The sequence below is a fragment of the Callospermophilus lateralis genome, chromosome 13, assembly GCF_048772815.1.
Source record: "Callospermophilus lateralis isolate mCalLat2 chromosome 13, mCalLat2.hap1, whole genome shotgun sequence".
Taxonomy (NCBI): domain Eukaryota; kingdom Metazoa; phylum Chordata; class Mammalia; order Rodentia; family Sciuridae; genus Callospermophilus; species Callospermophilus lateralis.
Window position 1 is genome coordinate 88,069,464 of NC_135317.1, and position 72,089 is coordinate 88,141,552.

Below are 72,089 nucleotides of genomic sequence, written 5' to 3' on the forward strand. Positions count from 1 at the left end.
AGGAAGGAGATTCTATAAGTAAGATCATCAAAATGGCTTTGTTAATACCAATCCTCTTTTACATTTGCAAAGTGAGCCTCCTTCAAGAAGCTTAATATCTTTGTACTGTTTCATAGTAACTCTATGAAAAATGAAACAAATCCCTTCTCTAAAAATGTCAGAGCAAAAAGAATTTTCTCTATGGGAATAAATGACCTAACAATGAATAAATAACCAAAAGAAAAAAATCTATTGCTACTTTCTCTGTCTCAAAGTATATAGTCAGATCAATGGTCTCATTGAACTTTGCACTAGTCTGAAATAATTTGATATATTGGATCAATTGTGGACATAACATTTTCAAAGAGAGTTGTCAATGACTGGGCATGGTGGCACGCGCCTGCAATCCCAGCTAGCAGTAAGGCTGAGACAGGAAGATCGCAAGTCTGAGGCCTCACCTGGGAAATTTAGCAATATCCTGTCTTAAGATAAAAGAAATTTAAAAGGACTTCCTCCCAGAGAAATTTCTTGTAAATGAAAGACCCTGAAAAAAAAAAAAAGCTGTCTATCATTTCTAATTTATTGGCTCATGTATTCTCAGTCCTTCTTATGTATGTATGTATGATCATGTAATACTTGTTGAATAGTCTTAAATACTTGAATTACTATTAGATGAATTACTATCAGATAACTATACAAATATTTTGAAAGAGGTACACATAGATTTTTGGAATTTTAAAGAAATTCTTTTTGGTTGTTGCTGTTGTATAATAAGTTACCACAAGCTTAGTAGTTGGTTTGGATTCTGGGCAAGGTTCAAATGGGTTCTCTGCTCACAATCTCACTAGGCTGGAATGAAGCTATGGCTGAGGTTATGTAAACCTGAAAGTGGACAACCCCATCACAGTTTGTGACATAAAAACCTAACCAAGGGAGAAATTACCCATGATATGCATAGGTTATACCCACATCCATAGGTAAAGGGTACCAGGGAGAAAGAATCTTGAGACACTTGGAGGCCATTTTAGAATTCTGTATAGCACAAGAAAGAGGAACACACACAGTAAGGAGGAATTGAACAACTCATTTGAATATTGCTACTGTTTCTTTCTTTTATCTCCTATTAGGAAGAAGGATGAGGGAAAGGATTAAAAATTCCTTTTGACCTGAATGTATTTCAGCTATCTGGAAATTGACCTTTTTTTCAAAGAATAGTATAACATGTAATGAGTGAATATTGCATGTTATCCTTAATTTATTTTTAGATCTTGTAATTCTATAGAAATTGTAAGACAGGTAATATTTTTATGTACTGTTCTTAAAAAACGTTACCTCTCTTACAATGTAGATCCTCTTTATAATTGAAAAAAGTGAGACACAAAAATATTAAGTTGCTTATCCAGGTCAAAATGCTGGTGAGTGTTGACAGTAGGATCATAGACTCAACATATTACATACTCAATAAATGTTATTAATTTGATTATTGTTTAGGATTATTAGAACAGAAATTTTACAGGAAACCCTAGAGGACATGAATACATACACACACTCAGCTAGGACTGTTGCTGTTTTAGGTTAGAACTGAACTAGATTGGTATCTATCTTGAGGGAACATAAAATTAAATTGAGAAAGAACTAATTCAAAGTGCCTTCTCTTTAGCAATGCAGTCTCATGCTGCCCAACTTCTCAGTGTACTGAGTAGGGAAACACAGAAGAAAAAAATAGACAAAATATTATAATGATTATGAAAAACAAATCAAAATAGGCAATCACCATTCCTGGAATCTCCATTATATTTCAAAAAGCTAGCAGATGAAAAGCATTCAACTTGGATTTCATGTAGTGGCATAACTAGACTTTGACCAAATAGAAATGACACCAAAATCATACAAGTAGATTCTCTGTCTCAAAACCTGATTTTGACTTTTCAACAGGAATGTGGGTCATGTCCTCTCCATACTTTAAGGACCCACTGTGAGGTAGATACAGTTACTTTTTTTCTGATTCTCATCACCCTGTTCTCTACCTCCAAGAATTGATTGTCATCTGATACTCTTTTATCACCTGGGCAGAAATGACAAAGTCTAATGAAGACCTAGGAATCAGACTCTAAGTCGGGGTTACTGTAGAGAGTGGAGGTGCGTATGCAAAGACCTGCAGCAAGCAGAGATGTTGCAGAAAGTTTAACATGCAAGATGCAAATGCTGTCAGAAGAGATGTGGGACTGGAGCAGAGCAGGGATGTCGATGTGATTTTTTATCTGTTACAAAAATTCAGACAAGTGGAGAATAGGATCACATCCCTGAATTCATATCCTGTAGATCCCATCATTAAATTTTAAGAAATTTCAAGAAGATTTGAGAAAATATTTCTTTATCAAGAAAAAAGAAAATTCTTGGTTATTTTGATTTGAAAGAAACAGGATAGATATGAGTTGAGCAATCCCTACAAAGATTCTACTTCTATGACACTTTGATTAAAATAAGTTGGTTTTAAGTTGAAGAAGCATTACATCAATAGATGCAACCTAGAGTATTCTGAATACGAAGGCAAGTTCACTGTGGTTCAAATAGGTAAGTTTGACATTGGTATAGAGTCAACAAAAAATCTGTTGGCTAACAGAGTTAAAAAAAAACACTAGTATAATTTTGGTGAGATACAGAGATAATCAGCCTATATACATATATTTGACTTGATTAGTAAAACTGTATACAGGACTGTTAGTGGTGGATAAACTTGGCACTGCTAAAGATATTCTAAAACCAATGACTGTATTAACAAGGCAGTACAAAATATTGTTTATTATTAGAGTTTGTTAATATCCTACAGAACTCCCTCTTCATGTCTCTCAGGAGAGTATATTAGTTGACATCCTCAAAGAAAAAGTTTGTTGTAATCGTTGAGACATTTCCTATAATAATCTTAGCATTGAGGTTGAACATAAAAGCTTAAAGTATGAATATTTTATATTATATTATTTTAATATTCCATGTGCATACCTTATGCAAATTAACTTTCTTATAGCCTCATACTGACCTTTACTTCATTGAAGGAAATTAAATTGTACTTTGAATCTGCTTAGGCTCTTTCAGAATGTATTTTCCCCTCTATAATGGTGAAGCTTAATAGAAGGCTTTAGTATTCTGAGTTATCAATTTTACTATATAATGAAATAAAAATATAGATAATTGGTAAAATATTAAAATACTAAATATTTGTTTACTAAGGATGAAAATGAAATACCAATGTTTAAAATATTACAATATGGCAGAAATTTAAATGTCTACTACAATTATCTCTTAATATTTTAAGATATAATTATCTTAATTATCTCTTAATATTTTAAGGGTATAAGGGTTATTTCCTGGTATATTTGACATTTTTCTCAGGCTTCTTAAAATTGGTGAAACAAATATTATAATGCAGATAGTTTGATTCAGTAAATATTTAAAATCCTAAATTTTTACTTCTGATAATATATTCATAAATTCAGAAATAAAAAATACCTTGCATATCTAGAAATGAAATAATGTATTTTTCTGCATGTAGTTACAAAAAAATAAACTATTTTCCATTTTATCTGAGTATGGTTTTATTTTTTATGTCTTTGATAATTTCTGAGGGAATTAAGACTGTAGGTTGTGTATTTTCTGATCATAATTTTGATAAAATTCCACAAATATGGCTTTATGATGATTGGTAGCACCAGTCTCATATACTGAAGAATAAGAAAAATAACTTTGTTTTTCCCATGCCTCATTTATTTTAAATTCACATTGCATCTTATTTTCAAAACTGAAATCATATTTCATGGACTGTACTTCTTTTATCTAAACATCCTGATTCAATTTTCATATTAAAATGTTTTTGAATGTAGCATCATGCATAGAACCAAAAATAGAAGTTTGATGTTTAATTTTGCACCCAGAAATACTTTTGTTTGTAAGATAGGTTCAAAAGGAAACTCATCTATAAAAAGAGAGTTTATAGATTAATGCCAATAAACTATACTTAGTTTAGGAAGATGAAGACAAACAAACCAAATCTGAGACAAATAAGCCAAGTCCATGGGATCACATGGATATGAATATAGACTTCTTCATTGAGTCCAAAATGAAAAAGACCCAAATGATTCTTTCAGAAATTTTAGCTTTAAGATAAGTAAAAGAGCCAGGCACAGTGGTGCACACCTATAATCTCCGCAGCTCAAGGGCTGAAGCAGGAGGATCCTGAGTTCAAAGCCAGTCTCAGCAAAAGTGAGGTGCTAAGCAACTCAGTGAGACCCTGTATCTAAATAAAATACAAAATAGGGCTGGGGATGTGGCTCAGTGGTTGAGTGCCCCAGAGTTTAATCACCTATACTAAAAAGAAAAAAAAAGTAAAAGAAAAAATAATAACACATGAAGTACTAAGGTTGTTGAATCGAGGGACCGTAAAACAAAAAGACTCATACAACATATTAGATAATGCAGAAATTTATTTTCATTCAAAGAACTTTTTATTGGAATAAATTTTCTACTTCTCCAGAATCCTCTAGTATTTTTTAGTCACAGTCTAAATTTCCTTCTGTATGAATCACTGTTATGATTTTTTTTGGTAATCCTTTATTTTATGTAGTATAATTAGAATTTTAATAAGGAGGACTTTCAATAATAACTTGGGGATGCATGATCATGATTTTATCTCTTATCTGAACATTTTTGTTGTTGCTATCATCTGGTCAAAATCATCTAAACCATCACTTATCATTTGAAGAGATTTCACCAAACAATCCATTTTGCATCTTGCCAAAGACTCAGCCATCTAACATGGAAGAAAAAAATTAACTTCTTTGATTAAACATAATTAACATTTTCATTAGTGTTAGTCATTCCAGTATTTATCTTATGGATGAATTAGAATATTACAAATGAGAAAATATTAGGTACTTTTTAATATGTGGATATATGTACCATATATGAAACATTAACAAAAGGCAATGAGACATTTTATAAAAGAAAATAATAAGCAGTTTAAGTTTTATAAAAACGATTTAACAAAATATATACAAATTAAGGTAGCTTACATTTAAAAATGAATTTAAGAGAATCATTTATTTTAATATATTGAACATGTCTTTGGCATATAAACCAAAGAAAGATCACCTTAAAATTTTTAAATTGAATATTTATTAAATTAAATATGTGATTTTAATACCAACCAGTGGAATATCTTAATCTTCCCAAAATCTGGAAGTCTAGAATTATGTTCACAGAATCAGGACTTCCAGATTTTTGGAAGAATTTAGATAATTAATTTTAGTCACATACCTATGTAATTAACTTCCTATTTTTCAGAAAATTAAATTTTCTGATTTCTCATTGTTCTACGAAGATTGCCATTCAATTAAATAATGGTTTATTATTTTCTAAATAAAACTACGCTTATATACATATATTTGTTGGCATGTATAAACATGGTTTTGGGTTTGATCCTTAGCACCACATAAAAATAAATAAATTAAAGATATTGTGTCCATCTACAAGTAAAACAAAAAATAAAAATAAAAAAATGTTTATTTCTGGTGTGTTTGATTTCATGGAAAGTATAAATTTTGTCTTATTGTGTCACCCCAAACATTTACCTAATGAATTTTTTTATGAGAATAGTGATACTATGTGATGGGAAAAAATGCACTGTACCCACTAGATAGAATAATTATAACAATTATGAATTATTATCTTTAAAAGGCAAATTATTTGTGTTTGGTGGGTTTGTGTATGTGTTTGGGTGTATAGTACCCTGAAAATTTCTTTAATTTAAATTTTTTTTTGCAAAATAGCTATCTGGAGAAAAGAGGATTGGACAAAAAGCAGAATAGAAGAAACTAAACTGAAGTAATTACTAAAAAGAAATTCATTTCATGGGAATAAACTGAAAGACCACCATTTCCTTCATGATCATGTGGCTTATTGGAGAATGTGTTTATTACTGTATATATCAGAGTATACAGATATTCAAATAATACAAATGAAAAGAATTTTATGGGTTGGATAGTGATTTACCAATTAATTTATTCCATAGTTTCAATTATCATATATTTGATTTTATAGTTGATGTTCATTTGTCACCATCTCTTAATGTTCTGTTTTTCAATTTTACATTAAAAAAATTACTTCCAAAGCTTCCATGTTAACTAGTTTTCTCTGAATAAAACCTAAATACATTTCTGGGAGTTCCTACTTTAAGGGAGCTTTAAATGAGGGTGATGCCTGTTTATTTATTCTATGAAATCAGTGCAAATTTCCAAGGATTGACCTTTTGAATCAGGTTTTAATGGAAACCCAGTGAGTCCATACTTGAACCCACCATGTAGACTACACTGAGACATATTCTGATGATGGGACAGCAGACACTGATGCTTGACTATATTGTGTCAAAACTGTCTTGCCATCTTTACACCCAGGTAAGGCAAGATGCACCTGGATGTTTAGCTTGTGATACTGAAATTATTGTTTCTTGAATTTACTCATATAGGTATTCCATTGGGTATAGTATCCTTAATGATAAATTACACTGTTTTGTTCATCTCTGAGTTTCTGATATTCTGATGAATAAAACAGAGGTGAAGCATGACAAATGCTTTTGAACTATGGGGAAATCTGTATGATTCAATAAGAATAAATGAGGTATAAGGTATGCTAAGCTACAGGTGGCTAAGTAAGTGTTTTCCTGATTTCATTTATATTTCTTTGATCTCATTTGAGTTCATGTATAAATATTACAATTTCTTCACATGCAACAACAGTTTGATGTTGAGAAAATAATTGTTGGATTTCACAGGTTGATGACAAATTTTTCATCTATTTCCTTCCTCTAGTTAAAAATAAAGAATCTAAAAGCAGAATTGTGACATTTTTTTGATAGGTCAGAATTTAACAGCGATTCAGTCTTTATTTTCCCCCACAATTATTGCTTATTTGTTACATTTAAGAAATCAGAGACGAAGCTATAAGTGGACTATCTAAAAATTAGTATGTTTTTTGTAAGTTTTTGATATTTAAAATATTTCCTTTTAAAAGTTTCATTTATGCTGCAGAAAATTTAATTAGTTAAACACCATATAAGCATGTGTATTTACTGTGAAATGATTTTATCCTTTAAAATCAGAGCTTGTAAAGAGTTTTATATTTTTCACATGAAATATTTTACTACTAATGCTGCTACTTTTTTTCAGCTTTTTTATAAACATTTTAAGTTTTTTTCTAAAAAATTATGAGTTTTATAAGGCACAACCAATAAAATGAAATGAACCAAACCAAATCAAACCAAACAATAAACAAAATTTAAGTAAAATGCATTGATTGATACATGTGCATATGCTTTGAATTCTGTTTTGTTTTATTATGGAAGGTGCCCAAAGATTTTGCAACTTAGTGAGTCTCTTGTGTATGTCTTTCTCAAACAAGTAAAATTAGCTACCTAATTCCTAGCAAGGAAAGGTGAGTGATGGTCCATGTGATCAGTCATAGGTGGATTTGATCTCTGAGTAAAGATGAAGGATGATTGGTTCAAAGCATGGCTTTCATATGGCTGTGTAGTCTGGAGTTCAAACTATCAAAAACTCTAGTCTTTCTGGAAAAAGAAAAGTTTCTTTCTCTTTCACTTTTTCTCTATCACTCCTGTTAGATTCACTTCTGAGCATCCAGTGATGATCAGTACCAAATAAAATTTTTCATTAAATATTTGTCCATTCATTAAATATGTTCAGAAAATTTATTTTAACATATTACCTTTTATTTTTATGGTTCAGTTAACATAGTTGAATAATCTTGTGGAATAAATTTGTGTGGTTATATATTTTTTCTTAAGATAGATAATAATTACAAAGTCAGGACACTAAATATAAGACCAGTTAATATAGCACAATGAAAATAAAATTGATATGTTTAAACTTACTTAGCAGCATAGCCAAGTGTGAGCATTTTGGAGATATATATCTTCAATAAGATTTGTTCTTTTTTCTCCTAAGGAAGGACTGCTTTGTAAAAATTAAATAGTTAAGATTTTTCTTTGTGAATTTAGAAAAATATTTGAACTTTTAAAATGTTTTTGTAGTTTTTCATTTAGTTAAAATATCATGATTTACTTTTCTATGCACTGCAAAATTAAAAAAGTTTTTGTAAAAGTAATAGTTATCCTCATACTTTGTTCTAGGAAATCTTATTATTCTCAAAGAACATTTGTTTGATATGTAACCAAGGCAAAAATTATAATTAAAATGTGATACTTAAATACAGGAAATGATTTCCATAATCTCATCCACACACTGAAGTCAATTAATCTATATTTGGCACGTTACAAATATTTCAAAATTTAATCATCATAAGAACATTGTAAAAGTTTTATTCTAATATTAAAAATGAATTTTGAAGTGTAGAATATTTAAGTAACTTTCCCAACATATATTTGATAAGTAAGCAGAGCTAGAATTAAATTTAGTGAGTCTCTTGTGTATGTCTTTTGCCTCATGTTAAAGCCTTTACTCTGGCCGTGCAATGCACTACCATCCTCATAATGCTTCATTTTTTAGTTTTTTAGTATTTAGTGTAAAAGTCACTTATTGTGCTTCTGTTATGTACAACACTTGGTAATCTGGTAGGCAAAACTTGAAATCCACAAGCAAGGTAGTAGAATGATCTAATTCAATCCACCTCTGTCTTCTAATGTCTTTAAAGACATTGTGTTAAATTGATTTGACTGCAAAAAGAAAAAAAGAAAAAGAAAAAAATCAAGTTTTTTTTCTTTTATGTATTTGTAAGTTTTCTATAAAAGTGTTCCTTATTCTTAGAGCAGCACCCATTCCAATTTTTATTCTGCAGTTTTCCTTCATCAGTCATAGTTTTTTACTCTTTTTTCTGCTTGTGCACCAATCAGAAGGTTCTTTGGAGAATATTCATTACAATACTGTGAATTCATTACAATACTGTGAAAAATCAGTGAATGTGGGGACCATACAGAGCACAAGGAATAAGAAAATTTGAGTCCTTCTATAAAAAGTTGTAGAGAGCAATATGAATTTCTGAGGATCAGACATCCAGTTAAGAAGTTTAGCCTTGAGCTTCTAGAGTCTCAGTTTATACATCTTCACTGTTCTTTCAGCCAGAGCTCAGTGCTATCTGTATGTTTGGCTTTTTTCACTAGTTCCATTATTGACTCTTTTTTTTTTCCTGTATTTGTTCATGTTATTCCCTTCAGAGAACAAAGCTCTTTGAAGTCAGGCATTAACTGTATCAAGAAGTTCTGGTACATTTTTGAAGCATCTCATTGAATATTTCATAATTCAATCAAGAAATTGGACAATTTTGAAATAGAATACAAATGGAAAAGGTAATAACAAATGTTCATGATTCCAGGACAAAGCTATTAAAATCAATCCATGATTTTCATGATAAAATCAGAAAGCTTATATGAAATCTTAATTCAGTAATGAAACAATCAAATTTCATGAAAAGAGACTGCCACAAAAAATGAAAATACAAATCAGCCAAAGAAAAATTTAAAAATATTTTCCTAGATGATGCTTGCAATGTATGATTCTTTGTTTTTATATTGAGAACAGTATAAATAACTGAGTTAACATTAGAGTTAACATTAGTGACACACTATCTCAATATTTTCCATATTAATATCATCCTAAAATAAAAAGATGTTATTTCTTATTTGATAACAGGAAAGATGATCAATAATTAGCTAGAACTTTTACTGGCTAAATAAAAAATAAACTGTGTGAAGAAATTGAAAATGTTTATTATTTTGGATAGCCAAAAGTTTTTATATTTTACACTTCAATTAAAATGATAACATTTGCCAAAGCCAAATGTATATCTTTAAATACAGACATTTATGGACCATGTAAATCACATTTAAAATTAAATATTTCTGTAATATATGTATACTTATTAGATAATATTATTTGAATAATATAGTATTAAATGAAAATTATAATAAGAATGTTATTAAAGGGAGAACATGCTTTGAAGATGAGCGAGGGTGACAGATGCCTGAGTCTTAAACTCATTGTTTCTTCGCCTCTTCTAATTTCTTATTTCAACCCAACTCCAAAAGTCTGAACCTGAAACCTATTTACTCCTAGGAAAATTATCCTCTGCTCATCATTCAAACCATTGATTGCCTCCTGTTTCAATAGCAAATTCATCTATCAGACAAGGATATAGTCTTCTCAGTCCCAATCTGGACATATGCAACATATGATTATTTTTTAATTTCTTTATCCATTTTTTCCCCATAATCTGAATATCTTTCTGTGACCAGAAAAAAAAAAATGCACTGTCTAACTGGAAGAGTCTAGGCTCACTTAGGAATGAACCCAACTCTGGATCTCATTCTCACTTATCAACCTAGCTTATATGTAACCTGGAAGTTCTCTGCATATCAACATGTCTTCACAGAAGTCCCTATTGCAGGCTTAATACTAGAAGTAATCTATGGTTTTTCTTGAGCTTCCCGTCCTCTCACAATACAAGAACTAGATTACTTCATTCTCTATTACTAAGAGAAAGAGAATATTCATTATTATGGAAAAATGGTCTCCAAATATATAGATATGTAAGTACTATGTTATATACATCTTGAAAAAAATCTAAACTAGATATTTGGTGAAACTCTTGATAATTTTGTTAAACCTTAGCCTTTACTTAACTTTACAGTCTTGTAAAACATTGCTCCTATGTCTTTGTTCCCTTTTAATTAAAAAGAAAAAATTTCTGGTTATGAATGGAGTGATATAAAATGGAAGGTTTTACAGAATATATTGAAAGATACATCATACATTTTTAAATATAAAAGCTTTGATTTATATTTTTAAAATTCTTTCATGTGGTACATTTTAAAAGATAGAATAATTTCTTAATGTAATCATATTATATCTTAGAAGCTGAGATACAAATTTACCATCAAAATGAGATCAATCAATTTTCCTTATAGCCAAATGGCAACATCTGATTTCACATCCTGGAATTCATTATAGGTAAATGAGCGTGATCGTCTCCTAAGATTTGTTGGTCTCCGAGGTCTTCCTTCTATCAATTCTAAATAGATGTCAGATTTCAGAAAACGCGTGTAGCTGTCTTGTTCCATGAGTTGATATACTCTGCTTTGTGCAGCATCAAAACTGTGGAGGGTAGGTTGGGTGATGCTCTTAGTAATGACTTCTTTGGTGTGAAAATCAAGGTTAACCTGGACAAGCAGGAAAAAAAGTTCAATTACAGTCACTTTACTTAAGCAAACACCTAGATTGATGCAAAGTTAGAGCAGGCCTAGCAAGATTGGACGCATGCGTGGTTTTCCTCAGGGGGCATAGGGTCATTTATTCTGGCCTGGAATTCCATTTGGCTCTTCTGTCTATGCTCCTCACCCTTCTCATTTTCTAATTTAGAAAAATGCAATATTGCAATGGATGTAGCATACACAGTGTGGGGTGAACTCACTGACTTTCAAAGTAGGGAACTAAACTACATAGACAACATTGAATGATGGAAAACAGGGAGGTTGGGGAATATCTAGGATTTTAATGAGACTTCTGTTGATCCCATTGCTTATTTTGTTAGTTATGACATTTCCTACAAACAAACGTATGGTATGCTGAAGTATAGATGTTTCTTAAAGACAAAAGTCCTTTAAGGCCTTTTATTATAGTACCATGATATACCTGGTCTGGTGGTGGTGGGTTTTCAGGTAGGAAACCAGTGTTTTTTCCTCCTGTGTAATAAGATACCATTAGCTACCCTCCTCTCTGCTTTGAGATATGTATAAATTTGGCCTCAGGGAAGACAGAATAATATATTGAAACACAAAAAAAGATTGAAAAATACTAAAACAAGGAAAATAACCATCATTTCTAATGGTGTAACATCCACATAGAAAATGCTACTCCATGGGTAATGTTATGATTTGGCTCTTCTATGGTTCCCAAAAGCCCATATGATAAAGGCTTTTGTCAGCATGTGGTGTCATTGGAAGTGCTGGAACCTCTAAAATGTGAGGCCTAGTTGGAGAAAGTTAGATAAGCAGTTATGCCCTTGAAGTATACACAGGATCCCTGGCCCCTTTTCTTTCTCTTTTTGCTTCCTGCTGCCATAGTTGAGCAGTGTCCTCTGCCATGCATCTCCGCCATGATGTTCTGCCTTGCCACAGAGGAAACAGGGCCAAGCAACCACAGGCAGAAACCTCTGAAGCGATAATTTAAATAGATATTTTTTCCTTTCAGTTGATTTCTCTTAGCTATTTGTCACAGCAACTTCTAGAAAGCTGATTAATTAAGGCAGTATTAATTTACAAACAAAATTTTTAACAGCGACAGACCACCAATTCTACCATCTAAATAAAGAATCACCATTTATTGAATACAATAGAAATTGTAGAGAAATTTATAAATATAAACTCTAATTAATATGATAATATTTGCTAATCTCATAGCCATTTTAGCAATTGTATCACAGTTACCTATTGAGTTTGCAGTCAAAGAAAACCATGTTTTGTTTTCCATTTGATCCATTGCCAAATGTGTTTTACATTATCTATTGGGATATTTTCTTTTAGCTTATTTTGAAACAGAGTTATAATTCTTTGGGGCAAACAAAACTTTATATAGATAGATAACATTAAAATGGTACATGTTATAAACACTTCTTGGATTTTCTTGTTTTGTCACTGTTAGAAATCTTTAGTTTCTATGAGGGGATGCTTGTGTTAAAGTGATTAACATGAATGTGTGAAGAAATCACCAAGTTGCCGTTAATTGTATTCGTTCTTAGTCTAGATGAAAATAACAGAGGAGGGACTTCACTTTACCCTCTCTTCCATGATAATATCTTTAAATGTGTTCTATTTACATACAGGAATCTTTATAGACTATTTATATTAATAACCACTTTTGCTTCAACAAAAATTTTGAACTTTCCAATAAAATGTATGGGGAAACCAATCTGATAAAGGCAGATTCTCTCAAAAAATTTTCAAGCAGCTGTAAAGTTTTCCAGTCATCTTTACTATACTATACCTCTTGGGGAGCATCACTCTGTATAAATTTCTCATATATTGCTTTTGCTTTAAGTGTAATTTGTTGAGGTTCCTTGTTTTTCTTGAAATCTTCACAGGCTATCCAAAATTCGATATTTTCTTCACTGAATTCAGTCTTAAGAAATCTGGTGAAAGCATCCAGTCCATCTACCAAAAATACATATAAATATATATATTATGACGACAAAATGTAAATGTGGGGAATATGTGTTACTTGACATTAAAACAGAAGTACAAACAATAATAGAAATTCTATACCTTCCCTGTAATGCCACACAGCAGCACACATCTGGTGCAATTTACAAGGGATCTTCTATAATTTAACTGCAAAAGTGAAAGCTTCATTCCTGTTGAAATAAGGCTGGTATCATACTTAGATCTAAGTCCTTAGACCTAAGAGTTAGGGGGACCTCTACTGTGCACTCAATTTATGTCTGTTTTTATTTGTGCCTCTCCCAGAGTGTGAGACCAAGAAGCCTTTCACTTGGAGCCCATCTTGCATGGCTCTACACTGTGTTTCTGGTACTCAGGACCTTAGAATTCTCTGTACAGTTTGCTAGGTTTCCAGGATTTGCATGACCCCCTATTCCCAAGACCATCCACAAAAACACACTGACTCATTGTTGAGTCAAAATAGCAGGTGGAAGCATCTACTCAAAAGTGCAGGGAGGCCTCTTTACAGTGGGGAACTAAATTACCCTGGATGGAAACAGAGTTCACCATGCTTAATCTTTACAACTGTGAAAGGGCTCAAGACTGTAAATTCAAGTATAACCCTTCAAATGATTTACAAACTATCTTTCTCTAAGTAAAAGGATAAAATGTATATTTAAGCAGTTTTTGCCTTGATCTCTAACTCTTAAGCATTTAGACCTAGTATGAGGCTTTGTTTTTTTTTTTTTTTCCTTTTTACCTGAGTCCCATAAATATTAGGGGGAGGTTTTAAGTCTTGTGGAAGACTGCTTGGGCTCAAGTTCATATTTAGAAATTCACCATGTGGCCCTGAGTGAATTACTTTTTCTTGTACTTTAGTTTCTCGATATTTACAATTAAGACAACAGCAATAATATCTTCCTGATAGGGCTGTTGAGAGGGTTAATTGTGGTAAAATATGCCAAGGCCTTAGTATACAGACTGGTACATGGTAAGGACTTGATAAGGATTTCAGTGGTGGTGGTGAGGATGGTGATAACATTCTGATGATCAATTATTGAAAGCTCAGTCAGATAAAATCATGTTACATAGATTTAAAATAAAAATGTGGCAGACTTTGGATTCAGCCATAAGAGAGTCTGACTTCAAACTCGTGTTCCTTTAACTATTTTTGAAATTCTATTTTTTTTTTTACCTCTAGGTGTTTTTAAAAGTCTTTTTTTTTCATTTTAAGAAAGTAATAGATTTACATGTACTTATAGGAAATAATAGAGAACTCATGTACCTTTTATCCAGCTTCCACTATTAAGAACTTGCAAAAATATAATCGCAACGAGGATAATGACATTAATTGATAAAATCAAGGTTATTTCATGTTGCTCTTTTTAAGTCATATTACTGTCTCTCCCACCCTCAGCTCCTTTTTAACCCCAGGAAAATATGTATAGACTATTTATATTAATAATCACTTTTACTTCAACAAAATCTTGAACTTTCCAATAGAATGTATGGGGAAACCAATTCAATAAAGACAGATTCTCTCAAAAAATTTTCAAGCAGTTATAAAGGACATCTGTGTTATTTGGAGTTTGTTGTTACTCCTGCTGCTGTTGTTTTTATATATAAAACTGCTATATAAATTTATGTACAGGTTTTTAAGTGTAAACATAAGTCATCATTTCTCTTGGATAAGTTCCAAGAAAGTGAAGTTGGTTGATTATATGGTGGAAGCATTGTAGAAACATTGAGGGAGGAAAAATATGTGTTTTTGTGGACTTCCAATTAAACTTCCTCAGAGGAAAGCATATTTGAGTTGGGTTTAAGTCATTTTTAGCAATCTTCAGACTTATTCTCAGTAGTGTGACTCTCTAATTGTGGCCTATTTCTGTTCCTACTACCACAGGTAAGTTTTTGTACAGGAAAACATCATGAATTCTACTTGGACTTCTAACTTGTTGTTGTACTGACCCCCTTTTTTAAAAATTAATTTTCTGTTGGTGCATCATAATTATACACAACCCTGGGATTCATTGTGATGTGTTCATAAATGCATGTAGCACAATTTGGTTGACTTCATTCCCCAGTACTTTCCTTTTCCTCCCTTTATCCCTGCCCCTCATCTCCACACTCTACTCCTCTACTTTGACCACTTCTTCTTGAAGTACTCCGCTTTCATGATTCTAGGGTTCTATATGTCCAAGTTCACACTGTTCACTGTTCTGTGCAATTATCTGTATAGGTTTAATTTTGCTACATATCCCATTGAATACAGGCATCTCCTTTTCTCTACTCTTTATCTTCCCCTTCTCTTTGCCATCCTCCTGTCTTTGGGCATTTTTTTCCTTTACTCACTACTATACTTTAAACATATTGTCGACACCTGCAGGCTAAATGAGGTATTACAAACAATTTTGGAAAATAGTTTTTCTGAGTTAAATTTTGATATCTTTAAAAGATCTCTCATTACAAGAAATCATCAAAAGAAACATCTCTTCATCTCAAAATTCCTCTAGCTACTGAAACATCTTTTCTCCTTATAAATATAAAGTCTTCTATTAGTTTTCTATGCTTGGTGTCTTAATCTTCTCGGCCTCATTTAATCTTAATCTTCCCAACACATTGAAATGTGGTTCTTATTCAACACTCTACTTAAATTATTTTTTGCCAAATTTCCTCAACATTATATTCATTAAACATTTTTTTTTCCAGTCCATATGCTATTTCTTCTCTCTGAAACAGCATCTGTGGTAGAGATTAATCTGAAATTCTCTTCTATGGCTCCTACACTCCTGAGTTTTGTCTTACACCTCTGTCTGTTATTTGTCTGAATCCTTCTCAGTTTATCCTTCTTCATCATTTCCGTAAATTCATTTTTTCTGGTAAATCACTTTAACACTCAAATATAATCAACATACTGGTAGTGTTCAGAACCCACTTCCAATCTCTTTCCTGAACTACAAGCTTATCTGTACTAAGCATCTCCACTAAATTTCACACAAAAATAGTCATGTGATAGCTGAATTCACCATCTTCCCTCAGAACTTTTTCTCCACATTTTTCCCATTCAATGACACCATCCACTCAAGAATTTAAACCAGATAGAAACCTGGCACTCATCATCATCAAGGTTAACAATTTTTTTTCTCATATCAAACCCATTCATAATCAAATTTTGTCAATTTCCCTCTCTTATGTTCTCCATCAGTCTTTTTATTTGTATGATATCTGTAACTACTTCATGCAGACCAGAATCATCTCTCATGTTGATTATTATAAGAACCTCTTGATTGATAACTCTCCCGACCCTCCCAGCTTGTTATTCAGAATCTAGTCAATCATCTCTTTCCATTATACAAATTCCATGATGATTCATCACTGGTTAACATTTTTTAGTAGTGCCCTTCATCTTTTTCTACTTTTTCCCCTACACTCAAAACTCCAGTCACAGAGAAAGACTCAGTTTGATGTGGGTGCCATGTTCCTGCATCTCTTGAGTTTAGCCCCTGCTATGAACTCTTTGTCACTTCCTACTCCAACTTCATCACTCTCTTTGTCAATCTAGTCCACACTGTCCTTTCAGGTTTAAATCAGAGTTTATCTTGTTTGGAAAAATTTCTCCAATCCCTCAAGAATAAGTTGGGTGCCCTTTAATTATGACTTCCTAGTATGCTAGATAACACTTAAAATATCATACTGTATTGCCTATTGTTTCTTCTGCTACATTATGAAATTCATGAGATGAAGACCACAGTTTTATTTTCCACAAAATCCCTAGTCCCCACATGAATAAATTACTCAATAATTGTTTGATAAAAGATGTAAAATATAATTGGATTGATAACATATCATTTAAAATAAAGCTAGTTAAAAAAACAGTTTTATAATATGTTTTCATTTTAAATAAAAATGTTAGAATATAATATTTATAAGAAAAACTTGATGATGAGATCCAGTTATTGTAAGAAAGCAAAAAGAAATGTGAAACTAAAGAATCTTGTTCTATTGTAAGTTTGGAAACATATATGTAATTAAACAATATACCAGTTTATTAAGGAAGTCAACCCTTTATCTGATGTTGCTAAACATTCAATTAATATTCTAATTTTATGCTTAACAAGCAAGATTTTTCTTATGATTTGGCTTCTTCTTTGGGTATATATAGAGAAATGGCTATTAGTGAGAGCTTTATTTCTGAATCTATATTACTAAGTTGTAACCCAGCTCATGAGTTTTGCCAGTATAAACTTTCTACTAAGAGTCAGGTCTTTTTTGTCATACTATTAACATGACACCATAAATTTTGGGAGCCTTCAAAGTTTGATGTCAGTCCATGTGGCTTCAGACAGGCTGGCAAAGTTTTCTGGAGGGACAGAGCTTCCCCCTGGATATCACTGTGGGTTATTCAAGCATTTCTTTACTGCTATAATGTGTTCTTCACTTAGGTCAACTAGCTTATAAATAAGTTTTCATCTTGATCTCTCCACTGAACCATTCATTCATGTATTGAAAACCAAATTTATTGCACACTGTATTTCGGACACTGTTCTAGAGAACAGCAATTTTAAAGGCTGATAAATGCTTTGATGTTTGATCTATAGAGTGTTATCTTAAATAGAAGAAAATATTACATTAAACTATACAGGAAGACCATTACAGGGTAACAAAAACAAGACTTTCCCCTTGATGATAAATAGCTATTAAACTAGGCCAAAATAAATAGTAAGATGTTAGATGCAACCGCCGTCTACATCAATGATGACATTACATTTAAATGGACTCATGTCAATTGCAAGTCAGAGATTAAAAGACTAAGTTGAAAACTAAAACCAGACTGTATATTGGCTACAAGAAACATTAAATATAAATCAGGAAGATGAAGAAAAGGGATTTAAAAAATACACAATTCAGAGATTAAGCATAAGAATACAAAATCTGAATAAAAAAAATCTTATATGGTCGGTCTTAGAAGGTAACTGTTAAATAAATACTATTCCCATTCATAATTATAAAATGGTCAGTCATTACTAGCATATAAAAATTCTTAATATGAACTCAATTCAGAGCTTCAAAATATATAAAGAAAACTGATAGTTATTAAAGAAATAGAAAAAATACAATTATAGGTATAGATTTTAGTTTTGCACCCTAATTCATTGGTAGAACACATCTATAGAATATGAATTACACTATAAAAAAATTAAAAGTATTAATTGACAGTTGACAATTATAAAACACTCTAACAAACGCATCTTTTCATGTGCACAGAAGATTATCCAAGATACTCTACGTTCTAGAATGTAAAATGAGTTTAAATAAATTGAATTTCAAAAGTTTGATGTCTTCAAGACTTTTCCCTCCTAGGGGGTTTGAATTAAAAATTGACACTAGAAATACAGCAAAAAGAGTCCCTCAATACTTGGTAATCAAACAACATACTTATAAATAATTCACAGATTAAGAAGTCCTGAGGGAAATTAGAAAATATTTACAATTGAATTAGAGTGGAAGTACAACATAAAAGTTTGTCAGATGCAACTTAATCAGTAATTAGAGTGAAATCATGTACGAGTAAAAGAAACTGGGTATCAAAATCAAGATCCAAGTTTCTACTTTAAGAAGCTTGAAAAACAGCAAATGGATCCCACATTGAGCAGAAAGAAAAATACAATATTAAAAACAAGAACTATTGTCTATAGCATAGAAAGAAAATGAACGATGCCCAAAGTGTTTCTTTGGAAACAATAAGAACCTTGGATAGTCCATATTATACTAGGAAGAAATCATGGATCTTACAGGTATTACAAAGATAGTAAGTGAATATCATGAATGACTTTATGCTAATACATGTAATTTATATGACAGAAGAAAATATCTAAAAAATGATAAAACCTACCCAAAATGACACTGAAAATGTGGAAAATCTGATAGTTTTAACTAAATTATTAAGTAGATTTTATAATCAAATATCCTCCCCTGAAAAAAACTTTGGACCCTGATTAAGTGAATTTTATAAAACTACTGAAAAAAATTCTAATTTTACATATCATATGGAAAACAGAAATATTGATACTTTCATCTCATTTTATGGGGGCAGTATAATTCTTAGACTAAAACCTGACAAATGCATTATACCTATTTCACCCAAAACAAAATTAAAAAATTAAGAGAAAAGAAAAAGAAAGAAAATTACATAGCAATATTTCTCCTGATGATAGATGCAAAGTTTCTGAAAAATATTTTAAAAATAAATCCAACAATTTATAAAAGAGGAAACAAACATTCTGGAATTATAGCTGAAAAAAATTATAAAATGAAGTTCTAGATTTCTGTGCCTGCACTACTCATTGTCACTTCTGTTTCTTACACTTGCTGGTCTCAAGAACCATTCCTCATGATCTGTGATTATTTCTAACATAAAAAGTTCCATACAGATTAAGTAAGAAGAAGGAATCTCTGTTGGTAGCAAGATAGCAATAACTAAGTGTTTTTGCATCTTTAACAGGGATAAAGATTCTGAGAGCTAAGTGCTATCTATGTGTATCACTTCATTTAATTTCAACAGGTCCCTGGCAATATATCCTATATGCACATAGATAGGGGAGGAGACTGAGCTTCAGTTGCTTTAGATCTCATTTCTAAAACAAAACAAAACAAAAAATTAAAGAAGTATGTCTTACTTAGGAAGAGAGTATTTCTTAAAGGCGATAGAAAAATTGCCCTAAAACCCACCATCTTTAGCAACATTGCCTTATCCTGTTTAAGGTACTTTGCAGATGTGACTGTGGTTAAAGACCTTGAAATGAGGAGATTATTCAGGGAGATTCAATCTAATCATGAGTTCTTAAAAGAAGAGGAAGTCAGAAGAGTGGGTCAGAGATATACCACATGAGAAGGAGCTAGCTGGCTATTGCTGACTTTTGAGATACAAGAAGATGGTCAGGAACTAAAGCATGTGGTAAAATCTAGAAGGTGGGGTTGGCCCTAAATTCACAGTTGCAAGAGAATGGAGAACTTGGTCTAAAACTGTAAAGAACTTGATTCTGCCAGTGACCCAAACAAGCACAAAACAGATTGTCCCTTAGGCCCTCCAGAGAGGATGGAAACCTGTTGACATTTCATTCTGACAACACCCATACTGGACTTCTGTGCTACATAAAATGTACGATAATAAATTTTGACTTTATTACTGAGGTTGTGATGAGTTGTTATAGCAGCAACAGAAAACGAAGGTAATTGTCAAATTACGTTTTAAATATTACTTTTGATTACTCTTATACATAGAATTTGTCCTCTTTCTCATAAATAATTGGTTTTCTTTTCATTTTTAATGTTATAAGTGATCTTTAATTTAATTTAATTTAATTTTGTGCGTGTATGGTGCTGAGGTTTGAATCCAGGGCCTAGCACATGCTAGGCAAGTGCTCTATCACTAAGCTACATCCCCACACCCTATAAATGATCTTTTTGAATAATTAAAGTTCTGGGAATTAATGTGTAAGACAGCAGCAGTCAGAAATAGCTATGATACCTAGACACATCACTAAGCATTAGAGTATGGGATGACTGCCCACTACTGCAAGAGAGTGGCCTAGGGCTACCATACTCTCTCTTCCATGAGTTTTCGCTGGGGCAAGGGAGGTTTTGCTATTTCTTTTCCTCAGTAAATTGACCCTAATTGTTAGATGTTAGTAGTCCGATGTTAGTGAAGAGATTATAAAGGACAGATCAGGCTCAGCAATAATTTGAGAAGGCATTTTCTGCATCTATAGTGGTTAGATGCAGGTAAGATATATTCTACTCAAGCACAGCCATTCTATGGTGCTCTTGGCGCTAAGGGGTTGCCGAGTGAGTTGGCAAATCCTGACCACTGAGAAGCAAGAGTGCTCTGCTTATTTCTTGGAGCTCAGTGGGTGTATTATTTTCAAGACTTATTTCTCACCCTGAGCAGTGTGCTTTTCTCACAATAAATAGGGAAATAACAACGGACAACAAAGCATTGTGATACATAGCAGATTTTCTCCAAATACTGAAAAATACATGTTTCACAGTAAAGTAAATGATCTGTCTCTGGTTTTAGCATTTTTAGGCCAAAATAGCTGCCAAAGAGAACAACAGGGAGTCAGATGTGCTGGTTGTTTCTTGGCTTATTAGCACTTAAGCATCCATAGGGATTGTTGTTGTTTAGTGTGTACTCCTTTGATTTTCCTCCCATAATTCCTTTCACCACCTGCATCTCAGTGCCTGAACTTAAAAAAAAAAATTCTTATCATTACTATTGTCTAAGAATATGCTCCTTTAATTTTTGAATACCAAATTCCAATGTCCTCTCAAGACTTCTGGTGAAATTGGCGCATTAGGCTGATGTCTTGAATAGGCTGAATGAGCCTCATTCAGCTATTGATTAACAGCAGCTTGATGATTCCTTCCTTTTCTAATTATGTAACAAAAAAAAAAGTTTTTATTTTCGTTTTTGTTTTTTGTTTTGTTGTTGTTGTTTGATTGTCTAACCTCTGGTTTTACTTCTTCATCTTTGTCTTTTCTATAATGATCCTGGAAGGAAACAAAGGAAACTAAGGCCAAACATGCTTTTCAACCTCTCAGCTGAAATTGAAGTAGAATTTGAAACGTGGGGCACAGTTAAGTCTGTAAAAGCAAAAACAGCACTCTGTACACCAACTGACTTGAACCAATTTCAGGTAGTTAGCTCCAGTCTCTGGCTACGACTAAAAAAAAAAAAAAAAAAAATTCTTCTGAAGAATTTTCTCTTGATGAATATTTAGCTCAGCCCAGTATTTCCTTCCTCTTTTAAATTTCTAAAATGAATATTCTTTTTCCCCCAAATTGATATCCATGTTTTATTGGATTGTATTCTAAAAAAAATCATATTTTCTCAATTTGTATCTAATAACTAATTTCAGAACTGTTTCTTTTTATTTTCTGAAATGTCTTAGTTCTTATTACAGGGTCAGTATCCTGGCATGCTTTGCTTGGCAGTTGCTATAAACTAGTTTCCTATAGAGAATTTCTTGACTCAATATTAGGAAACACTTGGAGACAAGACCACAAGAGATTAGGAGAACATTTTCAGATAACACTAATTAAAAAAAAACCAACAAAGTATTCATATGGAAATGTGCCCTCTGCTGATATTAAAAAGCATGTCACTAGGGGGTTATAGTGTAACATCTAACTGCAACTAGATCTCTTTCAGGTCAGCTCTAGTTTGGAAAAAGGGAAAGTAAATATCTTCTTTGCTTTATGAATAAAGTTGCACTGATCTCAGTATAGGATAAACTTTTAAAATTTCAATTAATTTATCCATATGTCATGTATAAGCATAGATAGAACCGTTTTAAATATTATTTATAAAGTGAGTTGATAAAGAATGGCCATAATTTCAGAAGAATACAACCATTATTTTTTTCTATTAAAAGATTTAAATTATAATAAAATGGTTTGTAATGATATCTAAAAGGAATTGTCCTTATGCCGAACAACTGAAATTGTGATTTACTTAATAAAAATAACTTCCTTTATGCTTTATTTATGAATAATTTTATAAAATTATTTATGAATCACCTAATGTGAACCTGAGGACTGTGAATAATGAATAGCATTATATTAATTAAAATTATGATGCCAAGAAACTCATCATTTGCTGAGTTCTTAGTACATTGCTGTGTGACTTTTAATGGCACAATTCTATTAACTTTTCACATCAACCATATGAAGAAGCACTACTCTACTCATTTTTACAAGTGTTCAGAGACTTAAGTGTTTTAAATATTACAGCTAGTGAAAGATAGCAGAGAGGATTGAACCCAAGTTTATCTTGCTTAAAATGGTAAGGCCTTGCTTGACCTCTAAAGCACCATACAGACAACAAAGCCTCTACTGTTGAGGAATACGGAAAGAAAGGGGCAAGATGAGCACATGTATATGTACTAAGGACTGAGGACAGGTATTTGCAAGGGTGACTTATTCTATTTGGAGCAGGAGAATAAAATCATCTTGCGTAGAATTCAAATAGAAGTCTTCCAGAAAACAACATAAACATTATTTTAAATATAGTCCTTCACTAGTTCACAAAGCTGGAGTGTTGACTCTATACCAACTGCTCCTCTCTGGAATATTATCCAAAAGCCTTTTGTTACCATGGTTAGTTTTGTATTTCATACAGACTTCATACAGTTCAAAATGAAGTCAAAGTGCTCAAATCAAGAAAAAGTGCTGTGTATGCTATGAAAGCTCTTGATGCATTAACCAACATGAATGGATTTTGTTGGCATAATATGAATATAATAGAGAGGAATAAATCCTCATTCAAGAAATGAGTGAATGATGAATGAGAAAGGAGTTCATGTATTTAAAATGTTAAGCAAATTACTTTTTAAAACAGAATATGCAACCTTGTACACATTTATTCTAGCACATTAGTTACTTCCTGTTTCTCTTACTGCGTTAAGTCAGGTCACAATGGAACCATTTCTGACACAGAGGCAGTAACTTACTAAACAGTCCTTCAGAATGCAGCAGTGGGGAATGCAGCTGCCAAGACGGCTTGATAGAACCTGGGATTAGAATTCACACTGGAAGAAGCTGGCTCAATGTGTTCTACAAATATGAAATGCTTGTAATTGCATGCTTCTAAATTGAAACTCTGGCATCTGTTGGAATATTTTTATGATGCCAAGAAACCAACTGAAACAAAAAGTCAAGAAACTCTGAAGTTGAAAATCCAAGAGCAGTATAATATCCTAAGTATGAGGTTGTGTTGTTTCTCCTTTAACCTTTGGCTTCATAGCTCCGAACTGCCATAGAATGTGTGGCTTATGTTGTAATGATGTTTTATTTGTATGACCCATTTGCTATTTAGACTGGATTTTATTAATTTTTATTCTTTAGGTAGATGAAGAAACTGTTTGCTGTGGGTCAGCTTGAGTGAGAAATTTAACTTTGTAGAACACTGGAATCCCTTATCTTAAAGAAAATTGTGAACCAAAAATTGGGAAGATAACCTGAAAAGACGTAAAGTAGAAACTATGAAGAGAAGTACCCATTTCCTTCCTCAAAAGTGAGGCATGCGTTTCCTTACAGGCCTTACTCAAAGCAATAATAAGTTTTTTTTTTTTTTTTTTTTTTTTTTTTGCAGGATAATCAGTTTTTATTTTTAAATCAAGGGAGTATAAGACTTAAATATTCTATTACTATATTTACAAATTATGAATTGTCCTCAGGAATGTACTTAGTGGGTCCACAATTCAAAGTGCCAAAAGTCCAAATAAATAGCCATTAATAAAAACGTTGAACACCATTATTTACAATGACTGGGAAAAAACAGGTGCATAAGGAGTTATATACTAATGCAAAGATTTCTTACTGACAGAGATTCCTCTTTTAGGAAACAACACCCTCTTTCTACTCCTCAATCACCACCATGGGAGATGGCTAGAAATCTGTATCTATACATCAATTGCACTTCCATATTCTAGGCATGAACCTACCAAACCCTGCAAAACTTCTTATAGGGCTTCAAATCAACTAAAATTCAAACTATAACCTGTTGTCTTCACATATGTCTTCTCCTACAATTCTGTTTGTCATTTACAATAGGAAGCATTATCTTCCTACTAATATGGAGATAAAACCCAGAGATGTGGGGCGTATCTTGTTTCTTTTTCTCTTGTACGTTCATCTTTTCACCCTACAATATATGCATGTTAAAAAGAAAGTCAGCAAGTTCATCTATTTTTCTTTCAAAAAGGTCCTCACCTGAGGATAGCTTTTATATTCGTTAGAACTTTGTAGGAAGTTCATAGTAGTCTATCTTTCTATCTATCAAATTTCATTTTCTAACACAGTCTCCTGAAGTTTGACTCCAACTTGATTTTCCAATGTTATTGTTCACTATTCTCTGCTTTAGTATAAATGATCTTCTTGCTTTTCCAGAATACATAAAAATCTCTTATTTTTCATACCCTTCTCACTCTTCCTTTTCTACTTAGGAATGACCTTTTCTTCTGCCTGTTGAGTTCTTGAATACATTGATTTAATTCCACTTAATGGTTTTCTAAAGCCTACAAGATAAATTGAAAATGCTACAGCATTTTAAAAATCATTTTGCCAATTACTCTTAAAGTTGTATTTTATTCAGCAGTATTATGTGCTTTCAAAGATGTTTTACATGGATTCCTAGAAATATGCTTCTACAAATAAACACACATGTATGTATACAATATACATATATAGTATTTTACTTTCATTAATTTCTTTCATATGTTCACAGTGATAATTTTTACTTTTATGAAGTCAATCAATAAGAAAACCAATGAAGACTGAATTTGAAATTAATGATTAAGAATGGCAGAAAAAATCTGATCTGACACTAGTTTTTAATACATTAGTACTTCATCATTAAATAAAATTTAGAAAATACTATATATTTATACATATAGTTTTAAATTATAGATTTTTATGATTCATTTTGCATTTTCATACAAATTTACCAATAAGTAAGGATGTGGAAAGAACTTATCCTAATAGCTATGAGGAAATGAATGAGGAGAAGTTACTCATGGACTTCATTGTGGTAAAACTTATTATATAACATATTTCAGTTCATATTTTTATTTATTTATTTTTATTTGTTTGTTTGTTTTTGTGGTGCTGAATTCAACCCAGGGGCCAGCACATGCCAGGAAAGTGCTCTATCTCTGAATTATATACCCTGTCTTTTGAGTCCATTTTTTAAAGTAAAAAAAATAATTAGTATAGTTTTAGACTTATAGAAAATTATAAAGATAATACAGGATTGCCATATACCCTACAATTTCCCCATTATTAACATCTTACATTGAGTTACAATTAATGGTGGTGCATGAGTTATAATTAATGAATCAATTCTGATATATTAACATTAGCTGAAGTTCATATTGCATTCAGATTTCCTTGGGTTTTCTCTCTCTCTCTCTCTCTCTCTCTCTCTGTGTGTGTGTGTGTGTGTGTGTGTGTGTGTGTGTGAGTGTGTGTGTGTGTGTTTAAATTAAGAATAGATAAACTGTGTGAATGACATTTGAAGAGAATAGTAGCATTTTCAAAATACCTCTATAGATAATACCTAAACTTCTGTGAAATATAACAAAAATCAGTGATTTTTCTGTTTTGGTCTCATGGGTCCTGTCACCCTAAGTTACGCTTCCTTCTTCAAATTATGTTTCTCAATGAAGAATTACTTTGTTTTTAATTCCCCAAATAAATTACACTGTTTAATGCCTCCTGCCTGTATTAGCTCTCTGCTTGGATGGTCTCTTCCTCTCTGTCCAGCTAGTGAATTTTGATGAATCCCCTAAATCCTAGGCTAAGAGGCATCTATTCTGTGGTCCTGTTCCTAAAGCTGCTGATAACCAGTCTATAAGATTTTAATTTCAACTGCTTTTGTCCAACTAGATACTCAAATTTCCATTGTATTTTGTTTGAGGTATAACTTAGTTTCCTGTTTGACTAAGTTTATTACAAGTTCTGTTTCCTGTAGATACGACATATAGATTTTTAGAAATGTACCCATATTAACTGAAGGGATAGAATACAAAATTTAATAGACCAAAGTATTGAAACGTGTATGTACATGTATATGCATATAGAACCTCTCTCTTTTTAAAAAAATGCATATATATTTCTTTCTATGAAGTCAGTAAAAATGAACTAAATTTAACCATTGCTATCAAGATTTAGGTGATTATTTTAAGACTTATAATTTAATATTACAATTAGCATTACAATGAGAAATATTGATTTAGTAAAATAATACTAATAACAATATTTTGTGAATTCCATATAATTATTTAGCACTTTGATCATAACAGATGGTATTAATGTCTAAATTTTTCAGTGCTGTTTTTATTCACATTTTCTCATTTTGGTTTAAATTGGTGATAGTTACAGCTCTTTAATATTTCTATCGGAAGAGAAAAGAGAAAGTGAATGTCAGTGTCAGGTTTAATTTTGACTTCTTGTAAAGAATAATTACAGAATTCCAGGTGAGGATTTTTTTGTAAGACTAATAACCTTGCTGAATCTTTCTTCACTTTGGATAATTAGAATATGCTAGAGTTGTTATATATATAAGAAGTTAAAGTAATAAATCTGGTTTATATACTACTTTCAATTGAAATTTTAACCCTCTAACTTGTGACTATCTAGGTGAGAATATACTGGAAATAGAACAAGCTTTTGAAATGTGTTGATAATTATTATTTTCATTATAGCAGGGATCATTGACATTTATGTAGTGTCTAACATTGATTTCCTATTCATCATCTCATTTAATCCTGACAGAAATCCATTTCTATTGAAACTAAAAACATTATCTCTATTTATAGCTGAGGAAGCTGAAAGAGTGATTAGGGAGCTTAAATAAGATTATATAATCATTCATGTTGCAGAAGAGACCACAAACTCGAATCTCAAAGGAACTCTGAAATACCATTTTCTTACAAACAAGTTCAGTTTTATTATGTGAGCACTTAATATTTCCCAGGTTACATACTGCATTTGGGGTTCACTGATACAAAAAAAAATGTGCCTTTTAATAAATAGTCAAATTAGAAAAAAAAGAATAAAGAAAAATAATTTCACTTTTTTATCTTTTTTCCCTTTCTCTCAGTGTTTGACTACAAAAGAAGATGAAAATAAAACAAAAAAGGTTTTTGGAAGCATGAATTATAAAGGAAAGTTTGATACAGATTGCTATGAGGAATAGATTGGATCTGATAGCAACAGAGTTGGCAAGATAGAGAGGATGGCGCCATTCTTAATAGCCAAGATATGAATCGGTGTAGGTTTCCGTCAAGGGATGAATGGATAAAAAAACTGACTCATGGACAAGGTGGAATATTATGCTTCCATGAAATAGAATGGAATCATTTTATGTGCAGCAATATGGATGGAACTAGATGACATTATGTTAAATAAGTCAGGTACAGAGGCAAGTACTACATAATATTAAAAGCTACATAAATTTATTTTATAGATGTAAAGAATGGAATAGTGGTTACAAGAGACTGGAAAGAGTAAGATAAAGAGATGTTAGTAATAACTAGAAGAAAGAAATATGTAGGTTTCCAACACAAAGCAATGATATTCTGCTTATGCTAATGACCCTAATTTGATCATAACATTGTATACATGTATCAAAATAACACACTGTACTACATAAACATGTAGACTTATTATGTATCAATTTAAAATGGTAAAAAGAAAAGACAGTGAAAATGGAATAGGTTTGCCATATAATTGGCAAGAATTTTAATAGCTAAGCAATTATAAGTTATGATTAAAAGTAAGTAATTAAAGAAAGCTGCTTAAGTTACTCTTCCCCAAAACAGGAATTGATACTAGTTTAAAGTGAAATAAGAAGGAAGGAGTACCATGTTATATTTTTATCAGCACAAACTTCCTTTCTTATCACTGCTCTCCATTCTCAGTGGCTACATCTTCACCAAAATTCACGCCTTGATTTCTCCACCTATATTTTCTTTCTCTGAGCAAATATTACAAGTCAGAGGCACGTATCTGTTTCATCAGAAGAAGGAAAGTTTTCAGGAATAGTGTGCAGAAGTAGAATTCTGATGTTAGTAAATACAGGGGGAAATGAACAGATCACCAGCAGCTAATGAAGAGTTGGACAATTAAGGAGATAAATACAGAAAACGAGAACAAAGCAGGTGTTTCATTAACTGGTTGACTTACATACAAGTACTCTACTCCCAGCTTCCCTGGCAACAGGAACTACTTCTTCTAGTAAATATAGAATGTGAAAACCACAGGGCATTACTCTAAGTACTAGTCAGAGAAGCTGACTAGCAGCACCTTGGGATGGGCTGGGAAAGAGCTGGGAAGTGACTGTGTTTCAGATACAGAATAAAATAAGGAACAGGAAAAATGTGAGGTGCAAACAAATCCTGTGGGTTTGAGGAAGTGTATATATTTGGTAATGATGAAGGGTTGCAGGTTCAGATGACCAGTTTAGTACTGAGAATAATGAACCCCGTGGCTTCCTATTGCCTACTCAATACATATTTTCAGTTTTGCTATTTGAAAGAAATCATGGACTGAATAAATGACAAGTTTGTTTGTCTGCTACCTAATATAAACTGATTCTAGAGTATCAATCAGGCAGGCTCCCTCTAGCCCTGGCTTTACTGTGTTGTTGGAGAGTCAGACAGGGGCTCAGTCTTGTCCTCATCCTCCACCTAATACACAGAGCTCTGTCTTCAATACAGACCTGATTCTCAACTTTTCTACAAAATTCTGCTTTAAAAATAGATAATTAATATGACATGCAGAGAAAAGAATATACAAAATTCTTTTTCAAAGCTATTTTCATTAGTTCCCTGAACATCTGTCAAAAGAACTTCTCTAAGTTTTTGATCATTTAACAATGAAAATAACATAGATAATTTGTTAATCATATATTAAATGAAACTGAAGATCTCCTCCAAAAATCAGAAAAGTAAAAAATTTGAAATTGCTGACAATAAAAAGAAATAATTAACATTTCAATAAGCAATTCTTAATAAAATGAGAAAATTTAAAAAATGCTTTCTAATTAGCTGACTATTCTGTTATTTGGTTACTTTTGCTGATCTGAAAATTAGATTACTGTAAATTACCAATTATATCAATTTTATGATAGCTTGCTTTGTATAATTACATGCATTCTCTATTTAATTTTCCATTAAGGAATAAAGTGTTTGGTGAAGATATCACTAACCTCTATGGGATAGCAGTTTGTCAAATGATTCACCCCATTTCACTGCTTCTTCAGGGGAGACTCTGTTCAAGAGAAACAAAATGTTTTATAATGCAGTGTGCACAAAGTCTGTTTACGAATCTGTTTGAACATATGCTTGTATTACTGCTCTTTTCAGTTATATTTTCACAGGGTTTCCCTTTGATTTTTTTATAATGAAAGTTCCATTTACATTAGACACTTCAAAAACATTCGTCAATTCTCTTCTGGAATTTGCCTATCGAGCAATGGGGTAAAATGACATTACAGATTTTCTCATGGATGTGTGAATTGTTTCATTTTTTTAAGGAAAAATTATTTTGCATTAAGTTGAAAAGTTCATGCGCACACACATGCACACACACAGAAATGAGGTCAACTACCTTTTTTATTTTTAAATTCATAAATAGATTAACTTAAACTAAGAATATCTTTCAAACTATTTTTTTAACTGCAATTTCCTTGAAGCTTTAACCACAATATGCTACAAAACCTTTTTCTTAACAGAGACAGGAAGTTTGACTAATGAACTTTCAGAGGAACAAGAAATAAAAGCCATCTTTAATACAAAAAAATATTTTAGAGATGTTGAAAATATAGACAGTAGAATTTTTTTTTTTTTTTTGCATCTTGATTGTCATATTCAAGTTTGGAAGAATTTGTATTAAACTAGTTAAAAGGCTATTCCACTTTATTTAAATTAAACACATAAAATTATAAAACATCCCTATGTATATACTGCTTGCTGTTATATGAAGAACATTTTTTAAACTGCTGAAAAAGATAAATAGCTCTTTTCTATGATAATATTATATTGTGAAAACATATTAATGATATGTCATCAGTTTATAAAAAGTAAAATATGTCCGTTAAAACTGACAGGCATATAAATTATAAAATAAAATTATTTAATTCAAGTTATAAAAGTGGCTTAATTTTAGAGATATTTCAAATTTCTTGAAACAACTTCTCTATTTTTCCTTATACTACCATGTAATTTCCAATAAAATAGAAATCCTTAATTTCCTTTCTCAAAGCTTTAATTATGGAATAAACATAATCCCCCCTCCCCAGTAATGAAAGTTATTCACCTCAATTCTTTGGACAAAGCCCCAAATCTACTGGAGTGGGTCTCTTCATGTGAGTCAAGTTTCTGCACAAGAAGACTTAGCCTATTTCTTTTTTCCTTGGCTCTGTAAAAAAGGCAGTAGCTTCAGGACAATTTAGATGACAGGCAAAAATCTTCTTCTGACTACCAACAAATCTGGAATTAGTAAATACCCACTCACAGTCCTCCCTCCCCATACATACTCTCAGAAATCCTATTTATTTACTATATTTCTGGAAGAATTAGGATAGCAGATATTAAATGTGTTCCTCTTTTACCTGCATGACAGACACATGTTTGAGATTATATTTCAATACAGATTATTCTAGTTCTTCTTGTGTGGCTAATATTACTACATCTTTTAAATTGAAAACCCTTTAGGTTTAACAGTTGTTTAATCCAAGTAAGAAAATATTTTTCTTTATTTGTGACAGTACAATCAATCCATTTTCAACCAGATATTTTAAAAACAAATGCTAACAAATATTCATTAACCATGATTTTAAAAGTATAACATTGAAAATAATTTTACCTGGTTTTGGCCTCTTTGCTTGCTTCTTCTTTTCCTAGACCACCATGTATTAACTTGAAAAAAGCTTTTTCTTTTGTTTCACACATATTTAATTGAGAAAACAAGACAAATGATGTTTCCATGTTCCCTCTAAAATGAAGAGATGTCTAGTATCTTACCATCCTTCTGTAGTTCACTGGTGAGTACTAGTCTGTAGTTATGCATGGTAGAATACAAAACTGTCTCAACTCTTTCAGCAAGGCTTCCAAAAAAGAAAGAAAAGGGAAACAGACAAAAGAAAAAAAAAAAGTTCAGAGCTGTGTTTCTACCTCTGTAAAAATGTAGAACTGAGAAACTGAAGTATAATTCTGTCCTGAGCTGTTGAGGGAAATGATACCACACATTTGCAAAATGACGCTGGACTCCAAGATAAAGACGGTATTACCACAGAGTAACTTCTCTTTTGAGTTTGTGCAACCAGAATGATGCTTTAATAGACACAAATGGAGCTGTCATTTCCCACAGGAACTTTCTAAAGAGTTCTTTAATATATATTAAAAGTATTGTGGAAACTGTAGGAAACATTTGAAGCTATTTCCCCTCATCTTAAAAATGTAATTTTATTTATGTTTATTATATTGAGTTAATTAAATTACACTTAATTCACATAGTCTATGTAGTGTTAATTTTATTTGCTTAACATATTGCATCCAAATAAGACTGTGGATTCAAACTTTATGGTTGAAAGGGAGAACAGAAAGCACTTACTTCAATAATTTTTAAACACAGGTCCACAGAATAATTTCAGATGTGTTTGAATTTTCACCACTAACTGATGGAATGGGAAACATATGGATTTTTTCCTTAAAACTCTTAATCTTTGTAATATAAAGGATTTTATATTAAAATATAAAATTCATTGTAGTTAAAATATTCTTTTTAATGAAAAAGTATAACTGAAAATGACAGTTTGTGTTGGTATATTTATAACCCTTATTCAAAAATAAATGTTGTCAACAGCAAATTAGTTGAGTTCCCCTTCATTGTTGCATGAAATTTAAAGATCGAAAGATACTGATATAATTCATGATAAGAAAAAAAGAAACCAAAGATCACAGACTTTAAGTGACTCATTCCTGCAAAGTCCCAAAGAAAGGTCAGTGAAAGATCTGGAATTATCAAGCCTTTGATCACCAATAGCATGTGCTTTAGTTTTTCCAAGAGCTTTTGATCTTTAATGGTTAAAACTTTAATTAGATCAAAAAAAATCACATATTGCATAATGTTTAGCAGTTAGCTCACTATAATAAAAAGGTACCAAGTTCTTTAAAAAAAAAGTTTAAAAAATCAACTTACATAAATGAAAAATACAAAATTTTATTTTTAATCTTTTTGAATTATTGATTTATCAAGACAATTGTTATTAGCTATAATAACTAGGTGTTCAAAAACATTTACTGATTTGAAAATATAAAGTACTTATTACAGAGTCATACATACAGCCTCATGGTTCACTGACTTACTTTGAACATATTTTAAAATTCTTCACCTTGATTTAAAATTGGCTGTTAAAAATATTACATATGATGGCATTTTATGGCAAATTAGTAGAACTGTATGTTGAAAAGGCATATTCCATTTCCACCCTGACATATTCGTGTATTGATTAGCATTCCCTGGTTCCTATGTGAATGATAGAGAGAGAAAAATCATGGGAACATGGACATCATCCACTCCTAAACACTTTTTTTGAGTTACTATAGCCACAGGAGTGAAATACATAAACTCAGTAAATTATTCTTTGTGATATCCTTTGACCATGCTGAAGAGATAGCCCAGTGGTGGAGAGCTTACCTAGTGTGTTTTAGGCTCCAGGTTCAATCCCCAGAACCACACAAACACATCCAAAATGATCTGTTGAGATTCTGTACAAAATGTGCTATCTGCACAATGATAGAACTATGAAGAAAGAAATTTAGAAAATATAAGCACCAGTAAAACATTCAAAGGCCTGTGTAAAGGTCTAAAACAGAATCGGGAAAGATGTGGTTCTAATCTCTATGTGGAAAGGAGGCAGCTCAAGCACCAAAGGGAGTCAAATGGTGACTTCAGCTAATAATTATTCTTTTAGGAGTTATTATTTCTGGAATAGCTTTTTAAAATGATAAAGCATAGTCTTTTTTTAAATATTTGTCTTAATATTTCCTTTCTAGCTCTCTGCTCTCTGAGTTTTGATCTGGTTTCACTTTCCTTCAGCCTAAAAGCCTTTCTTTATCATTTTCTGTTCTTAAGTTCTACTGACAACAGGTTTTCTCAGCTTTGGATTTTCTGAATTGTGTAGGTGTGCAAAGTGGAGGGACTAAATCAAGCTCTTTAACATATGTATTAAGGATATAATCTTAATTACTTCCTGTCTTCTACTGATTTTGAAATTAGTTTGTTCTTCCTGTTCTGGGGCCTTCAGTTTTAACATTAGATTACTTAGGATCTTTCTTTTTATTTCAGCAAAGGTACTCAATGATATAACTTTCCTCTAAGAAAGTTATAGTATACTGTGCCTCATGCTGTCCCAGAGATATTGATGTGTTATATCTCTGTTCTCATTTGCTTTTAGGCACTTTTATTTATGCTCTGATTTCTTCTGTGATTCATTGCTCATTCCAAAAATATTTAATCTCCAGGTATGAAAATGATTTCTGTTTTTTATCTTGTTATTTATTTCTAATTTCATTCCATTATGATCTGATGTGATGCAAGGAATTATCTCTATTTTTTTTTAATATTTGCGAAGACTTGCTTTGTATCCTAAAATATGGTCTGTTTTAGAAAAGATTCCATGTGCAACTGAGAAGAAAGTGAATTGAGATGTAGATGGCTGGAATATTATCTATAGATATCTGTTAGTTCTATTTGATTGATACTTTTTAGTTCTGAAGTGTCTTAACTTATTTTATGTGGATGATCTACCTATCTATTGATGAGAGAGGGTGTGTTGAAATTACCCAGGATTGTTGTTTTAGGGGCTATTTGATTCTGTATTTTGAGTAAAGTTTGTTTTATGTCAGTAAGTGCACTGGCATTAGGATCATAACTATTTATAATCATTACATTCTTGGATGATTCCCTTAATCAGTATGAAATGACCATCTTTTTCTTTTATAGTTAATTTTGACTAGAAATCTACTTTATCAGATATAAGAGTAGCTACTCCTCCTTTCTTTTGATCTCCATTAACAAGGTATATCTTTTTCTATCCTTTCACCTTCATCCTATAGATGTCTTTGACTATAAGGTGACTCTTTTATAACAATATATATTTGGGTATTGTTTTTGATTCATTCTGCCAATCTATATCTTTTGATTGGAGAGTTTAGACCATCTACATTCAGTGTGATTATAGAGAGTCAATTTTTATTTTCTGCCATTTTGATTTATTTCTAAAGTGTAATTTATACTTGATTGTCCTTTAATTGACTCTTTTCCAGTGAGATTCACCCATATACTGCCTCTGAAATTTATTTTTAATAATTTACTTTGTGTGAAAATCTCATAGAGTATGTTTTGTAGTTTTAGCTTAGTGGTCATAAATTATTTCATTTTTAATTTATCATAAAACATTTTTATTTGACTTGAATTCTGAAGAATAGTTTTGTCTAATACAGCAATGTTAGTTGGAACCCATTATCTTTCATGGCTTGGGGTTATTCCAAGGCCAACTGGCTTTTAGGGTCTGGGCTAAGAAATCAATTGAAATCCTAATTGGCTTACCTCAAAATGTAGCTTGCTGTTTTTCTCTTGTGGTTTTACAATTCTATCCTTTTCTATATATTAGGTATTTTAATTATAATGTGTCTGAAGAGGATCAATTTTGATCTTATTCATTTAGGATTCTGAAAGCATCCAGTATTTGGATTTCCATATCATTCTTAAGGTTTGGAAAATTTGGGGATATTACTTTGTTAGAAAGTTTGTAGTTTGTATTTAGGTCTTGAAATTCTTCTCATGGTCTCTTAACATCTTTTCTTTGTTGTCTTTGAGACCCGAGAATCTGTGGTCTAGTCTACTGGTGATGCTTTCAACTGATTATTTATTTATTTATTTATTAAATCTTTTATTTCTAAGATTTCTGTTTGGTTCTTTTCAAGAATCTCTTTCTCTTTCTTGGAATGTTCTTTTACTTCCTATATATAGTCTCTCTTAGTTCATTTCTTAGCTCTTCCTTTAATATTTTAATTATCAACTTTCTAACTTCTTTCTCTGGCATTTTCTCCACTGTGGTATCAATGGGGTCAGTTGTGATGTGAACAATTTGGAGTGGCTGTTCACTTGATTTTTGGTATTACTAATATCCTTACCCAACTTTGGGGATGATTCTGTCCTTTTCTTTTACATAAGAGACTTTTTAGTGAGCTGTTCTTTCCATACCATGTGTCCTGGATTGGGTGATTATCTTGGTGTCCATATTTTCACTCAATTTTTGTACTTGCTACTATGTTCAGTCTCTAACACCATATTAAGAGGAGATATTAAATTCCAGTAATTATAGCCCCTTCAGAAAATGCCTTATACTAATAAATCTTTTTTTTTTAAAAAAAAAAAAAAACATACTAGCAATGTTCTTTAGCAGCCCACTAATCTATTTTTGCTAGTCAGATTTTTGAAATAGGGTTTCATTTTTTCTGGGTTTTCAGTTATTGTGCAGTTTTAAAATTCTCAAGTCTGACTCAAAGTGGTCAAAGTTGTTAGGGGAGTCTGTATGCAGAATTTCACAAGGTTCTCTCATGGCTAGAAAGTTCAGGTGTACCTGCCTCTTCTAGGCATGTCAGATCATGTGCTGGGTTGAGAAGATGGGAATATGTTAGCCTATCCTCCACCCCTTCTAGATTTGGATCACTAGATTTGGTTTGAATTTAACTGTTCTCTGTTCCCAAACCCATGTCAGACTGGCTCCTAATCCCAGAGTTTGGATTGCCTGTTTTAAGTAAAATCTTTATTCTTCTTGGTTTTGTAGACTCAATTTTCAGGTGCTGAATTGTTGTTCTGATTATTCTTGGGGAACTGCTATTATAGTGTGGCTTCCTTTGAACATCTTATTCCACTCTGCAAAGGGACAGACTACATGGATTAAAAGAATTTTTAAAATATAGTTAATTAAGAGTAAAGAAATTGGGATATGAAGGCAAAAGGAGGGTTGGAATATTAAAAAAAGAAGAAGAATATAGAGACAAGGTCATGGGTCATGCATGGAGGCCTAAAAGAGGGAAAAAGTGAAGAAGTAGAACAGAAATCTTTTTTTTTTCCTATTAGAGGGAAAAGTGAGAAAGGTAAGAGTAATTAAACAAGCAAACAAGTTGAGTAGAATGACACCACCCCCGCCCATAGCAAACGATAAAACTAAAAATCAAAAAAATAATAGCAGAAAGCCCAAATTAAAAAAAAAAAAAAAAAAAGTCTAAAACAGAAAGAAATACTAAAAGTTCAGTAAGAGGGAAAAAATGCTAAAATAGGGGAAGAAAACAACCTAGAAAAATGTGTAGATGTTAATACATGAATTAATCTGCAAGTATAACCCAAATGACTAAAGAAATTAATAATAATAAGGAGAAATTCTTAGTTAAAACTGCATAAAATTTTCCCGGATGAGAAAAGTTGAGCATTTACATCGTATTGCAGACTGTTCTGTCTTTTACTTGTTGGGCTATGAATTTTTTAGAGACAGCCAGATTGGGTGAAATTAAACCCAACCTTCTTTTGTGATTTTTGCCATGACATTTGCTATAGTATATTGAGGGTATAGCAGATTGAATAGCTTCTATGCTCAACAGTACATGGGAGATGGGACTCGAAGTACCTTCTATTGGAATTTTGTTCCAATGTCTTAGATTGTTGCTCTTCCTGGTTGAAAATAGTACAGAGATCTATTTGTGAGGTTCTAACTGTTGGGGGTAAGTTTGAAACAGAACTTTGGGCCTTTGTTTTGGGTATCTACTCTGGAGCATATTAATCTCTACACCTTTATGGCTGAATAGATGTTCATCTCAGCTGGGTGTCTGGATTACTAGCATCTCCCCAGAATTCTATTTCTAGGACAGGGTGACAGACTACTCTGGGTGGATGGTGCATGGCAGGTTTTCTGTAGCCCACCCACCACTCAAATATAAATTTCCAATTCTACCCGAGAATATTACTTTCTCACCTGATCAATCTTCCCCGATATCTCTCATCTGGTCTTTTGTACCACAAAGCTCAAAAGAACACTCCCCTGTCCCCAGTGTAATCACATCTGTCAGGACAATTTCCCTGAACCTTTCCCACTGGTCGCTTGAGTGCTGCAGGGCTCAAAGGAAGAGCAGATTATAATCTCTTCTGTACCTCTGTCTTGTCCTCCTGGATTCACTATTCTTCATAACTATTTTGGGGTCCTGATTTTCCAAGTACACTTTAGGTCACACAGTAAGCACTCACTGGGCCAAGGTGAAAGGATTTGTTAAGGAATCTTGGGTTCCCATAAGAATGAGATTTGGCATAAACTCCTTGAGTTGGATCTCCACCTCAGCTCTTCACTCAGAAGTTCAGAAACATGGAAAACGTGGACTAAATTTATCCGCTGTATTTCTGATTCCCTTTGTGTTGCCCCTAGCTTCATGGTGACACTGTGTTCCCTCCTGGGCTCTAGTGTATTTCCTTATATCTCCATTCACTGCACTAGTATCTGAGTTTCTATGAAATCTCTGAAAGACAGATAATGATGTATAATGGTTTTCTTCAGATACCCCCATCTTCATTAAGTCATATTCCTGTTGTTCAAAACCCAGACAGTAGCGCAAGTGAGAAGTGCCTCCTTCCCCTCCTCTGTCACCTTGTAACTGTAAGAAAGCAAATTCCTAAAGTGGAAGAAAGGACATAGAGATGAGTGAAGTTTTATTTAATTGGAAGGACTTTAGTCTTAAAATTTGATTACAAGTATAGATAAACTTGAGGTGTTGCACCTGGATTGGTCGTTGGTTCTAGTCTTTTATGGTGAATGAAGCTCAGATATAAATTTTTCCTACATTTAAATATTGCCTATCTTCTTCCAGTAGAAAGACCTAGAGCAATAGTGATGAGAGCAAGATTGTCATCTTAAAATGTCACTTCTCACTCAAAGCCACCTACTTTCAGTGGAGACATCATTGCTTCCAGGTTTCATATACTTGCAAATTGAGCCTGGGAAATCTTTCATGTTAGTTAGCAAGAAAGCTATCAAAGACTAATGGAGTCAATTTAAAATTATTCAACAGCCAAATTTGTGAATCTTTTATTAACCAAAATGAGTCTATTTAAGCATCAATAATTTTAATGATTATGATGGATTAAACAGATTAAACTTATATCCATGGGTACATTATGATATTAAAAAACTGTCCATTTCCAGAAGATTATAGAAATTTATTCATTGTTATGAAAATTGGTTAATAAAGGGGAAAATTGAGCTAGTATTCTGCATTTCCTATTCATTTTACCATGGATAACAACACAGTAGATGAGAGGAAATATTTCTTTATAAAAGTATTCTAATAATCAAATAAAAACGAAATTACAGGGCTGGGGTTGTGGCTTAGAAGTAGAGAGCAGGCTTAGCATGTGTGAGGCCCTGGGTGTGATCCTCAGCACAACATATAAGTAAAAATTAAATAAATGTATTTTGTCCACCTACAGCTAGAAAAATGAAATTAAAGCATTAGAATATTACTGTTTTGTAACCCCCAATAAATGATTAGACACAGGGATTAAGCTTCAGTAGTTACTGAGATCACTGAGAAACCAAGCAACATTGTGTTTTTCCTATAACTTTGGTTTACCTTACTTATAATTTACCAAACAGAACAATTTAAATTCTAATCCACTTTCTGAACCCAGCCACCAATTATCAGGACAACAGAGGACAGAGGAACATGTTGAGTTGTACCATGAATGTTCAGTCTCCAAGATCCAGCCTATGGGGACAACTATAGTTCATTTATTTAACAGATGAATTTTAAGAAAAAGAAAGCAATTGAAATAAGAATGAACTAGAATGAACTCTCTGTAGATTTAATGAAAACAAAAAGCCTGTAAACCACTTTTGTCTTGTCTAATGTCTATTGAGTTCTACCGGAAAGTCTGAACTTTTAAATTTTTTTTAGTAAGCCCATCTTCTGCTACATATTTAGTAGTCCAAATCAACATTATATTTTACTAGCTATTTTGAGAGTTAATTGTATAAACAGCATGAGATAAGGGAACTTGAAACAAAGCTACATGCTGGAAAACTAATCATATCTCCCTTTGTACAATTATCCCAATACTATTCTCAACCATAGTAATTTGGCTATTTTTTAACCCAGCAACACAATGCAGTACTGGATTACATGTGGTTTTCCCAAATTTCTAATAACCCAAATAATTTAATTAAATTGAGATATCTTCCTGAAATACAATTGTGATTTTAAAAATCAAATTATTGCTAATATCAATAATGATAGTTTTAGCAATAATATTTGGTAATAATAAATAATAATAAAATCAAACACAAATCAATTTTATTGACTAATGAAGAGGTGAAAAAATCAAGCAAATTTCCAACATTACACTGTGAAATTGTTAAATGTGTTTTGTTGGGGAAATCCTTAGGCATAGAATCAGCAAAGCACATCTTATTTTTGACACTTGCATTATTCAATACAAAAGCAATCTTGTCACAGGCATAGATGCACTTGACACATCATCAGATTCCAAGACTCAGATTCCTCAGACTCCAAGAGACCTCACTGGAGCCATTTAAAATATTTGTAAGGAGAAGCAGAACAGGTAGCATCTGCTTAACAGTGGCATATCCTGGTTGAAAAAAAAATGCCCTTATTGGAAAGGGTGGAGCTGACTATCTGCTGTTACAGAGCTAACTCAAAGTGTTACACAAGATGCTTCCTTAGCTCCAAAAGCAGAAGAGGAAATGACCATGAGGGCCCTCAGACTTGTCTCTGCTCATTACCTAGGCTAAGTAAAACCAAAGGCTTCATTTACCTTCTGTGCCTATCTTTTCAGTCTTATTTCTCAACCTGTCTCTTTTATCCTTTCAACTCCAATTACACATTATTCTTGCTGTTCTTATAGTGGGTCATGCTGTTTTTCAATACCAGCTCTTTATAATGCTAAGAAAAGTACCCAGACTTTGAAATTGGGGAGAAGATGACTCTTCTGCCTGGTGAATCTTTTGGAGTCATTTTTCCTTTTCATAATCTTTGAGGTATATCACAACTCTATAAATTGCCAAATACTGACAGTAATTCACATAAATATTGTATATTCTTCATGAGAATGAGGAACCAAATGTGGAATCCAATGAGGATGTATTTGATTATTGTCTTGTGCATATTGATAAATTTTTAATCTATTTATAAACTCATTTCGATATTTCTGATGACCAGTATGTGTGTGTTTAGATTCTCTTGAATCACAGTGTACTTCATTAATGAATTAAATAAAATTTTATAAATATTCATTTTACATTTTCAGGGAGTTATGGGTTTTATCTTTTAAAAATACCCTTAAAATAATTTTCCCCTTCCTTCTAGATGATCCCATCATTGTGTCCATTTTAAAATAGTGATTAATCTTTAATATTCAGCAAAAGCAATGAGTTATCTTTGCAAAGTCATTAACTGGCATAGGTAGGCAAAACTGACAGCCTCACACATTCTATTCCATTGTTTAATTATGTTTTTGATCATAACAATTGTTAGATTCTGCTATAGTAATTTTATCACCTGTAGTGCTTTGCTTTGTCTTATTCTTATTTTGATTCTAACTTCAGACTAACTGGAACACACAGCACTTTGAAGCAACACATGAAGATTTTATTACACATTGTAATGCAAATGAAATGTTGAGAGTCACAGATCAAACATAAGATGTGAAGAATTACTATAAAGTTAACACCTTTGTAACTATTATTCATGTCAAAGGAATTGTATTTTGCCAGCCACTCATGTGTCTAACTACAATGAGAAACCCTCAATTTCCCCATAGGTAACTATTATCCTGAATTTCATAACCATTAATTCATTTTATTTGTTTTAGAACCCAGATATACTGCCTTTGATATTATATTTATCCTTCCCCCTATTTAACTTCATATGACTTTTATGTCTCTTTAAATAGGTCCCCCATCATTTTCCTTCTTTCCCTTACAATTTAACTGTTGAAAACTGAGCTATCGTTTTGTCTATAGTCTGGATCTTGCTGGTACACTTTCATGGTGCACTAATTTTGATTGATATTTGCAGTTAATAGTATATCAACTATGACAAATATTTCAGGAATTAAAGGTATACTATCTATACTCATTGTAATTGATCATATATACACACATTTTAATTGTATAATAAATTATTTTCTTCCACATCCAATGACTTGTTCAAAAGTGTATTCAAAACATATATAACAGCCCAAATAATTTTCATTTCTTTTATTTATTGTAATATATATTTTAATTTTTATGTAGTTGTTACATTCAAAACTTTATTCAACATCTATAAGGAGATATAAAAACTTACCTTTGTAAAATTCATAAAATTAAAGCTGTGGAGAAACTTCAACTCAGTTGAAAGAGTTCTGAATGAGAAAAATTAATGACTTGCTCACTGTCAGCATATTATTGACAGAGCTGAAACTAAAATAAGATTTTCATAGCTCCCTGGCTTTCCTAAACTCTGCTGTGGGGTTAAAGATTTTGGCTGAGAAATGTTGTACTCATGTACTATGTCCTACGTTCCACTCTTTGCTTGAGCTCATGACTTTATTAGACCTCTACAAGGTTCCTTTTCCTCATCCTGTGGGGCTTTAACATCTCCCTAGCAGAAGATACCAACAGCTTCTCTCTCCTGGCCTCTAATCCTCTGGAAATTCCCCCACCTTCCATGACTGACATCTGATGGATCTTCTCACCATGGTCTTCTTTTCAGATACTTAACTGCTGATTTTGCTAGTATACAAAGAATATGTACTTTTAAGTGTGATCATACATTTTATTTAATTTAAATAGTATTTTGTTTTAGCTCTTTGTGCTTCTATAACAAAACAAGCTTCATGGCATGGCTTATAAACTATAAGCATTTATTTTTCATACTTCTGGAGTTGTTGAAGTTCAAGATCAAGGCACGAGCGGACTTGGTGTCTGGTGAAGGTCCACTTCTCAAATGTCTGTCTTTCCCTTATTGTGACTCTTGTGTTACTAAGAGCCAAACTCATCGTTTTTTCATTGTTTCCTTTTATTCTGGCACAATTAGAAGTTCAAGTTCATCTATATGTTTTCTGCGCCAGTCCTAGAATCAGTCATATTCCTAAGAGGTCCTAATTCATATCACTCGGAAATAGGTTAATAATTTAAAATAATAGTACAATGGGTATTTTCTGCCATAGTTGTTTTTGCTTCTAGAACATAATATGTAATTTGGAAAAACAGAAAATAAATCTAAACTTTAACTTTCTGACTTTTCCTTCCAATGTTCCAATAAGAATTATTTCCTAGTTGAATGGGGTGGTACATGCCTGTAATCCCAGTGGCTCAGGAGTTTGAGGCAGGAGGATTGTGAGTTCAAAGCCAGCCTCAGCAACACTGAGGTGCTAAGCAATTCAGTGAGACCCTGTCTCTAAATAACACAAAATAGGGCTGGGGATGTGGCTCAGTGGTCAAGTGCCCCTGAGTTCAATCCCCAGTAGCCCCCCCCAAAATTATTCCCTAAAATTATATCATTTGATATATCCTACAACATACATAAAATAATTTCAAAATCACAGCAAAAATATTGTCACCAGCATAAGGTTAGGAATGACATTTAATTTTCTCTGTTATTTTGTCCTTACAATATTAAATATAAAATATTCTTAATTTTTTTCCTACATGTTCTTATATGATTCAATAATATTCAAAATTATAAAGAAAAAATCAGGAAATTATTGCTTCTGTTCCTGCCACCATTTCCTTTGTTTCCATATAGATGTATTTTTATTGCTATTTGTTTTATATTCTGAGTATTTATTTTTATGTGTACAAGCACATATGTATATAAAGTTTCCATCTTATATTATAAAATGCAACATACCACCTTACCATTCAAAATATTCTATGTAGAAAATATCCTATAAACATTGTCCTTCATGATAGCTTTACTTAGCAAATATATAGCATATCTCTGTATACCAGAAAATACAGATGTACATCATTTTCTTTTCCACTCTATTCTGTGAACATTTTATAGATAATGATTATTTTAGTTGTTTCCAATTACTTGCTTGTGTGTAGAGGACTATAATGAATTCCCAATGCTAATGACATTGCATTTTTTGTGCCAATATATTTTGGGGTAGACATACGTTTGCTGAATTTAATGATAAGTAGTATGTTGTCAATTTTCCTGTCTAATTATAAACCATTTTGTGCTTTTATCAATAATGAAGGAGAGTGTCTGTCGTCTCCCAGCATTACCAACAAATTGTGTTGTCAAACTTTTGGGTTTTTGCCATGCAATAAGTATGAAGTAGAGTCTCATTATTTTGTTTTGTTTTGGTGTTCATAGCTTGATTTTTAAATTATCTTTTAATTGTGGAATAATTATAGGTATACAGAAGATTTACAAACATAAAAAGTGAGTTTATATAAATTCTTCACCTAGCTATCCCTAAAATTAATGTTTTAAATATTCATAATTATTAATATGAGAAAATTAACATTGGATAATACTATTAACTGAACTGTAGGACATATTTAGATTTCAACATTATTTCAGTTGATATCTAAATACATAATTAATACCTTTTTATGTAGTCAATGTAGTAGAGATCAATTTCAGCTTTCTTTTCTTGATTTCCAAATTGTCTTAACCTGTTCTGTTGGAGAAACTTCAAGTGACTTTCTTGTGTTACTAAAAGCCAAACTCATCATTTTTTCATTGTTTGCTTTATTTCTGGCACAACTAGAAGTCGTGTCCTAATTGCTTATTTAATTTGTCCATCTCTCATCTCTTATGACTAAGGGTGAGTAGTTTCATAAGTTTAAATCCTAGTTGCATTTGTTTCTCTGTAAATTCTTTTTTTATAGCTTTCACTCATTTTCTGTTCAGGTTTTTGTCTTTCTCTTTTTGATATGTTACTACATATCAAATTTTGTAATTTATTACTTTATAAATTTTAGGGATGTTAGTGCTTCTTGTGTGCTCTGTTTTATTTGTGCCATGATTTATTTGTCTTTTGTTTTTTGTTTATGGTTTTCTGGTTTAAATTTTACTAAAATTCTGTTTTTATTTTAATATAGTCAATTTACTAAATGTTTGAGTTCTTTGCTTTTGCATTTTGAGGCATATTTAGAAAGTCTTTTATATTTTCTAGTGTTTTAATGAAATATACCCACGGACTCTGTTAGCACTTTTATAATTTCAGTTTTAGTACTTAAATCTTTGGAATATTTTGAACTTACCATCTTTTCAAATGACAGGTCAGGACCTAGTTTTATAATTTTTTAAATATTTATTCATTTGTCTCAACACAATTGATTTTAAAATTCCATCTTGTCCTCACTGATTTGAGTTAAACCTTTTCTAGATATCAAACTTCTCCACATATTTAAGCCTAATTCTAAATATTGTATTGGTTCTAATGGTCTATCAAAATGGAAGGAATAATTTTAACTTGTGGAGATTATAATGTGATAAACATTTTATGAACTAAATGATCACTATTTGCTACATGGTTTTTATAGTCATTATTATTTTTTCTATATTATTGTGTAAATCAATTGGTCTGGAGTTGTGTTTGGGGGCTAGATACACGGTATCTTTACAGAGATTTCATTAACAGCATGTCTAATTTTAAAATTAAAATTAGGTTAGGAATGACATTTAAACTTTTAAAATCAAATTTCTTTTAATTTTAAAATTAAAATTACAGTGTCTTTGTGTGTATTTCAGGAGTATTTTAGAATTTTCTCCCAAATGCATTTTGCATATTTTTGTTATTTTGTTACATTTTCACTGAAGGGAAAATAGAACCTAGGAGATATTTCTTGTAAATCGTCTGCAAATGGGCATCTAGCAAATTGTACTACAGTGCTAATATGTAGAATTCAATACACTGTGACTTTTAGTTTCTGCCCCAACAAGTAAAGAACTTGGACATTAGCACTCTCATCTTTGTAAGGAGAAACTGAACCATGATGTCTGAACCCCAGAGAATAAAGGTCACATGGCAAGTTATCACCCAACATCTAGAGAGATAAGTGTACTCAAGAGATGCAGCAACTGAGATCTGCTTACCTGGAATAAAAACGTCAAGGATCACAAACTGGTAGGAAGGTGTAAGTTATAATTTTGATGAATTGCTGGAGGCCAAGTGGAGACCCGTGTGAAGATGAGAAGCAGTTCCTGGAGGCTGCGGTCTCTGGGGGCCCCACAACCTTGTGGCTTTTCTTCTACGAACCCTACCCCAGATTTATAACAAAGACTCAAAAAAGGTTTTGTCTTGGCTTTGGCCAGGAGAGGGGAAGAGTAACCCTTAGAGAACATCCTAGAGACTTCTCCATTAAAAATGCCTACTTTGCAGGGAATAGTGTTTTGCCAGAACCAAATTCTGAAAAGAACTCCCCTCAGCCTTCTAATCGAGCACATAGGGAAACAGGCATCAAGCTTCATGGAAATAAATTTGCAGTCAGAAAAAGGAATCGGTAAAAAGCTCAAGGTAAAAACCTATAAAAAGCAATGCACCTGGAGAAAGACTAAAGGCATAGCCCCTGGACAGCCTACAAGAGGATGGTACTTAATCAGAAGCTGATAGACTGTTCCTTACACCTTGTCACCACACTCACAGGATATGGTGATAGAAGTGGATTGTAGATGAAAGATCCAGACTGTTTATGAACAGAAAGACTTAAGGAGGACTGAAGTCAAGTGCAGAGACAAAAGCCAGGATGCTAGAAGAACCTGGATTTGAAATCTCATAGTCTCATCACAGGAGAGGTTGGATGTGTGTCATTAACATACCCAAGCTTTCATGTTATGAGAATTTAGACAGAAAGAGAGAATATCCAGACTCTCTAAATCTTGATTTTAAAAAAGCATATTTATTATTTTGTTCAAAATACACATGTTGATATTTGTTCTTGTACACACGATTCACATTTATTATAGATGAGTGGGTAAATCAGAGCAACCCAGGAATGACTAAAAGTTTTAGGCATCTCTGCTGGAAATTTTTGCATAATTTTGTTGTAATTTTTAATTTTACAAACAGTTTATACAGAGTCCTGGAGAGTTTTATAATTAAACTCTCGCCAAAAATCCATGCGCCCATAATAACTCACAACATTTTTCTTTTTTTTAAACTTAGAGGGAACTGCTGTTTTGGTGATGTTTTTGTATTTCCTTTGTGGTCTTGATGGAACACGCTAATATTTATCAGCAATTGCCTATGACTCTAAGTTTCCTTCTGTGATGAGTATCTGATTGTTCTTAGGAAATGTGTAAAAGAAATGACCTTTAAGAAAACACTTAAATGAGACTCTTCTTTGGTTATAGTTTTTACTCTGTTCTTTGAAACTGGAAACTTCCATACTCATATTCCTTAAGCAATACTCAAAAACGGTTTTGGATATTTTCTTTTTAAAAAAGGCTACAAAATAGGTAACTAAAATAAGATATGTCTAAGATAGAATAATATTGCCAAAATTGAGAAGGAAACTAGTAATAATCAAAATGCATGTGTGTGTGTGTCTATGTGAGAGAATCTTAAGAAATACTTCAAATGAAAATATTGCTTATAAGTGGATTACCAATGAAGACAGGAAATCCTCAAATTGCAAGTGCTTGAATTTGTCTTCAGGATAGAAATGACACTAAGAATCAGATGCATGCACACACACACACATACACACACACACAAACACACACAAACACAGATATACATATATATGTATATATAACAGATACATGACATTTTTGTATTTTAAACCTTTTTTTATAACTTTGTATTTAAATGTTTCATACAAAGTTCATAAAAATGACTTAAATACTAAAATTTGACATTTTCTTTCCAGCTCAGTTCAAAAAATTGAGAGAAATAATATTTCAAGTGACATTAGCATTCAGCTCACTGGAAAGAAGTCAGATTTGGATTTGAGTAAGGATAGTTCATCAGGCTTTTTTATGATATGGAGAAATTAATTTTTAAGGCTTCTATAGTTCTAAATCTGCCTCAGAATTCAATATTAAAGCTTAATTCTCATTGTGGTGGTATTAAAATTTGGGCCTCTTGGAAGGTGATCAGTTATGAAGGGCCCACCCTCATGAATGCATTAACACCTTATAAGAGGCCAGGGACTAGTTCAGACCTCTTTTTGCCTTTCCAATGCTTCCACCATGTGACAACATCTGGATTTATGACATCTCTGAGGAATGGGCCTTCAGACACAGCATGTGAAAGTGCCTTGACCTTGGAATGCCCAACCTCTGGAACTGTGAGAAATAAATTTAAATTATTTGTAGATTGCCCAATTGTGGCATTGTGCTATAGCAGCACACACACACAAAAAAAAAACAAAAAAAAAAAAAAAAGAAAAAGGATTTCCTGTCTTCATTGGCAATCCACTTATAAGCAATATTTTCAGTTGAAGCATTTCTTAAGATCTTCTCTCTCTCTCTCTCTCTCTCTCACACACACACACACACACATGCATTTTGATTATTATTAGTTTGCTTCTCAATTTTGGCAATATTATTCTATCTTAGACATATCTTATTTTAGTTACCTATTTTGTAACCTTTTTTAAAAAAGAAAATATCCAAAACTGTTTTTGAGTATTACGTATGGAATATGAATGTGAACGTTTCCAGTTTCCTCTTAACACTTTTTCTCTTTTGCTTGGTTGTCCTGGTACTGAGGATAATGTCCTCTTGAAAGAAGACAGAAGAGACACTGCTTGTTTCAAACACATAAATTATATTTCTGGTTCATCGTCACTCTCTTCTAAGTTTTTCCAGTTTAAAATTCATGATTTCCTTTCTAACTTCGGTCTTCCCCCTTCGTGATTTCTCCCTCCCACCCCACACAGAGTCCTAAAATGCCCCAGGATTTCTCACACTTGCCCATGTATCGTGTCCTCTCATCAGTTGTTCTATGTACTTCTGTGCAGAATCAGTGTTGTCATGAGAAACACAGAGGCAGGTAGCCCTGAAATGCCCCAAGTTATACTTCCTGTTAAAGTGCTTTTACTCACCACCATCCTCCTGATGCAGATTTCTGCTACAATGTTCTCTGAGGGGGTAGTGGGACATCTCTCTTCGTTACATCATGTTTAGCTGGACAAAAAAAGTTATACACAGCAATTATGCAAGGAGAGCCTGATCTAATTCATTGTGCTTACACTTGAATTCATTCTTTGTGAACTTGTGCATATCTATTCTGTGCATATATATTGACACATTGAATTAGTTTCCTATTACTACTCTAACAAATTATCACAAACCAATTTACTTAAAACAATATGAATGTATTCTTTTATAATTTTGGAGATGGAACTCCAAGGTGTGTCTTACCAGCATGAAATCAAAGAAACATGGCCGTGTTCCTTTCTGAAGGCTTGGGGAGAGGTTTTATTATTTTTTTATGCCTTTTTTAGTTGTTAGAGGCTGTTCACATCCATTGGCTCATAGGCTCTGACCTAAACCTACAGTGTCTGAGTTTTTCTTCCCTGGCATAATTCTCTACCTCTTTCTTCCATATTTATGAATGCTGTTATTACACTGGTCCAACCTGGATAATCCATGTTAATCTCTCTATTTTAAGGTCATTTGATGAGCAATCTCAATGGATCTTTTGCCTAAATTCTTCTTTGCTATGTAATATAACATGTCCATAAATCCTAGAGATTGGGGCCTGGAAGTTTTTGAAGGGTCATTATTCTTCCTATCACACATACATTCATAACAAGAAAAATTTAGAAAACAGAGTAGCAGAATTAAATCATCCTGGTAGTTGAGAGTTTGGTTCTATGACAATATATCTTGTCCATGGTAAAAGTGATTTTTGAGTTCACGTGTATTTTTGTGTTCATACAGATTTCTGCTATGGTCTCTCTGAGTGATATCTAAACTTTAGAAATCAAATTGATAATGAAAATCTAATATAATTGTGGAAAGAAGAGAAAAATGTGTGTTTTCTTGTTTCTTTGTTAGTGTGTTTTGGTTTGATCTCCAAATCCATTCATGTCCTTTGTCCCTCACTCCTGGTGCAAAACACTTTTTTAATATAGCAATATCTAAAAGTTATTCTCTGAGTCTCAGTCAAATGAGCGATAGATGATATGAATACTTTTCCTATAAGTGGAAAGCCTTCCACAGTGGTGTTTCCCAAGTGTTCAGAACATAAATTTATTTTTGGAATATCAATATATAGTTATATCATGTCAATTGTTATTCTTTCAACATCTGTTGGCTGAGAAATATACCATGACAAAAATTACAATGATTTTACTAAGGTTTTTAAATAAATATGTGTATTGCTCAACATATGTGTATATATATACATATATATGTATATATATACATACATACACACATATATATATTTCAGACAATGTAGTATATTGATGCACAGTACAATACTACATACTAATCATATATATTAATAATGAGCAGTATCAGTACTACCTATTAATAATGATATTTGTGGCTTTGTACATATATATATTCAGGTTCATAGGACCTTTATAATAACTCTGAACTCTAGAAAGCCATAATAAACTAGATATTAAACTATTTCATAAGTAAAATATCTCTTAAATCTATCTTTTTAATCCCCATGAATAATGACAACGATTTTTGTTCAGGAATAACTTTACCTCATTTTAATACTTCAATAAAAGAAGCAAAAATCTACATGGAAAAGGTGTTGACAATTCTAAAGAAGAAATATGCACATAAATTATTGTTTTCATCCTCATCTCTAACAGTTGTCTAGGATAAAAGATACAATTTTAAACTAATTTCCAGAATTATAAAAGCATGTTCATTAATACTACAAAGTAATGAAGCTCACTGCTCTCAGAATAAATTTTTAAAAACTCTTGGGCCAAATGTACATTAAATTTTGCTTCTGATTTAAGCCTTCTGGAAACTGTATGTCCACTTGTAAAAAACCCAACTCTGTACAGGTAATCACAATTGTCAATGGGTAAATATTGCATTTGGTGGATTATCATAACCTTTCATTTGATTTTCCTTTTATCTTCTGATTTCCACTTTTTGGAAGAATTACTATTTACTAGAACCTTAGTTGGAAAAAAATAGGGAAAGTTAGAATTTTAAGTAATTATTATTTAAAAATACTTGTTTACATATTGAGATTTACTTAGAATAGGTAAATGGAATATGAATTGTACTCCTATAACCAAAATAATGGGTTAAATTAGATTATTGAAAATTTAACTTAGTAAAAATAAAGGTCAAATTATGGGGTTTATTTAATAAAATAATTTTCTCCACCTTTTCTCATTCATGAGTACCTTTAGAAGCTTTATATCTCAGTTGGTTGAACTGAAGTCCTTAGATTTTTATAATCAGTCTTCCAAGTTTGCATAGATGATGCATTTACTTTTTTCTGACTTGCATATATTTTAGATGTGTACTGTAGGCTTTTTTGATCAGATAACTGAGGAAAGAGTTTATTTTTAAATAATTCCTTATGGATATAAGATTGTTATTGTCCTATCAGTGCAGAAATAATGTTAACAATTTGTAATTCCATAATGGTTAAATTTTCCTCAAGTCTGGAGAAGGGGAATTATGTAATAGAAAGACACTGGCATATTTCCATAGCTAAAGGCTAAGGACATGGAACATTTACAGATTAAATAGTGTGTAAATTTTAGTTTATGTGCCTATTATAGCCACTGTCGACAGGAAACAGGATGCACACAGTGTGAAACGTGGCTTGCAGCGCCACTGGAGGCTTGTTCTCTGAAATTTACCAAGTTTACTGCCATTAACAGCATGTATATTAGGAGCCTACCATTCTGGTTTATTTACATAGCTAAGCAATGTATTGAGAATTAAACATTTATCATGCACCTTTCATAAATTATTGCTAAATATTTTCTCAAAAAGATATTAATCTCTAAAAACCATTCATGCGTAAGCAGGGCATCTTTTTTTACATAGTGTATTAAGTATATTTTTGGAGTAACTTTTTTTGTAAACCAGAAAATCTATACCGTTGGTTTATAAATTTAGGTTTGCCATAAAAATATTACCAGTGCTTTAAAATATATTGTGTGATTTGAGATTTTTAGCGTCTCCCTTTGAAAACTATGTAGAAGCATAAAGCAGAGTTGAGTCTAGATTAGATATCGAAATGATAAACAAACTGGGTTTTAAGTCGGTTAGATGTTGTCATTTAATATTTAGTTCAAGAAATGCAATAACAGATATAAAAAGCATAGACTCTAGCTTTAGTCTGCCTGTGTTCCTCACTGTGTGACTATACTGTGTGACTGGGGTCACTTAGCCTCATTCTACTTGTTTCTTCATTTTTTAAATGGTGATAACAATAGTACTTACCGCAATTGGCTGTCATGAGGATTGAATGAGTTAATATAGGTAAAGCACTCAACACATTGCCTGACATCTTATAAGTGCTTTTTTGAAAAAAGAGTATTAACTCATTTATTATAGTAAGTGGCTGGTGCATACCAGGCACTGTGTTATCCTAGAGTCTCAAAGGCAAAGAATTTGTGCTTCCTGTTCTCAAAGAATTTATAACGTAGTCTGGGAGAATGGATCTCACATAGATTATGTCAATATAATGTGTTAAGGGTCATAATGTGAAATTTGTGCTGGATGCTATGGGAGAAGCTTTGTTGCTTAGAGTTAGGGGAAGGTATCCTGGAACAGTGGATCTGAGCTGTTTCTTAAAGATAAGTTATTCAAGTGAAGAAGCTGGAAAAGGGCATCTCTGATACAAAACAGCATAAAAGAAGACACAAAGGCCTGAAATAATATGATGTGTGCAGTTTGGAACTTCTAGTAATTCCATGTCACAAAGGTTGATCACAGGTATAGATACCTCTGCATGCTCCCCGCATCCTTGGCTTGCCTAGGATAAATCAAATGCTTTTAGACTCTCCAGCTCAATATAGTGCTTACTTCTCCTTTTAAGATAAGCAAACCAGAAAACAGAGATTTTGATACAGGTACTTTGCTTTAGAGTTGATCCCAGTAAACACAAAGGAAAAGGTGCTGCAAAGGAAACATTAAAAAAGAAAAACAAATACGGTGTGTATGTGTGTTAATAAGTGGGTCTCTATTTTGGACAACTGGGACTCAGTCCTATCGGGGACCTTATGACAAACCATGTAGAACTCTTCCATGGAAAGCTGGATAGTGATATTTATACAGCAACCTCCTCTCATCCCCTCACACAATATGTTGACATTTGTCCTTGAAGCAACCTCTACCATAAACTTCAGTTGAACCTGCCATAGGCAGGTAAATTCTCATGGGACTGGAATTAGCTCTCAGGCCTGGAAGGAGAGGAGTGGAGCCCTATCAACATGACAAAAGCTGTTCTCTATGGTTGCAGATGAATTCAAAGGCAGGCTTGGGAATTAGGGTAGTAAGGACCCACAACAGTCAAATTTAGGTAAGTTCCCAGTCTTTCAAAGTCTTGGGATTCTGTTGTTTTTGGTATGAGGAATGAGAGGAGGGTGAGTGGAGATTTGATATAAGTATGGAGAAGTGGAAGAGGAGAGATTATGTAATACTTCCAGTTTATCTTGTATTCTGAAGAAAGATATTTTTCTAAATTTTTAAAAATTTGTTCTAGTTAATTATAAATGATAGCAGAATGCATTTGGATTCATTGTGCACAAATGGAGCACAACTTTTCATTTCTCTGGTTGTACACCATGTAGAGTCACACCACATGTGCAGTCATACATGTACCTAGGGTAACTATGTTCATCTCTTTCCACCATCTTTCATACTCCCATGCCTCCTCCCCTTTCCTCCCTCCCCTTTACACAAAATTCCTCCATTTTCCCCATGCCCCTCCTACCCAATTACGGGTCAGCATCCACTTATCAGAGAGAACACTAGGCCTTGGTATTTTGAGATTGGCTTACTTTGCTTAGCATGATATTCTCCAACTCCATTCATTTACATGCAAATGAAATAATTTTCTTCTCTTTTAATGCTGAGTAATATTCCATTGTGTATATGTACAACAGTTTTTTTATAAATTCCTCTATTGAAGGGCACCTAGGTTGTTTCCATAGTTAATCAATTGTGAATTGTGCTGCTATAAACCTCGATGTGGCTGTATCCCTGTAGTATGCTGTTTTTAAGTCCTTTGGGTATAGACTAAGGAGTGATATAGCTGGGTTGAATAGTGGATCCATTCCGAGTTTTCTAAGGAATCTCCATACTGATTTCCAGATTGGTTGTACCAATTTGCAGTCCCATCAGAATGTATAAGTGTACCTTTTCCCCCACATCCTTGCCAACACTTATTGTTGCTTGTATTCTAGATAACTGCCATTCTGACTGGAGTGAGATGAAATCTTGAGAAGGTTTTTGATTTGCATTTCTCTAATTATTAGTGATGTTGAACATTTTTTCATATATTTGTTGATCAATTGTATCTATTCTTCTGAGAAGTGTCTGTTAAGCTTCTTAGCCCATTTATTGATTTGGTTGTTTAGTTTTTGTTGTTGTTGTTAAGATTTTTGGGTTATATAAATCCTGGAGATTAGTGCTCTGTCTGATGTGCAAGTGGCAAAAATTTGCTCCCAAAATGTAGGCTCTCTCTGAAGAAAGATCTTTAAGAGTTTTCAATAGAATGTAATGTAAAATGTTTCAATTTGCATTTTGGATCATTTTCTTAAATTTTAAACATCATCTTTAACTGGAAAATTATATATACTTAGATATTTGGTTGAACATGATTTAAAAATGGGATTTGGCCCATACGTGGAGATCTAGATTTAGCAAAAATCAAAAAGAATTGGAGTCTGCATTATAATCTTTATAAAACTAAACTTACTTTTTAACATATTTTAATTGGGCTTAAAGACTAAGTAAACTAGACTTTTTCAAAGCATAGAGTAAAATTTGAATATCATGAAGTTTATTGGTCTTAATCATGATGTCATGGATTAAAATGCAAAATTTGTTACCTCTATTGATTAATGTGTACCTTTGGGGCCCTGTGTTATGCATAATACCTGAAGAGGACAAGCAACCTACCTTTTAAATTATTATTATAATCATATGTTATTTTGGATCCAAGCATTACGGAAGAGTGGCAAAATATTCATTCTAGCTATAGTCTTCAGACAGTGGAGACATACCAGAGAAATTAGAGCTAAAATATAAATTAATGATTTCTATGTAGTCTATTCTCAGTTTTTGGATTTAATATTGATTATATGAGAATAATTCTGTAGATTTAATAATAAAGAAGCCATTGCTTTGAAGATGATTTTCAAACAAAGAACTAGAAATATGTAACAAGTGTGAGCCAGGCACTTTCATTTAGCATTTTGAACTTCTGTTGACAGTCCCTTTAATAGCATTGTCCATTTTCTAAACGTTTCATAAAAATTCTGCTTATTACTTTCTAATCTTAAGTGCAAATCCATTGACAGAGAAAGAGATCACACTCTGCATTTCCCTTTGGCAATTTTTAGCATGCACATTAACCACCTTGAATAATTTCTGTGAGTGGAAATAAGCCAAATGAGAAATTCATGCATAAATCAATCAGAATAAGTGTGGACACATTCACTAGAATATCAGTTATTGTTGTACCAGACCCATTATATGTTCGTTTACATTCATTAAATGTAGTACCTAAAATACTTCACTTCTAAGGAAAAAAAATGTAATCTCACGTCCATGTGCATGTGTGTTGTGTACATATGTGTCTTGGAGAGTGTGTTAATATGTATGCTACATGTGCCTCTATGGAGAGATAGACACTATAGTTATTTAAGAAGGTAATTCACTTTTTGTCTATTTCTTATAGTGTTTTTTAATTCTAAGTACATATTTTCTCCCCATTGGTTGGTTATTTGAACCCATAAATACTAGACTTTGAACACAAAACTCACATCTCCTATCCCACACTGTGGATGAGAAAGTTGCTATCTAAGTCTGTGAACTTAGCAGTGGCACTGCAAATTGCTAACAAGTAGAAGGAAGAGCTGCTAAATAATTAGGACCCAGATAGTTTAGCATTGTCCTCAATGTGGCTTCCTCAGGAATGAGGAGGAATTTCCACTTAAGGCTCTTCTTTCAGGCATCTCAGGACATTTAACCACATAAGCAAAGTTCAAGGGTCATTTCTCTCTATAAAACAAAAATGAAGTAATGCAAACAAACTCTGTGATAAAAACAATACACCAAAAAGTGAAATTTGTAATGTTATTATGTTGTAAGTAATTAAAAAATACAATTAAAAAAAAAACTATAGCATTTTCATAACATATAATTCATGTTTTGCCTTGTGCTGTCCTGATGACAAAGAAAAGCAGCCAGACTTAAATTGCTCAATTAAAAAAAAAAGCAGCAACAATATTACTACTTATCTTTTCTTTGTCATTATTGGGTAAATTAAAACTTCATATGGAAAAGAATTTTATAATATATCCCTGGTGTTTACATGTTTATATTCTCAGAGGAAGACTACTGCACATACTGATAATTCTTTTCTACTGTGATTGATTCTTGACTCATTCAGCCTTTCTCAGTTATTTCTTCAAGAGACGTTACCACTTTGGGTGCCATATTGTAACACAGGTTGAGAGCATATAAAGATTTGACCAGTGTAGAGCATATGTCTACTTTTACTGAGATGAATATTTATAGAGCTTACTTTGATTTGTTTATATTCCCATGGGAAAACCACCCAATCCCCTCAGAAAAGTTCATTTATCCATTGAATGATCAGTCTCAAGATCTATCTCACTTAACAACAAACTGTGCATAAGAAATATGCTCTATATTTATAAATTCACCTCCATCACTCTATTTTTCAAGGGCTCCTGACCCCAGTATTATGCTTTCATGAGAACAAGGCATTACCTATTAACCAGGGGCCGATCAAGTTGGCGGGGGGTGGGGAGGTGGGGGGGGTGGTGGAGGGTCAGGAGAAGGAAGCTTCTGGGTGGTTGAAAAGGGAGAGAAAAGACTTTTTTGGCACATTAACTATGAAGTAAATCCTAAGCAGTAGAAGGTGTTAGTTATGGTAAGATACATTTCTCTTATACTTGTTTCATTTCCAGGTTAGACTGAGAAGATCTACCTTTTTCCTTCTTCCTACCTGAAATTCCTAAAAGCTCCCTCCACCTTCACTGATATAGATTAGAGGGAGGCTGAGAAAAGAATAAGTCAGATCCTGGGGGAAAGCTTGAGTTGAGATTTCACTTATCCTGGAGCAAGTGCAGGGGATAGAGAGGTACTGTGGATTCTCTTTCACCCTAGTTGAATAAATAAGATAATAAGCTGACAGGAAAATATTTACACATGTGATCAAATGTGTATTAATTTATTAAATAAAAATACAGATAAAGGAGGAAAAGTAGCATCTGTTGTGAATCTGCAGCATGCCAATCATTTTGCATGTATTCTCATGTTTCTTTTTCAAACAACATTGAAGGAAAGGCACTATGATCAGTCTCAGTTTTCAGATGAGCAAGGAGGAGGTTACATCACCTTCTCTAAGTCAGTTAATAAGTAAAGGAATCAAGAGTCCCAGACTAGTCTCTCCACTAATTGCTTGAATTAAAATTCTTCAAAAAATAAAAAAAAACATACTTTTTCTGGTAGATAAACTTAAGCTTATATAAAGTTTCTTAAGTTATAAAAGCGTATTTTCCTAAAGGCAATAATTTTAATTTTCTTTCTTTTCCCCAAGTCCCATACCATTCAGTCCTATTTCATTTGTACCAATGAAATTACCAAGATGATTTTGCAAGGCTAGCATGTTTAAATGCAAGTTAAATGACTTGGAATTAAAAGATATTCATGAACATTTCCTGAGGTATCTTAAAATTGCATAAGCTTTCATTTCTTTATGGATTTGTGAGAGGGTATCATATTTACTAAGCTGAGCTCTGTTTTTATAAGGAAAACAAAATCTTCTCTCTCTCACCTTCTTCTCACATTGGGGAAAAAAAACAAAAAAACAAAAAACTCCTTAAAGACTACTCACTGTAGCCTTTCCAAAGGCTTTGTAAAAAATAAGCACACACACTACTTGGGTAAAGCCTATCTGTAATGACTACGTGTAAAATTGCACAGTTGCTTCTCACTACTCTTACAAGATCCAAGAGCTGCCTGTAATAGCTAGTTTTGATGGTCACAAATCCTGACAGGGACAAAGTCTACTCAAATAACCTGTCCGCATCTGGAAATTCTATTTTATTTCCTGATTTTGCTAACTTTAATCCTTTAAATAAGTGTTCTTTTCTATCAGGGAATTATTGAACCGTCTTTAGATCACCTTTGAAGTTAATAAGAAATGCAAGCATAGATCTGCTACCCTGTTGTTTATAAATCTTAGGGAATAATATTCATTTTATCAATTATGTAACATTTAAAAAACCCGAATTTCTCAATATCCTGCAAAGTAATATCAACTTTAGTCACTACCTACATGGGCATTTGGCTATGTTATTCTAATACCTGTATGTTTGACTTCAGGTTAATTAATCTTTTGGGTTTGATTGTGTGACCATTCACATTTCTTCTTAGAGAAATGTGGGTCACAAATTATGGCAGTATAATAAGTAGGACCAAGATATGTAATTTGTAGGACCCAGTACTGAATAAAAATGCAGGACTGGTTCAAAAATGATATTGAGTTTTAAGATGGTAACAGAACATCAAGGCAAATTCTAGTAACTTCTTACCACTGGATTCTTGGCACAATTCACATGCTGGGAAGCCGCCCTCCCCTACCCCCGCATGAAGTTTCAAATGGTTTGTTATCATGCTCTTTCTTATTAATGATCCTGATTCAAAGTATCCTATAATAGTATGAAGTTGATATAAAATGTAAATGTATTGTTTATATTAGATTTTTAGGATATCTCTGATATACTTCTCAGTAAGTAGACTAACTCTCCATTAGACTGTTCATATGAAGTACTAAAACAAATATTATTATGATCTATTAAACCTATTTTGAGCTTCAACACTTACAGAGATAAGTGCTCAGTGCCTTTATAAAAATGTTTTTTGTTGTCATTATGTTAGAAAATCTCTAGGTTTCTGTACAAAATGAACAACTCATTTTCTTATATTGCAGGCTGGTCATATGCCCAATATTTTCTATACAGATGTACCTTACAGACACGATGGACACCATGACTCTTGACCTTGATTTGTTCTCATTTGTGTGTTTCAATGCGTATTTTTCATATGCCATGATACATATAGATCCTTTTAATAATTTATTCCAAACTAGTTGTTCTTGGTATGTGATTGCATTTTTTGTATTTTTGATATTGGGGATTGAACCAAGGGGCACTTAACCACTGAGATATTTCCCTAACTCTTTTTTTAAAAAAAAATTTTTTTAGTTGTTTGACCTTTATTTTATTTATTTATGAGGTGATGAGAATCAAACCCAGTGCCTCACCCATACAAGGCAAGTGCTCTTCCACTGAGTCACAACTCCAGCCCCTTCCCTAACCCTTTTTGTATTTTATTTAGAGAGTCTCACTGAGTTGCTTAGGGCCTCGCTAAGTTGCTTAGGCTAGCTTTGAACTGGCTATCCTCTTGCCTCAGCCTCCTGAGCTACTGGGATTACAGGTGTGTACCCCTTTGTCCGACACTGTGATTACTTCTTATTTCATAGTTGGTATATTTATTCTAAAGCAAAACATAAAATTCAAGCATGACAAAAGATAGCCCATAATTTTACCACTCTGATTTACTCGCCATGTTTTAATATTGGAATATGCTCCTCTACTATTTTTCTCTGGCATTTAAAATGGGAGAGTGCACTCTACATATTTCTACACACATTTCTCATGAACAATATATTAGCGACATCTTTGTAGGTTAGTAAACCTAGTATTATATAACTTTTAATACTTGCATTGTAGTCCAGTATATAGAGGTAATGGGATTCATATGGCTGTCCTTCTGTAGCTAGAAGTAAGGACCTTCATCACCTACCTTTTCTAGTCCTTTTTCTTTGACTCTTTCTGGTGAAGGCACTCTCATCTGATTTATCAGTTCCAGCCTTGCCTTTTCAACTTTCATTTAGTTTGCAAGAAAGCCATTGCATGGTTTTTTAGCTTCATTTTCTTTTTAGAAGTAACTACACGTCTGCCTCTTAGATCTTCACTCAGGTGTGACACAGTCCTGCCTGTATTCCTGGCCCCCTTCACTGGCCTTGGGGGCAGATACCAAGCTAGTGTATGCATTAGTATGTTACATAATAATGCATTTGTTGGATAGGTATTTATAATATTTAGTTATAAGGAACTATTTCCTACTTATATATCAGTAGAAAATAGTAAGACAGGAAAAAGAATCTTCCTTAATTTATAGGAGACAAATAGGAAGTAAACACACATATAAATAATTTTAGATGATGAAAAACATTGTTAAGAAATGTAACCAGGGAAATGGAGCACTTTACATCAGATTGGTAGAGAATGCCTCTCCTAGGAGGTGATATTTGAGCTTAGAAGGAACTAGCCATGCACATATTAAGGGCAAAACACCCACCTAGAAGGAATTGCATGTGGGAGACCCAGTGAGAACATAGGGCATCATTTAAAACTAAGGTTCAGAGAGGAAGCAATGTGACATTTTAATAAGTTACTAAAGCTCAAGAAACAATCCCATGTTGTAAATCAAGATAGGGGTGTGGATGATGGGTGAAGTCAAGTAGAAAGTGCAGATCTTTGGGTTCATGAGGCTAAGAAATTAAGCCAGGATTTGTGGCAATCCATCTTCATGTGTACTGGAGTCTCCAAGAATGATGACAGGGGTATTGTTGTTGAGATATATCAGAATTAGATTTGGCTTAAGCTGGGACACCAAGGCTTTCAATTACTTCTCCCAAGTAGAACATAGACATGCTGCTACATTGTAGGATAAAATAAGCTTCTTGTTAAGAAGAATGGGAAGAACAGATGTGAAGGTAATGAGAAGTCCTTGTTTCATTGTCTTACTATTAGGTATGAAACTTGAGAAGTGGCTCCTACCCAGTTATCATTAAGTTCGATGATAAAAATACTGGCTTGGGTCTTGATATAGTTTCATCTATACTTCAAACCTAATCCTGAAACATGGTTGATAATAAATGAATCAATGAAAAAATGACTAGATGATCATTACTTATGAAGCTTAAACATTTCTATTTTAAATTTCCAATACTCTGTAAATTCCCATTATAGTATTTATTGACAGTCCACATACACAGTGCTAGTGCTCCATGCATTAGAAAACTATAGACAAATTTTGTTAGTTCTTCTGCCAATATCTAACTATATCCAAAGGCAAGTTCTTTAACCTTAGAGAGCTCCATATTCCTTCTCCTCCATGATTAACATCTTTGCTCTATACCCAGAACAACATAATAGCTGATTAATAAAAATCTAAAATGTTGCTTCTCACGTCACTGGTCTGGGAGCTGTGTTATAGATATCTAAACATATGGTTCCTTTACAATAGTGGGTGGTTAAATCATTTTTACACATTTTTTTCTAGTTGAAGGCTATGTGGGAGTCATTAAATGGATGATTGAATGGTCTCTGAAGTATGATAGAATTGCAATTTATGGCCTTCTGTACTTTTTGTGGACCTATGAGACTAGTTCATGGGTTCAGCCAAAGGGCTATGAACAGAGATCAATTCTGTGCTAGACATTGAGTGGCAGAGCAAGAAACTAAGAAACTCTCAATTTCTTCTTACAACACAATGCTAGGCAAATCCAAGATGCCTCCTTAAGATTTCTGCCCCTAGGTTACCTTCCCATATTGTGCCCTCACCTTAGTGTGGACAAGACCTGTAAAGATGACAGTGTATCATTTCTGTGTTAGATTACAGGCGTATGGCAGAGATGTTGTGAATTTGATTGCAGATCATCAAGATTAAGTGAATACTGCAATAAAGTGAGGCACATGGAATTTTGGGTTTCCCAGTACACATAAAAGTTATGTACATATAATAGTCTACTAAGTGTGCAGTAGCATTATGTCTAAAACGTTGCACCTACCTTTGTTAAAAACACTATTGCTTAAAAAAATGCTTACAAACATCTGAGGCTTCATTGAGTCCTATACTTTTGCTAAGAAAGTGTCTTACCCCTTTCTGTAGAAGTTGGTGATTGCTGAAGTTTGGGGTGAATATAAATATTTCTTAGATAGCCGGGAAGTCTGGTGTACCTGAGGACCCTTTCATTAAATTCTCTCTGATGGCATGCCATGCTGTTTGATAGCATTTTCCTCTCAATAGAACTCCTTTTAAACTTGGAGTGAATCCTCTCAAAGTGTACTGCTGTTTTATCAACCAAATTCATGTAATATGTTAAATACTTCATTGCCATTCCTAAAACTTTCACAGCTTCTTCACCAGGAGTAGATTCCACTTCAAGAACCCATTTTCTTTGTTCATCTGTAAGAAGGAGTCCTTTATCTGCTGGGAGCCATCAGCCAAGTAGGTATGACAATTTCCTTGCCAGCGTACCCCCATGTTTCTTTAGTGGAAGGACTCATGGAAACAGGACATTTTGCAGGACATTGCATGTAAGGTGACCTTGCTCAAGGACCAGGGCGGATCCGTGTTTAGGGTGTTCCCCCTTTAGAATAGGGCGGTTTAGCATAATAGGAGATTAGGGTGTTCCCCCTTTAGAATAGGGCGTATCCTGCTGCTGAATTCCTCTTGAGTTCTTAGGGTCAGACAGTATATTTTGGGAGACAGAAGCCCAGGAGGAGTGGATTTTGGAGAGTGTGGATTTGGGCAGAGAATGTGGATTCCCCCAGAACGTGTTTGTAGACGGCCGGTGTGAGTTCGGGAATAAAGAATTGCTGTTCGAATCTACAAGCTGTGTGGAGACTCGTGATTTGTGCCCAGCCAGAGACTGCGGCATCTATCCATAAATGTAATATCATGAGATTGTAGCAATTCATATCTTTGGGATCTATGTCCACGTCTAGCTTTCTTGTTGTGTTTTTAGAGAACAGGCAGAGCAGATTAGGGCAATTCTACAGAGCCCTAAGATTTTTGTGATGGGAAGTGAACTTTGGCTTCAACTTAAAGCCATTGGCTGTACTGGCCTCTCCCTAAAGAGAGAGTCACCTTGGCCTTTGAGGCTTTCAAGCCAGACACTGCCTCCTCTTCAGTTCTGAAAATACTGAATGGAACCTTCTTTCAATATAAAACTGTTTCATCTACATTGAAGAATCTTTGATTTAGTGTGTTCACCAGTTAGCTTAGTGAGACCTGGGTAACTTGCAGTTTCTACATCAGCTCCTGCTGCTTCACCTTGCACTTTTATGTAATGGAGAAGCTTCTTTCCTAACCCTCATACCAATTCGTGCCAACTTCAGATTTTTCTTCTGCAGCTTCTTCACCTCTTTCAACTTAACAGAATTGAAGAGAGTCAGGGAGGGCATTGCTCAGGATTGGGCTTTAATTTAGGAGAATGTTGTGGCTGGTTTGATTTTCCCTTCAGACTCCGAAAATTTTCTTCATGTCAGCAATAAGGCTCTTATGCGTTCCTACAACTCTTGTGTTCACTGGTCTTCCAAGAACTTTTCCTTTGCATTCAGAGCTTGTCCAAGTCTTGGGTGACAGAGGCCTAGGGTGGGCTCATCTGAGCTTTCGACATGCTTTCAATGCTAAGTCTAATCATTCTAGCTTTGATTTAAAGTGAGAAATGTGCAAATTCCTTTTACTTTAACACTTAGAAGTCACTGTAAGGATATTAATTACCCTAATTTCTCTATTGCTGTATATAAAGAAATAGAGAGACCCAAGAAGAAGGGAGGGATGAAGAAGCAGCTGGTTGGTGGAGCAGTCTAAACACACACACACACACACACACACACACATTTATTAAGTAAGTTCACTGTCTAATGTGTGTGTTTTGTGATGCCCCCCAAATTATTACAATAGTAACATTGGAGATATCTGATCATGGATCACCAACACGGATATAATATCAATGGAAAAAATTTTAAGTATTGCAAGAATTACCAAAATGTGACACAGACCTTTGAAGTGAGCAAACTTTTAGAAAAATGGACTTGCTCTACTTGTTTAACACAGGGTTGCCAAACACCTGCAATTTTTTAAATATACAGTTTCTGTGAAGTATAATAGTGTAAAATAAATAGCCACATCTGTACATTATTGGCAAAGTTGAAGAGACATAATTCAGTTCCCTAATCAATGGTTCAGAGTTGACTTTGAATTAATCAAAATTATCTGGGTAAACTCAATTAAATGATGTGATCACTTACTATAGAAATTCTCAAAATGACATATTTTAAATTAAAGTGTTAGCTTAGGTGGTAGGGAAACTGTTACTAAAAACTAGAAAGATATTTATCTATATGATGTAGTGGATAAACATGACAAAACTGTCAAAAGTGACAATTTGCAATATAGATGACTCATCTTTTGATCTTGTAACTTTACTGAAAAATGTTTGGAGTGTAAAATTTAGTAATGTGTTTTGGTTTCTTTTGGCTAAATTTGGGATGCATAAGAAAAAGATGGATTCAGAAAACAACTGGCCAGTTTGCAAACAGGAATGAGTCCGGGGAAAGTCCAAAAAGGTGAGTGATTATAGAACCCTGAAAAGGCTATTGGTTCTCAACTGCAAGCCCCCCCCCCAAAATATATTGAGAAGATCTTTGAGCAACGTAAATCAGTCATAGAGTATGAATGTAACCAAGGGTTTGGCTGTCACGTGGATCAAGGTGAGAGACTATATAATCATTTGAATGGACACAATGTCTCAGGGAAAAAGGACAAAGAATATGAAGGGTATGACCCTTTCTGACTGAGTCTGAGAATATTGAAGTACCTATGTAGATAGTCCTTGATTTCTGATCATTTTACTTGACAATTTCTTGACTTAATAATAGTGCACAAACAATATACATTCAATAGAAACTGTATTTTGAATTTTAAAAATTTTCTGGTGTAGCTATTTGCTGTATCATATTCTCTAATGCTGGGCAGTGGCAGGGAGTTGTAGTGCGCAGTCAGCCACAAAATCATAAGGTAAACAGCAGATATTCTACATTGTGTTATGTTCACATGATATTAGGCATTAACTTTTGATTGAGAGTATAACCAAATATAAGTTGAGAAACATCAATAGTTAAATTAAGATAGAAATCTACTTTAAAATCAATTCTGGGTATGGCTCATGGCACAGGGAACTGGCCACAATCAAATATATTTGATGCTATCTGTTTAAAATAGTTACACTGACAAAAAAACAAAAAACAATAACAAAAAAACCATGCTTCTAAGATAAAACATTTGTACCTGGGCGTGGTGGCACACAACTTTCATCCCAGTGGCTTGGGGGGCTGAGGCAGGAGGATCACGAGTTCAAAGCCAGCCTCAGCAAATTAGTGAGGCCCTAAGCAATTTAGTGAGACCCTGTCTCAAAATAAAAAAAATAAATTGGGCTGGGAATGTGGCTCAGTGTTTAAGTGCCCCTAGATTCAATTCCAAGTAACAAAACAAACAAACTTAACTTTGGAGTCACAAACCAGGCTGAGAAAGATGATTAACTCGCAAGGAAGTAAGATTCCTTTATGACCATTTCGGATATGACAAAATTACACAAGAGAGATGATAATTTTAATTGCTGCTATGATTTCAATTTTATGTTTTTAAACTTAATTTCCACATTTATAGGCAAATGGTATTTGGGTGTGGGACCTTTGGGAATTGACAGTACTATAAGGACTTGGCCCTCATAAATGAATTAGTCTATTTTCATGGATTAGTTGATTAATGAGTCATCAAGGTAGCATTTTGTTATAAAAATGAGATTTTTCTGGCATGCTTGCTCTGTCTTGCCATGTATTGCCCTCTGCCATGTTTTGATGCAGCAAGAAGAAGGTCCTGGTGCCTTCACCATGCTATTAATTTCCCAACCTCCAGAACTGTGAGCTAAATAAACCTCTGTTTATTTTTTGTAAATTACCCAGCCTGTGGTATTCAGTTACAAAAACAGAAACAGAAAATGGACAGTGTCAGAGATAGATCTAAGAGCCAAGAATTTAAAAAGCCAAAGGCCAGTTCTTCCAAGGGGCAGAACCACAGCCTAATTGAGATACAGTGGCCACAACCAATACCGGGTCTTTTCATGGCGTTTGCCCAGGGGATTTCAGCATTGCTTGGAAAAATGATATCTGCCTTTTTGTCTTTTCTTCCCATTTGTGGATGAGAATGCTAATTATGATTACTTTATTTTTGTTTAATTAGTTTAGGTTTACTTTTGTAAGGGACACACAGTTTTCTGATGTATCCCTGGATAAAGTTGGAGGAAGTCATAGCCAGAACCAAGGGAATGAGTCTTGCTTAGGACTTAGAGATTAGGGATTTTGAAATGTGGGCTTTAATATCATAAGACTTTGGAGTTATAGTCCTTTTAGAGAGTGTAGTGGATGTGTGTTTTTAGCTTTAGAAAAGAAAATGAATTGAACGGAGTGACTAGCTGATAGTGCTGTTCACTATGCATTTCTGTCTGCATTCTGCATTCCAGGCATATAGCAGACTTGTATTTCCTAGGTCACTGTTGTTGGATGTTCACAGTTATGGCCAATGAGCTGTGAAGAGAAATGACATTTCATTCTAGGGCAGAGCATTTAATTAACAGTGCAACACTTTGGAACTTGCGGTATCTTTCCATATTTAGAAATATAGCATTCTTCTATTCTCAATAGCAATTGGAAAACAACTAAAATGTGAGATGATTAATAACCCAACAAATTCTAAATCAGGCATGATGGATGGATGGGATTAGAAGTACGAAGAGAGAATAGAAACAATAAGGAAGAAAAAAGAAAGCAAAAAAGAAATTGGAAGTATAACATTTTGCATTGTGGAAAATGGAGAATGGATGATCAGTGGTCAGGCCACATATTCCAAGATGTTAAGAACAATTATAATGGATAATAATTATAATTATAATTATAATCTTTTGATAATGAGACTTGAACTGATGGTGATGAGCTCACACCATATCATCACTCTCACTAGACATGCAGTCCAAGGTACAACTACAGCATTTTAGAATTTAGTCACTGAGATTTGGGAGTTACTTGTTACCACAATGTATCTTTACCCTTTCTGATTGACATGAAAAGTAAGTCTCATTTATGGCCCTAAATGCATCTTATGGGGAAAGATCAGGGAATCTAAAGTGATATCTAGAATCATTCAAAAATTGATATTCAGAATAAAATTTTGATATTTAATTTTAAATTTGTTTTCACAAGAAATTATTATCATCCTGTTAAAAGTTCTGCACTGAAATAACTCTTCAATATTATTACATTTAAATGAAGGGGAAGTTGGTGTTGCCAGAATTAATATAGAAACTGCTTATTGATGTAAGTGATTCTATTTATAATGTTAAGAAAGATTAACTTAAATATTCCATTTCAACTGCAGTGTAAGTTGAAGTACTGAAAGTTTAAATTGCATGTTTTGAATGAATTTACCTATGAATTGCATCTACTACTCGTAGGAAATGTTCAGCAATTTATTGAAAATCACATGAATATTCATTCTAAGTTTACTTCTACTAAAGTCCTTAATTGTGCCAACACTTTTATGATGATATGATTGTGATGAAGAACTAACATAACATCATTTTATTTGTCACCAGAGAAAAACCTATATTTGTCTCATCAAGAAGTTTCAGAGCAAAAATAATTTCAGGAAGTTTATATGAATTGAATATCATGGTAGAGTTGAAATAACAATTTTGCCAAGTATAGCATCCTTTTCACTTAAATTTTTATAAAAACAATCTTGCATTAATGGTTTGATTCTTATAAGTATAGTGTATTTTAAAACTGGAACAATTGTTATATTTCAACTTAGAAAAAATGTGGTTCTCTGAAAGAGGGATTTTTTTTTTTTGGAAAGGCCATCTATCATTTTCTGGCTCAGTTAACTTGAGGAGATAATTTGATCTCTTTTGCATCTTTAAAACCTTTACAAATGGGATTAATAATTTAAATGAATGTTAAAACTTATAAATTATTTCCCCAAGTATCTAAGTAGCACTTATTTTAAAAAAAAGAACAGTTAAATAAGATGTTACATTAATTCAAATAAGTGAATAATGGATTCAATTATAGATAATAATGATTGGTTTCACAAGAAATGTGCAAACAGGTGAAGAAATACAAGTAGCAACATCAAGGTGGAATCATTACAACCCAAATACCCACATTCTGAACTCCAGTTACCCCTCCAGTGGCACCTAGCACATGGGGAACTTCTTAGACACCTCTTCTTGGACACTAGAGAAGGTTAAAAGCAAATAAGTCTGATCCTCCATGAGATATAATGGAGAATTGTGGCAATGACAGAGTGGGAATGGTAAGAGGAAAATAAAAGAACAGATGGAAAACAGAGAAAGGGCCAGGAGGAGAAGACAATTGAGCAGGAGTTAGGGAGGTGCCCAGCTGGATCATTTTGGAGCCCTTTTGAAGGGAACTAATGATGAGGATTTATACTGCCCAATTGTCCTTTCCACTTTTTATCTCACCTAGTGTGGAACCTGTTGTGTTGCTGGATACAGGGAGGCCTAGACCACTTAGTTCTACTGAAAGGAGGGCTTTGTTTTAGAAGTTCTATCAGGAAAAAAAAATAGGAGTGTGACTATTACAAGCTTGTCACAGAGTTTTGTCTCTGAAGGTTCATGCTCAGTGATGACTCACTGAACAGCAACTGGGGAGGGCAAGGGTGGGAGGATGGCTTCAATGAATCCCGTGATCATTGTCATGATTTCAGTGAAAGATCCAGACATATTTGGATAAGGAATAAGGTGATTCAATACTGTGACATAAGGAAATCGGAATAACTACCTCAGAGTTGCCTTTCACTTTGGGAGTGAATCTATTGCTGCCAAGAAAATAACCAAAGATATATTGCAAACATTGCTACAAATTGACTATAATGTGAAATTGGGTAGGGTATTCTATGCAAGGAGGATAGGAATTAAGAGTACTTTAGGCTTTTCACTTAAGGTAGGAGTAATGGTGTGTAGCCTCTTATTTTTGTGGGAAGAAAACTCGTATAGCCGTGCAAACTATTGAAGACAATGCCATAAAATATGAACAGGCCTAAAAAAAAAAATGAAGAAACAAAAACAAAAAAACAAGTGCTTGGAATTAATTGAAACAAAAATCTTTAAGAGTAAATTTTATCCTAATGAATCATAAAATTTGGTATAAGAGAAGGGAGTGAGAATGACTATAATAGTAGTATTTATGAGATAAATTAATACCTCTTATTCACTGGGATGAATAGCTTAGTAGTCTGAAGAAGCCTCTCTAGATGCTTTGATTTGAAACTTGGCCACCACATACTATCCTGAGTATGACTCTTGCCATATTGCTTAAGCTCTGTGAGCTTCAGTTCCTCACCTCTAAAATTAGGACACACATACTACTCATTTCATACTACTCATTTTATAAGACTGTTGTGAGAATTAAAATTCTAAAAATGTCTTAGCCAGGTACTATTAAAAAAAAAACTCTTTGTGAATGGTAAACATATTTTGAAATATTATGTAATGATGTGTTTTCTTTCTAAGTTACTTATTCAATTTATTTGGAAGGGGTGAGGCAGCATCCAGAAGTAGTGTCTTTTTTTTTTTTTATCATTTAAACACTAAACCTAAATCAAGAAAAAAGGTGAAGAGGGTAGAAGAAACTACTTCAAAGAAAGAAATATTTGTCAATATAGTCAAGAATTTCACCTTTCCCAATGGGAGATAGGATCTATATATTTGGATCAGAGGAGGTGATCTCCAAGCCCTTAGGATGTCCTACCTCATAAGTGCCTTTATTCACCTGGGGATTTGGGGTCATAATAGGCAGTCCAAATATATGATCTGTGGTGAAAATTTGAGTCATGCAGTGTCAGCTCAACCTCTGGAGAGCCAGGAGACTGAGATAAACTAACCCATCATGTCTACATGACCAAGCACCAATAAAGACTCTGGACACTATGCTCAGGTAAATTCCCTGAGCAACGCTCCATCCATACTGTCATATATCACTGCTGGAAAAATTAGTGCTGTCCATGACTCCACAGGGTAAGAATAACTGGAAACTTGAGTTTGAATCTTTCTTGGGCCATGGCCCATGTATTTGGGTTTAGTCTATATCCCTTAAGTGTAATAAACCATGACTGTGAGTATAACAGCTTTCAGAAAGTTCTGTAAGTCCTCCTAGTGGATTATCACTCTTGATATGTACCTTGAGGATTAAACTTAAAATTGGTGTCAGAAGTGAACATGGGGTTGGGAACCGCTGATCTTGCAATTGGTATCAGAAATAAGTGTTCTTTGAAGACTGTCCCCTTATGTCACTTTCTCAGTAAGTTTCCTTCTTTTCCTTCTTCCCTTGCTCCCTCCCTCCCTCCCTTCCATCCATCCATCCATCCATCTATCCTGGTGGGGAAGGTAGGATGTTAGGGTGAGTTTTATTTATTTGGTTATTTCAATTACAATTAGGCAAACAGGAAAGTTGAAAAGAACAGGTGAAACTCTATAGAACAAGAAAGGCTTTGTTCATTTTCATACATAATACTCATTTTTAGACGCAGAGAGAAAAGCCAAGGTTTTAAGTTCTTTGGAACTCCCCCAGTTACCATTTCCATCTTCTTAAACCAAATCTTTCTCTGCCATTGATCTTCATCTCAGTAAGTGTCACTGGAGTTTTCTTACTGAAAACAAAATCCTGGCATTCTCTATGATTCCTCTCTTTGTTTCATTCATTCCTTTCAACAGATTCAATAGCAAATTCAGTTGACTGTATTCTAAAACATGTCTGGAACTATCAACTTCTTTATAGTTCCAGTAATCCACACTGACCCCAACCCCATATTTCTTTGCCATGAAAGTACAAAATGCTACCCAACTTCTTCAATTCTTATCTTCTTCTCCAATTATTAGTTAATCTTGTGACCCTTGTAGTAAGGTCCAAAGACTTTGGCAAGGGAAGTCCCCTGAGCCTTTTAGACTTAGAGAGTCTTTAAGTTTAAAACTATTTTTAAAATGATACTCACATATTTCTTGCCTCTTTAAGTTTGGAATTTGCACAGATGATGCAAAATCAATGATGTGTAAATAGCTCATGTCTTAGCCCAAATGAAAGCAGTGACACAAAACTGCACTACCTGTCATTATACCTGTCACCACTGCACACTCACAGTTAAAAAGAGGAAAGTTTAACCTAAGAATGTTGACAAACTAAAAAAAACCAAAAAACTAAAATTTTTAAATGTCAATTCATAAATGCATGTCTTCTACATATCCAGTGTGACCTAATGGGTAATATCCATGATGCACTGTTGCTGCATGAGAAGGCAGGATGGTTGTGGTGAGGATAAATAATTGTTAAATGTTTGTGTTGTGTGGCAAATTAGTTGATTTTTATTTATAGAAAACCATTTTGAGAGAATGACAGAAAAATTAGTTATTGAGATGGAGTTTTTCTCTCTATTATGAATGAATCAAGACTGTCAATTCAAGGAGGATCACTGATAGTTTTGTCTAGTGATATAATTTGAGCACTGAAGAGAAAACACTCAAAGTTTAGTCTTAAAAAAAAAAAGTGAATCCACAACCATGAGATTAACAAATCCCTAATACGTAAGTGCTTATCTGATGAGGCAATGATAACACTATTAAATATGACTTGTAAAAAATTGTGTACAGAAATATATTAATATCAGGAAAACCACATACTTCATGGAACAGATTATCTTTGTAAGGAACAATGTATGTGTTATAAAATTAAAAATTGGTAAAATATCTTTCAAACTGTAAGATAGAACAAAAATTTTATAATAACAGTTTGATGAGTTTCATAATGATTTCAAATTCCACAAGTTGCAGTTATCTTTTAAGACATCAGCACTACCAAATTTTGGATTAGTAAGGGGAAAAGATCCAAAATTATTTTAAAGAGCTATTAAAATATTCCTTTCTTTAAAAATTCTATTTATTCATCTATCTATCTATCTATCTATCTATCTGGCCAGACTCTTTCCATATGTTTCAATCCAAAAGTATATTGCTGTTGAGTTAGTAAAGAAGCACATATAAAAACATTTCCTGTAAGATAGACATTAAAGAGATTTATAATGATGTAAAAACAATGCCAATT

General features: G+C 33.1%; 1 protein-coding gene across 2 annotated transcripts; it reads right to left on the minus strand.

Annotated features, from left to right (window-relative positions):
• Positions 1-9,872: 9,872 nt before the first annotated feature.
• Rgs18 (regulator of G protein signaling 18) lies at positions 9,873-31,944 on the minus strand. 2 transcript variants are annotated; one of them, XM_076831764.1, is made up of 5 exons: positions 31,643-31,944; positions 31,094-31,195; positions 29,985-30,046; positions 13,041-13,207; positions 9,873-11,218 (listed from the first exon to the last, which is right to left on the minus strand). In XM_076831764.1, the coding sequence occupies exons 1-5, from the start codon at positions 31,762-31,764 to the stop codon at positions 10,961-10,963; spliced, it is 711 nt and encodes a 236-aa protein (XP_076687879.1). In that variant the 5' UTR covers positions 31,765-31,944; the 3' UTR covers positions 9,873-10,960. The 2 variants fall into 2 exon arrangements, with proteins under 2 accessions (XP_076687879.1, XP_076687880.1); XM_076831765.1 differs by lacking the exon at positions 31,094-31,195.
• Between the last annotated feature and the right edge of the window lie 40,145 nt (positions 31,945-72,089).

Excerpts from the sequence above, each read along its gene's own strand:
- Rgs18 (XM_076831764.1), bottom strand. The coding sequence starts at position 31,764 with ATGGAAACATCATTTGTCTTGTTTTCTCAATTAAATATGTGTGAAACA. Across the intron at positions 31,196-31,642 it reads AGCAAAGAGGCCAAAACCAG|AGCCAAGGAAAAAAGAAATA; the intron begins GTAAAATTATTT and ends CCTTTTTTACAG. Across the intron at positions 13,208-29,984 it reads CAAACTGCTATCCCATAGAG|ATGGACTGGATGCTTTCACC; the intron begins GTTAGTGATATC and ends TATTTTTGGTAG.